This window comes from Chrysemys picta, chromosome 3, assembly GCF_011386835.1.
Source record: "Chrysemys picta bellii isolate R12L10 chromosome 3, ASM1138683v2, whole genome shotgun sequence".
NCBI classification, from domain to species: domain Eukaryota; kingdom Metazoa; phylum Chordata; order Testudines; family Emydidae; genus Chrysemys; species Chrysemys picta.
Window position 1 is genome coordinate 39977823 of NC_088793.1, and position 72089 is coordinate 40049911.

Sequence of the window (72089 nt, forward strand, 5' to 3'; positions counted from 1 at the left end):
TCTGGGTGAGGAAATTGCATGTAGGGCTGGGGTAGGAGGTCGGGGTGCAGGAGGGAGTGCAGGGTGTAGGAGGGGATGTGGTATGCAGGAAGGGGCTCAGGACAGGAGGTTGGGGTTCAGGAGGAGTGCAGGGTACGACGGGGGTTCAGGGCAGGAGATTGGGGGCAGGGGGCAGGAGAGGTGCAGCAGGGGTTTGGGGTACAGCAGGGATTCAGGGTGCGGGCTCTGGCCCGGCGCTGCTTTCCTGGTGCAGCTCCAGGGTGGTAGCAGTGTGCACCGGTGTCAGGGTAGGCTCCCTGCCTGCCTGCCCTGGCCCTGCACCACATCTCTGTGGCCCTTGGGGGAGGCGAGGAAGAGTGCTCCACGCACTGCCCTCACCTGTGGGTACCTCCCCTGAAGCTCCCATTGGCTGTGGTTCCCTGGCCAATGGGAGCTGTGGGGGACAGTGCCTGCATGCGAGGGCAGTGCCCGGAGCCCTCTGCCCCCCAGTCTCCCAGGTGCCACAGGGACGTAGTGTCGGCCGCTTCTGGGAGCGGCGCGGGACCCGCAGCACTATGGGGGTGGCAATCCCGCGGGCCGGATCCAAAGCCCTGATGGGCTGGATCCGGCCTACGGGCCTTAGTTTGCCCACCACTGTTTTAGACCCACTACAGGAGCATCTCTGGAAGAGTTCCTGTGTTCCCTAGAATACTGCGAGCCATGATCTGGGAAGTCCTGATGGACCTGCAAAATAGCGGGGAATCCTTTAGTCCCTGCATAGCTATATCAGGGATGCACACAATCTAGCCCTGATATAGCTATGCAGGGAATAAAATATATATATATATATATAAATATAAAATAGTGGGGAAATCCTTTATTCCTATATATATATTCCTATATATATATATATGCAGGGAATAAAGGATATATATATAGCTATATCCTTTATTATATATATCCTTTATTAGATTTAGATATGTAATAAATTATCTAATATATTATCTAAATATCTAATATATTATATAAACATGATCGTGCAAAAATCATGATAATGCAAAATAAGGTGGAATCCTTTATTCCTCTTTTCCCCTCCATGGACATAGTAAGGGTAGGCTCAATTTAGCCCTACATAAGGTACATATAAAACATGTTGCCTAAAAGCATTTATACCCTGCAGTAACTGTCTGCTTTGAAGGTACTTAGTGGAACTCAGTGTAAATTCCCCTGAAAGCCTGGAATCCTCCTTGTAGGCCAGCAACAGTTTTAGGCAACATGGGCTGTAAAGCATATACGACACAAAATAGCATGTCTTTTAAAATGTAACATGATTAATTGCTTTGTTTTATACTCTACATCCAATACAAGCCTCGCCATGCTTAGTTTGATGAATGATGCTCCCAACATTCTAACTGTCCCGCATCAAGTTACATGAGACATGACTACATTCTAATTGATTTTATGAGAACAGCATCCTAATTTCTCAGTGTGTTCCTGGCCTTCTTTTATTCTGATCTGATGAAGTTGTGCTAAAAAGTAAAACAAAATAAACTCAATATTTATTTTTCTTAGATTTGTATTAAATTATTTTGAACTCCTGGGGCCCAGGACCTTATATCTGATGAGCTTTGAGATAAGTAGACAGCTATATTGTAATGAGAAATAATTGGCTGTAATATATACTTAATGAAAGCTGCAGTTGCACAGAATAAAATGTGCTTTACATTCAGAGGACAAAGACAATGAAAAGTTTGTAATCTATTAAATGACATGTAAAGCTCTGAGCCACCAAAACAAACAAACTTACAATGCTCATTAAAAAGAAAACATGCAAAAAAGATCACAAAAATAAAAATAGTCACTATGTTAAAACAGTAAATAATACAGCAACAATAGGATTCATGAGTTTAGTTCACTGCTGAGAATATTATCAAAGAAACAGAGGTGGATTTTACTCAGATAAAGTTCATATATTTTTTAATCTGCTTAAAAGTTTTAAAATGCAGACAATACTGTAAAAATATCAGCATTGCTTTTTGCTGGAATAAAACAGCAGAATGTCTCAAGGTAATTTATGGCATCAGGTTTAGTTACTGCTAAAGGCAAGATACCATCTTCAGCGAAAGACTTGCTTGACTCAACTTCTATTTAGTCATGTCATTAAATGCCTATCCTGAAAAACTGACTGTAGTAAGTCACCATATATTAATATTTTTGCTATGATGAGATTTTCAACAATGTTGGTGAAGGCATCCTAGACAAGTTGTAATGGCATCTTTCTTGCATTTGTTCAAATGTATTGCTGTAGCTAGGAAGGCATGATTGAAGAACCAGAGGAAATTTTTTTGATAATTGAAATAGGCAATTTGTTGAAACTAGCAAATGCCCTTGATAATGCATCCAGTTATTTTTATTCTTGTATGGCTATGCTATTCTATCAAAACATTCAGCTTGATGTTGTCCTGTCAAGACCCTTCTGTACAGTTTATGGGATAAAGGACCATATTAGGTCTAGCTGATCATCAAGTGTCCCATCCAAAACTGCTCTCCTCTACACATAGATTGTAAATCTCTCTCACATACACAATTCACAATTTGGGAGTAATAATAACAAATTAGACTTGAAATAAGTGTATCTATGAGTACGATATCTTAATATTTCTGGAATTAAGGAGGTGAGTGAGTGCACAATCTTGAGAAATTGGATATGACTGCTGTGGACTGTTGCAGGTTGGAAATGTAAAGTTTGTTGTAGAAGTGAGGAGTCTGTGTGCACATGGGAAGTGTGATATATACAGGATAAGGCATGTGAATTGAACTAGTCAGGAATGGGTGATGCTTGATTTGCTCATCTTCCTCCGAAAATGGGAAGAATAGTATTATACGATATATGCAAATTCACGTGCGAATCTAATATCAAACAATGAATCTGACCCACAGTTCTTGTGGCATTTGTTTAGCTATCTCTATATCTTAGGCCTGGTCTACACTAGGGGGCGGGGGTCGACCTAAGATCCGCAACTTCAGCTACGAAAATAGTGAAGCTGAAGTCGACGTATCTTAGTTTGACTTACCTCGCGTCCTCATGGCACGGGGTTGATTGCCGCGGCTCCCCCATCGACTTTGCTTCCGCCTCTCACTGAGCTGGAGTTCAACAGTCGACGGGAGAGCGACCGGGGATCGATTTATTGAGTCTACACTACACGCAATAAATTGATCCCCGATAGATTGATCGCTACCCGCTGATCCGGCGGGTAGTGTAGATGTACTAGGGTTACCATACGTCCTCTTTTTCCCGGACATGTCTGGCTTTTCGGCAGTCAAACCCCCGTCCGGGGGGAATTGCCAAAAAGCCGAACATGTCCGGGAAAATGGCGGCTCTGCTCCTCCCCGACTCTTCGGCTCTGTTTAAGAGCCGGGCTGCCCGAACGCTACCGGCTTCGGGCAGCCCCATGCCTCCAGACCCTGCGCCGCCGGAGCCCGGGAGGGGAAGTGCCCGGCTGGGGGAGCAGGGTCTGGAGGCACGGGGGCTGCCCGAATCCGGTAGCGCTCGGGCAGCCTGGCTCTTAAACAGAGCCGAAGAGTCGGGGAGGAGCAGAGCCGCGGCGGCTGGAGGCTCTGCTCCTCTTCGGCTCTGTTTAAGAGCCGGGCTGCCCGAGAGCTACTGGCTTCGGGCAGCCCCCGTGCCTCCGGACCCTGCGCCCCCAGCCAGGCACTTCCCCTCCCGGGCTCCGGCGGCGCAGGGTCCGGAGGCATGGGGGCTGCCCGAAGCCGGTAGCGCTGGGGCAGCCCGGCTCTTAAACAGAGCCGAAGAGGAGCAGAGCCTCCAGCCGCCGCGGCTCTGCTCCTCTTCGGCTCTGTGTAACTTACACAGTGTAAGTTACGCAGAGCCGCCGGAGCCCCGGAGGGGAAGTGCCCGGCTGGGGGCGCAGGGTCCGGAGGCATAGGGGCTGCCCAAAGCCCGAGCGCTACCGGCTTCACGGTTTGCTGGGCAGCCTCCAGACCCTGCGCCCCCAGCTGGGCGCTTCCCCTCCCGGGCTCCAGCTGTGCTGGGGAAGCGCCGGCTGGGGGCGCAGGGTCTGGGGGCTGCCCGGCAAACCCTGAAGCCGGTAGCACTGGGGCAGCCCTTTCCCCCTGGCTGGGAGTGGGAGGGGGCGGAGTTAGGGTGGAAAGGGGCGGAGTTGGGGCGGGGCTAGGGGTGGGGAAATGGGCGGGGCCAGGGCCCGTGGAGGGTCCTCTTTTTTTATTTATGAGATATGGTAACCCTAGATGTACCCTTACTCTCTGGTGACCTAATTCACGTATCTGTGGGCTAGACTCCAAGCTCAGCTCAGATAGAGGCAATGGAAATTGACATTGTCAACCTCCCACAGTGAGCCTAATATTAATTAAAGCATCAGATCGCATGGTTTTCCACTTTCATTATTATTCTAAGGGACTTTGTTATTTTGCATTATATGTATAGTAAATATAGGTAAATCTGAATAACAGATTTTCAAACAGGAATCTCACCACCACTCTGGCCCCTTACCATGGTTAAAAAGGCTGGAGCAACATAAAGAGATCCTAAAAACCATACTGATCCAGAAAAAGAATTCCCAGGATACTAGTGCAGTAGAAGTCTGTTACAAGGCTACCTCCTGACATCCCCCTCATATGCCCTGATGTGTGGGTCATACTAGCAGTGGGTCTGAGTTGGGAAGGGGTGGGCGGGGTAGAGCTGCAGAATACAGTACTGTGGAGATTCTAGGCACCAGTGCAGCCCCTAGGGCAGTCACAGGAGGCTGTGGTAACACAGATGGGCCTGAAGGGGCACCTCCAGCTTCTGGACCTTAAAGCCAACATAATTCCTCCTCCCCCCTGGACTGCAAATTTGGTGCTGCACTTCTTATGGCATGGCTATACTAGTGACTGTACATTTGTCTATGCATGGCCTTGTGCCATAATCCCACTGTTCTCCACACTAAAACCTCAGAAGCATGTGTCTGAAGGAAAGCACAGGGCATGTAAGCTAGCATATGTCAGGGGTGGGTAAATACACACCTTAAGCTGTGGTAGAACCCTGTACCTGTTTGCAGAGTGAATGTGGCATGTACCAGGTCTTGAGTTTAATTAGTCTGCCACCTCCATTCCCACAATGCACTGAGCCCCTTTCTTCCTGACCCTTATATCATATAGGTCTTTGTCCTTCTGTTCACTGGCAGTAGCACGGTACACTGACTGATCAGAATAGAACACGACTTCTGTAACTCAGCCAGAGGTTAGGGGACAATTATAGGAGTGGGTGGATGAGATTCTGTGGCCTGTAATATGCAGGAGCTCAGACAAGATGACCACGAGGGTCCCTTCTGGCCTTAAAGTCTATGAGTCTATGTCTATGATCTTTCTACTACACTCTTTACAAGTGAAAATTGATCCAGCTCTGAAAGCAGCTGTTTGGCCTGCTGAGTATATCCAGGTACTGATCAATGTGTGGGGGGTACACCATTCTCCACGAATTTGGCTGGAGCAGCAGGAACATTTACCTGTACTGGGAAATTTCACAGAGGCTGGAACGGGGAGCATTCAGCAGAGTCCATCCCAGTGCCGGGAACATATGAAGCACTTGACGCTCCTGTACAGGGAGGCCAAAGACTCCAACAGTTGGTAAATTACAATGCACCCTCCCCATCCTCACCAATATTACCTCTTGCTCTGGTGCTACATTTCTGATTTTTAAGATCAAGGATATTTGAAGTACTGTGCATTGACTTTTGCTCCCTGGATACTATGGTATCCATTGCTCCATTGCTGTGTGTTTGAACTGCAGTGCTGAAGCACTATCATGGCTCATACTCTTACCAAACTCCTCCACCTTTCCCTTCATCCAGCCCTGTTCTGCTCCAACCTGAAAATAGTCCTCAGGCAAGACAAAGTTCTAAATCAATGGTTTTGTTGATTTCCAATGATCCACAATTGTGCATTTGGCTTCAAAAGCTATTTTTTCAAACATTTTATGAAGGAAAATCAGGGTGCCCCTGCATTTATGCATTTCATAGCCAGTAGTCAGAAAGAGATGGTCCTAGGGCCATGTGGAAACAGGTTGGGGTGCAGTTTAGAAAAATCCAGTTGGGGAAGGGAAAAGAACACAGTTATGGAAAACTTTACAGTTGGTTCTGTAAGGAAAAATTAACTACCCTAGTCTTGTCTTCCTTGGAAGACTTTACGGTCTCGGTCCCTGGTGTCTGCCCTGACTTTTCCCCACACAGAGCTATGCTGCAGAAGCCAGGGGAGACAGGGGTCAGGGAAGCATCTGCTCTCACAGTTAGATATAAATAGTGTAGTGCCCCTTTCCAGCTGTCTTAGGCAATGGGGTTGTGGTGCTGAGCTGAATCTTCAGGAAACCCAATAAAGTTGTGGTGTACCTCTTTTGCTATCCACTTTACCATTTTTAGGTAGGCACAGGGCCAGGATTTTCAGGGAAAGTTAGAGATGGGTGGATGCGGGTGGTTCAATCTCTCATTTTGCATGAAATCTCTATGCTACCTGAGAATATAATCAATTTCAAAGTGAATTGCCTCCCAATCCTGTAAGTATATTTCAAGCAAATTTCTGTTTCAGTAAAAACTCTAGCTGGTTTTTCAGGTTCATTGGTGGTGCAAATCTTCTTGGTCTCCCTTCGTAGATGACCATGCCCCTCTGTTCAGCAATATGTAGATGGGTGACCATTATCAGAAACATATCTCTGGAATACATTTCCAGATCTCCTCCACAGGCCTGGAAAACCATCTCTCTTTTCTGTTCTTGTACCTTGAAAACCGCTATGTTCTCCAACTGTTGGCCAGCCTTAAAGCATGAAATTGTAAACTGGTAACATAGACCATGGAAGGAATTACCCTCCCTCCCCTCATCCCCATTGAGACACTATGAACATTTTAAATTATTTAAGACATGAGTACAGTTTTCTTACCATTATTAGCCTCTGTTCCTTCCAGAAGGGCTGCAAAAGTTGTTTGAAGCAAGGATAGTGAGAATTCTACATTCCTGGCATGCTGAAAACTATCAAAATTGTAGCCTTCCATAGCAAATTTATGTTTGGAGGGGGGATTTCTCGGCCTGTTCCAAAAGGCAAAAATATAATGCTTTCCCTGTCTTTGAATTGGCAAGGCCTATGGTTCTTCAGGGTGAAAAGACGCTGCTAAGAGGGCAGGAGCAGCATGCCAGAGACAGCAGAGGTAGGAGAAGGACCATGGAGGAGCTGCTCATAGGGATGGACGGGAGAAACAAGGAGCAATTTCAATTCCCCAGTGCATGGGAGGAGCATTCAGCAAGAGAAAATACTTATGAAACATTTCATAGACATGAAGACGCCGTAGGGAACGTGAACATTCCCTAACAGAGAAGCTCATTCAACTGGTGGCCAAAAGAATGCAGCATCTGCCTGCTGCCAAGGCCTCAGAACCAACCCATCAGCCATCATCTCCAACTCCAGCTACCGCCCAGGGTGATGCCGAATTGGTGAATCCTTTTGCAGTGATAGCCTCTCCTCCTGACCAACCAGGAGGAAAATGCTGAGCCTTCAGGAGTGCCAGAACCTTATCATGTACTTGCTCCTGAAATCCTTGCAGGAGACGTTCCCGGTTCCCACCATCTCACCGCCATTGTTCACTCCTTCTGATGAGTGTGCAAAGACATTAAACTGTGGGCAGTGTTCTTGGTTGTGAACAGTTACTTTGGTAACAGTTTGTTGCAGTTCTGATTTCAAACTCTGTCCACTAAACCTTCTACGCCACACTTTTATTAAAAGTTATGCTTTTTTTAATTGTGTGTGGGTCCTCCTCCCTAATGATGAACTGAATTGGGTTTTACATTTCTGAATAGGCTGAAAGCTTCTCACCTCATGTATTAGAGTGGTGTGTAAAAATCTGATGCCATCACAATGCAAATATTTTTGAGTCTCCCCATCCAAGGCTCAGAAATATCTTAAGCTACACAGAGACACAGGAGAGATGGGGAAAGTGCTGTGGGTGGGAATATGTACTTTAAAAGCACTACCATTAATCTACATAGCAGATGTCTAAAACACACGAAAGGGGTCGATCAGTGTCTTAAGTGCTTTATTAAACACGATGAAAATCAAAACCCAAGAACAATAACAAAGAAAGAGGGAACATACCAGCAATAACAGCATCTGCCAGTACTTTGCCTCCTTCCCCACAAAAAATAAATAAATAAGGATTTTCAACCATATCAGGCTCTATAACAGCCATTAATAGTACTTAGCACTGCTGACAATAAAAAGTAAAAAAACCAAAAAAAAAACGCTATGGGTGCAGTATTCCCCATCTAAACAAAATCATCATGAGCTCGTTAAAAACATTTAAGTGCTTCTCCTCGGTAACAGAGCTGAAGAACTGTGAACATTGAAGACACATACATTACACAATGACCACATAACTCAGCCACCACCCTCTGCAGCACAAATTTCACCACTTCTCATCTGGAGAACTGAACAAATGTAGTGATCCAATGGAGGTGCCCTCTTATAATCATCTTTAATTAATGCAATGTCACACAAACTAACAGCTAAAGACCTTCGACTATTGAACAAAATGCTCATAAAGCTATGGAACCTCATAAGTATGTATCAATATTCCCTCATGTGCGTTTCCAGCAGCTGTACAGGATATGAAGGGGTCCTTTGGCACAGGCATATGTCATCCTCTGCCTTTCTTTTTGAATCCCTGATTTCCCTTGCCCACTGGGAATCATTACCAGTGTGCATGTGGGTGGGGTCTGGATGGTTTGTAAACTTTATACAGGCAGACTTGTGCTGAGAGCACATGGGATGGAAGCACTACCCTCACATATGTTATGTAGTCCACAGCAGGCCATGATTATCTGAACAGCTTTGCCACACTGCCGTCCAGATGGGTGCATCGGCAGCACCAACGAGCATTCAGCCTACCAAATGCGCACTTCACCAACATTCAGCAGCTACTTAGTTTTTAACTCAATTACTTTTTCCAAGGTCACTGATGTCAACATATAGTTTCATGAGCCACGGCAGGAGCAGGCTCAGAAATGCCATACAGAACCATATAATTTCTGGGGAATAAAATCCCTTCTTGCCCCTTTCAAGTACTATCTTGATCTCCCCATCCTTGCATCCTGAACCTTTAAAGTGTTTCCCACATTTGTATTCAGGGATTTGCCTCTCTAAGCTACTAAGGCTCACAGAATGATTGAATAGTAACATTTTTGTTTCACATGCTTACTTGTGGGCAAACTACTGGGATATGGTTTCCAATTGTGCCCCCTGCACAGTTCAGAAAACTCATCCTCTGAAATCCAGCTATTATTGCTGGAATTTTTCTTATGGCAACCATCTATGGGTAAATAACAGTGTTAATTGCCTCACAAACCTGAACAACCATGACCCAAGCAATCGATTTTCCAACCCCAAAGTGGTTTGCAACAGACCTAGGGGTATTTGACGTAACCAGATTCCACAGAGCAATAGCAGCCCGGTTCTGAACTGATATTGCTTCCCTGAATTGAGTGTTCTGGTGCCAGAGGTTTGGTCCAAACTCCCCACATCACTCCATGAAAGTCTGTTTCCTCATTTGGAAGTTCTGAATTCACCGCGGGTCATCCCAGATTTCCAAACCAATTTGATCCCACCACTCCATGCACCATGCACTTCTCCTGCACCAGAAGTGACAGTTAACATTAGGGCATACGATGACCAGACTGGCATTCATTATATCAGTATCATGTGAGCTGAATTAATTTTCATTGATCCGCAAGGTCAACCATCTTCTATGTGTCTGAAAGTTCTGTCCAAATTCCATCCAGCACATCACTGATCACCTACTCCACTGCATAACTATTTGTCCTGTAATAAGGAGGAAGAGCAGAACCAGCTCATCATCCCTCTGCTCCATATCTTCTATCCAGTTTGGCAGGGAATAACATAATCAGGAAATGCCATCAGCAAGTGTGTGAAGGTGAGAGACAGTACCAAGAAAACACAGCAAAGTGGTTCCCAAAGTGTCTCCCTGTGACACACAGAACTCTGGGATAACTCCCCTGTAATGGTAGCACTAACAACACATAACAGCAGCACTGTGGATGTGGCTATGTGTATATACACAATGTTATACACATATCTATCCCAGCAAATGTGGACTCTCAGCCATGGGTAAGTGAAGCACATGAGAGATTACATAATATGCTACCTGTGTATGCACACAAGCGCAGACATAGACTTAGAGGTGCAGCACAGAATCCCAGCCTGAGTATATATTTCATAATTCTTTCACATCTCTCATTTACTGTCCCAATTCTTGTGCTAGCTCAATTTTATCATTCTAGCCCCCCTCAGGCACCATTTTATGTTGTGCTAAATGTTTTGGTATACATTCTCCCCCTGGCTAAACTCCATTGACTTCAGGGGAGTTATAACAGGAATGAATTTGGCCTTTTGTTTTGTTTTCAGCTTTAATCAACACTTTCCTTTTCCTTTTCTGATGCCAATCATATCAGAAGCATCTGTCGGTTCATATCAAACTAAACCAGATGATACAACTTGAGTTTGAATTAATTATGGTTATCAGGGGAGTCAGGTTGTTGTGAAAGTTATTGGAACATCTGAGCAGTTTAGAACTTTAAGTGTTTTTCTACAGACAGATCCTTACCTTTAATTTTTCACAAGAATGAAGTGTCTAATATTATCGGTTGTCCCAAAAGCAGCTTAATGGATTTCTATAATGAGAATGTAAACCTGTCTTTCTTTGATAATATTAAAGGATCAAGTCATAAAGGAACCTTTGTTTCCATACATTATATTTATAAGTAATTAACCTGTTATGTGCAATTAAAATTAATTAAATACTTTCTTCTCTGTATGTACAATATATGGTGCTACTCCAGGGGTCGGCAACCTATGGCACGTGAGCCGATTTTGAGTGGCACGCTGCCTTCCCGGTGAGAGGAGGAGGAGGAGGGGCGGAGGGGCTGGAAAGCGCCACACTTTGGGAAGAAGCGGGGGAGGGGGGAAGCTTGGCTGCTGCAGGACCAAGCTTCTGCCTCCTGCCCCCGCAGGGGAGAGCGGTGGGGGGGTCCCGGCCCCCCGCCCCACTCAGCCCCCCCGCCCACCGCTCTCCCTTGCAGGGACAGGAGGAGATGCTTGGTCCTGCGGCAGCCAAGCTTCCCCCCTCCCCTGCTTCTTCCCACAGCATGGTGCAGTCCGGCCCCTCCTCCTCCCCCTCCCTCTCCCTGCTGGTGATGGCCTTTGCGACGGGGAGGGGGAGGAGGAGCGGAGCAGAGCCGAGCGGCAGCGTGGTCCCTGCCCCATAGAGGAGGCAGAGAGAGGTAGGGACGGACCTTGGGGAAGGGGGTGGAACAGGGCATATCCCTCCCAGCCCCCTGCCATGAGCCGCTCAGGGCAGGGGGCTGGGAGCACCCGCACGAGCCGAGCACCCCAGCCTTCTGCCCTGAACCCCCCACACACACCCCAGCCCTGTGCCCTGACCTCGAGTTGCCCCCAACACCCAGCCTTCTGCCCTGCACACCCACACCCCCCCAGCCCTCTGCCTTGACCTCCCCCCAACACCCAGCCTTCTGCGCTGCACCTCCACACACACCCCAGCCCTCTGCTGTGAACCTCCCCTACACCCAGCCTTCTGCCCTGCACCTCCACACACCCCCAGCCCTCTGCCCTGCCCTCGAGTCCCCCCAACATCCAGCCTTCTGCCCTGAACCTCCCCACACCCACCAGCCTTCTGCCCTGACCTCTGAATCCCCCCACACCCCCGGCCTTCTGCCCTGAACCCCCCACATCCTCACTGCCCTCTGCCCTGACCTCTGAATCCACCCCACACATCCAGCCTTCTGCCCTGCACCCTCTGCCCTGAACCCCCTCCAGGTCTCGGGTCCCAGCTGCCGGCCCCTTGCCAGCCGGCATCCCGGCCACAGGCCCTGCTCAGCCCGCTGCAGGCCTAGGTGAACAGAACCCCAGGCTGGAAGCGGGCTGAGCAGGCTGGCGGCGTAAAATCAGCATTGTAATTTAATTTTAAATGAAGCTTCTTAAACATTTTGAAAACCTTGTTTACTTTACATACAATAATAGTTTAGTTATATAATATAGACTTATAGAGAGAGACCTTCTAAAAAACATTAACATGTATTACCGGCATGTGAAACCTTAAATTAAAGTGAATAAATAAAGACTCGGCACACCACTTCTGAAAGGTTGCCTACCCCTGTGCTACTCCCTCCCTCACTTCAGGAGAAGAGAAATAGAAAAATGTAAATGAAACTTTCTTAAAATAATATTTAGCATTTACATAGTATCCTTCAACTGAACAGTTCAAAGTCTATAAAAACATTAACTAATTCTCACTCTACCCAGGAAAAGTAGGTATGTATTAAACCATCTCCATTTTCATACATGGATACATTTTAGGGCCAGAATAGTCCATCGTGATGTCTAAGCTGAGACAGAAGAGTTACAGGATTTGAACCAAAATCACACAGAAAATCAATGCAGATATAGGATTAGAACATAGGAATATAGGAATCCGAATTCATAGTTTGCTGGTCTAAACACCTGACAACACTCCTCCACCAAATAATATTTATTAATCACTTTATAGAAAACTTATAGTACAGTGAATACTGTATTAATAGTATACATTAGTTATAGATAAGCATCAGAAAGTTTGGAGGTTCAATACATAGGAGCACCCAAATGTTTCCATACTTATCCCAATAAACTTTGTGGATTTACAAACTGGAATTATTATAGGATCTTAGATATTACTGATGGAAAAGGCTTGATAAATCATCTAGTCGAGGGATTGCCTAGCGGTATGTGAGCTAGATGTTCTGTCCATTCATTTAATAACTTTTTTTTTAAGATGGTGGTACACAAATCAATAAAGTCTAGGAGCCACTGATAGTCCATTCTCCTAGAAACAGTAGCTCCAATACATTCGGTAGCTCTTTCTCCATTCTGTATTTACATGTCCCAAGCGATCAGGTTTCCATCACAGCCAAATATGGCTCAGTGTCATGAAATATCCTAAATATTTCTTCTATCATCCAGGTGTTTCAACCTTAAAATATCTATCGACTGTTATCATGTCCACCCTTAGTCCTCATTTATATTACTTTTGTAAAGCTTTCCTCATCTGATCAATTCCTTCAACCCCTAATAGTTTTTGCTGTTCTTCTCTGCGTTTCCCCTAATATATGCTTTTCTGACATTGGAGGGATTATACTCCAGATGTGGTCTATTGCACCTACTGCTAGTAGGGACATCCATTGGCATGTTAGAGGATAACAGCAGTTCACTAGATACAGTGGAGAGCCATAAATGCAGAGTAAAAAATACCTCTGAAAGTACAGTTGGAGAATTTAACAAAGCAAATTATTTGTACACATTTGCAATCAAATGCAGGTTTACATTTGCCAAGGTGGACTTTGTGAGTGAATGCCAGGTATGAAAGTCAATTTCCCTGTATACTAATCTTGAGAGACAATGGCAGATTCTCAGAGATTAGCCTTCAGTGCAGTGTGTGAGGATTTGAAATACAGTTTTCAATGACAATAACAAGCATTGTATATCTAAATGCCCATATGCCACCCATTGCCATAACCAACCAGTATCAATCACTGGTGTGGCTGCTGTACTTAGGGAAGTGCTCTTGTATTTACATATATACAAACACAGAAATCCTATTTTAGCAGAATTTCCTTAAAATATGACAAAAATTTTACAGTTTTGGGAACATGTGTGAAAATCGCAACAATTTTCATCCAGGGCCTGGTAATCTAACATTAGCACAAGTTGGGTTTGATTCACCATGCAGGTGCAAATTGCACTGCCTATTTGTGTGGGGGCAACTGTGCCAGCAGAGGCATTCATTCCTGGTGGAGGGAAGGTGGTGGCATTCTGGTCTATTCAGGTTCATATCCTGTGCCCTTCATCATGGTATCTGAGGTGCTGCCATCACCACTTTCTTGGTCCCAACAGGAGGAACAGATTAAATTTTGGCTGGAGCTCCAGCGGGACCATGTAGGCAGCAAAAGATGTTTTAAAGTCGCACATCTCCCAGGTGCTCTGAAGTTGCTCTTTTCTCCAGTTCTTACAAGAATACTTTGGCGTCCCTGGTAAAATGGAGTTTGTTAGCAGTACTGTGCTCCCACTCCCTGTGGGCTTGACAATATAGTAGACCCAAGAGCCTGGATTCTGAACTGGGCCTCAAGTTGCAACATGGGTATAAAATCCTTGTCAATCATCTGTGCAGTGCTTGGTGTTTCAAGAGACAAAGGGATCTTATATAGAAGCTAATGCCTCAGAGAGAATAATTAGGTTTCAAAGGCTGCTGTTCCCTGTGAATGACTTCCCTGAGTTTGACTTGATTTATGCCTCTCTATTCCATGTGGAACACAGGGCCTTCACCACTACCTTCCATCCTTGGCAGTCTATTGCTGCAGTCTAAGTTTCTTCACATGCCATTTTGATAACATTCAGTTCTCCTTTTGTTGTGTGTTTCCAAGTTGTCCTTGGTTTAACCTCACCATCTCTTGCCCTGGGGATTCCAATCCAATTCCTATCTTATGTCTTTCTACTCTTCCCTCCACGTATGTCCTAACCATCTCATTTTTGGTTCCATAATGCCCTGTCCCATCAGTATTTTTCATCCTTCTCTAAAGATCTTCATTTATGAAACAGGCTGGCTAATCTAGTGAGGAGAGCTTTAAACTAGATTCACCGGGGGAAGGAGACCAAAGCCCTGAGGTAAGTGGGGAAGTGGGATACCAGGAGGAAGCACGAGCAGGAGAGTTCAAGAGGGGAGGACTCCTACCTCATACTGATAAAGCAGGACAATCGGTGAGTTATCTTAAGTGCCTATACACAAATGCAAGAAACCTGGGAAACAAGCAGGGAGAACTGGAACTCCTGGCACAGTCAAGGAATTATGATGCGATTGGAACAACACAGACTTGGTGGGATAACTCACATGACCAGAGTACTGTCACGGATGGAACTGTTCAGGAAGGACAGGCAGGGCAGAAAAGTTGGGGGAGTTGCATTGTATGTAAGAGAGCAGTATGACTGCTCAGAGCTCCAGTATGAAACTCCAGAAAAACGGAGTCTCTGAATTAAGTTTAAAAGTGTGAGCAACAAGGGTGATGGTGTGGTGGGAATCTGCTATAGACCAACAGACCAGGGGGATGAGGTGGACAAAGCTTTCTTCAGGCAACTAACAGAAGATCACAGGCCCTGGTTCTCATGGGGGACTTCAATCACCCCAATATCTGCTGGGAGAGCAATACAGCAGTGCACAGACAATCCAGGAAGTTTTTGGAAAGTGTAGGGGACAATTTCCTGGTGAAAGTGCTGGAAGAACCAACTAGGGGCAGAGTTCTTCTTGACCTGTTGCTCACAAAAAGGGAAGAATTAGTAGGGGAAGCAAAAGTGGACAGGAACCTGGGAGGCAGTGATCATGAGATCATTGAGTTCAGGGTCCTGACACAAGAAAGAAAGGAGAGCAGCAGAATACGGACCCTGGACTTCAGAAAAGCAGACTTTGACTCCCTCAGGGAACTGATGGGCATGATCCCCTGGGAAAATAACGTGAGGGGGAAAGGAGTCCAAGAAAGCTGGCTGTATTTTAAAGAATCCTTATTAAGGTTGCAAGAAAAAAAATCCCGATGTGTAGAAAGAATAGTAAATATGGCAGGCGACCAGCTTGGCTAAACAGTGAAATCCTTGCTGATCTTAAACACAAAAAAAAAGCTTACAAGAAGTGGAAGATTTGACAAATGACCAGGGAGGAGTATAAAAATATTGCTCAGGCATGCAGGAGTGAAATCAGGAAGAGCAAATCACACTTGGAGTTGCAGCTAGCAAGGGATGTTAAGCGTAAGAAGAAGGGTTTCTACAGATATGTTAGCAACAAGAAGAAGATCAGGGAAAGTGTGGGCCCCTTACTGAATCGGGAAGGCAATCGAGTGACAGAGGATGTGGAAAAAGCTAATGTACTCTATGCTTTTTTTGTCTCTGTCTTCACGAACAAGGCCAGCTGCCAAACTACTGCACTGGGCAGCACAGTATGGGGAGGAGGTGACCAGCCCTCTGTGGAGAAAGAAGTGGTTCAGGACTATTTAGAAAAGCTGAATGAGCACAAGTCCATGGGGCGGATGCGCTGCATCCGAGGGTGCTAAAGGAGTTGGTGGATGAGATTGCAGAGCCATTAGCCATCATTTTTGAAAACTCATGGTGATCAGGAGAGGTCCCGGATGACTGGAAAAAGGCTAATGTAGTGCCCATCTTTTAAAAAGGGAAGAAGGAGAATCCGGGAAACTACAGGCCAGTCAGCTTCACCTCAGTCCCTGGAAAAATCATGGAGCAGGTCGTCAAGGAATCAATTTTGAAGCACTCCGAGGAGAGGAAAGTGATCAGGAACAGTCAGCATGGATTCACCAAGGGCCAGTCATGCCTGACTAACCTAATTGCCTTCTATGATGAGATAACTGGCTCTGTGGATGAGGGGAAAGCAGTGGATGTGTTATTCCTTGACTTTAGCAAAGCTTTTGATACAGTCTCCCACAGTATTCTTGCCAGCAAGTTGAAGTATGGGCTGGATGAATGGACTATAAGGTGGATAGAAAGCTGGCTAGATCATCGGGCTCAACTGGTAGTGATCAATGGCTCCATGTCTAGTTAGCAGCCAGTATCAGGTGGAGTACCCCAAGGGTCGATCCAGGTTTGTTCAATATCTTCATTAATGATCTGGAGGATGGCGTGGATTGCACCCTCAGCAAGTTTGCAGATGACACTAAACTGGGAGGAGTGGTAGAAAAGCTGGAGGGTAGGGATAGGATACAGAGGGACCTAGACAAATTAGAGGATTGAGTCCAAAGAAATATGATGAGGTTCAACAAGAACAAGTGCAGAATCCTGCACTTAGAACGGAAGAATCCCATGCACTGCTACAGAGTAGGGACCAAGTGGCTAGGCAGCAGTTGTGCAGAAAAGGACCTAGGGGTTACATTGGATGAGAAGCTGGATATGAGTCAACAGTGTGCCCTTGTTGCCAAGAAGGCTAACGGCATTTTGGTCTGTATAACTAGGAGCATTGCCAGCAGATCGATGAACATGATCATTCCCCTGTATTCGGCATTGGTGAGGCCTCATCTAGAGTACTGTGTCCAGTTTTGGGCCCCACACTACAGGATGAATGTGGAAAAATTGGAAAAAGTCCAGTGGAGGGCAACAAAAATGATTAGGGGGCTGGAGAATATGACTTATGAGGAGAGGCTGAGGGAACTGGGATTATTTAGTCTGCAGAAGGGAAGAATGAAGGGGTATTTGATAGCTGCTTTCAACTACCTGAAAGGGGATTCCAAAGAAGATGGATCTAGACTGTTCTCAGTGGTAGCAGATGACAGACAAGGAGTAATGGTCTCAAGTTGCAGTGGGGGAAGTTTAGGTTGGATATTAGGAAAAACTTTTTCACTAGGAGGGTGGTGAAGCACTGGAATGGGTTACCTAGGGAGGTGGTGGAATCTCCTTCTTTAGAGGTTTTAAAGGTCAGGCTTGACAAAGCCCTGGCGGGGATGATTTAGTAGGGGATCAGTCCTGCTTTGAGTAGGGGGTTGGACTAGATGACCTTCTGAGGTCCCTACGATTCTATGATTCTATTATTTTTTCTGGCCATCTGAGCTATTTGGTTTTTCTGTGGTGTTTATGATTACTCTGTCTTTTACCAGTAAGTAAGGTCATGGGTGTCATAAAACATTCCTGCCTGACGCTAGTAGTTACCAGGAATGGCTCCGTCAGTTCACTGTTCTGTATTACATAGCATGTTGTATTTTCACACAAGCTCTGAATGATGTTTAAAAATCTCTGGTGAATTCCCTAGTGGTATAGCAACTTCCATAAGACTGTTCTATCTACTGTATCAAAGGCATTTTGGAAATCTAAGAAATTCATGTTGAGCAGTGATTGCCATGATCATAACTAGCTTTACTACTTGATCTGTGAATATTTTCTCCTCTCTGAACCCTTCTGTTCTCGTTGCAGTCTTAAATCTACTGTTTTCTTTCAACTGTCTAGGATAATGTGTGTAAGCATTTTACATGGGATGGACACCAATTAAATGCCCCTCCAGTTTTCGTACTTCCAACTTTCTTTGGCAGTTTCACTATATGGCCATTTTCCCACTCATTTGCTATCTTTTTCTTCTTCACACATCTTTTGCAAGAGGCCTATAAAACTGTCTATTGAGTTCTTCAAATCTGCCTTAAGGGCCTCCAGACACAGAGGGTTTGACCAGAGGCTCACCATTCAGTAGTTGACAGAAGTACTGCCTCTATATATTAAATTGTTCACATGTCTTCATTGTTAAATTGCAGTCATAGTCTTGGACTGATCCGTGGCATGTGTTCTTTTTCATGATCATTGTCTGGTGCAATAATATTCAGGCCTCAGTGGTTCATGAGCCAAGTTAGTGATCAACAATACTCAAAAGAGCCATAGTACTGTGAATTAATTGTTTCATGTACTATTTTTTATATAGAAACTATATCTATATAATTTCACATACTATTTTATATATAAAATACATATAATTCTCACAGCAAAATGAATGACCAAGTATTATTATTTTATCAACTACGATTGGTTAATAACACAGTAAAAGTATCCTGATTGGTTAATAACTTAGATTGGTTATTAATCACACAGTGTTTTAATATCATGTGCTGCACAGAGTCGCAGGAGAGACATTAAAGAGCCATGTGTAGCTCATGAGCCTAGTGTATGAAAGATAGGGTAAAAATTACCTAGACCACTTTTTGTGAGGTTCTTTTAATTTCAGTTGCTTAGCTAAAAAAAGACTTGAGAGTTAAATTTAGTTTTACAGAGTTTCATTAAATATTAACAGTAGCAATTAATAATATAGGATCTGAGAAGGCGAAAATTATATTGGGCTGTCATTTGGCTAACACAAACAAGAAAACTGGTCTATATAACCATTCAAGTTTTCAGAATCAAATCACACAACCAAAATAGAAAATAAAATGTATGCAAGGTGACTTTATTTAGATTTTTGACTGAGTCCCTAAGAATACGGTCTCACTGATGCCAATTGGTTACCAATTCAGTGTTAACACAACAGAGGAAAACCAATCCAAAACTAGATCACAAGACAATTTTTCAATTACTGATATGTCAATTCACCAAACTCTCCTTCCCAATGGATCAATAGCAGTTAATCCTTTTACCCTGTTTCCCAGGGATTGATATTAGCCTGAGGATCTGATTAACACCCCTAAGTTTCTAAGATGGGTGGGCAAACTGTTTGGCCTGAGGGCCACATCTGGGAATAGAAATTGTATGGAGGGCCTTGAATGGTGTTGGGGTGCAGGAGGGGGTGAGGGCTCTGCTTGAGGGTCTGGGCTCTGGGGTGGGGTGAGAAATGAGGAGTTCAGGGTGTGGGAGGGGGCTCCGGGCTGGGGTGGGGGAGTTGGGTCTCTGTGTGTGTGGGGGGTGAGGGCTGTGGAGGGGGCTGGGGATGAGGAGTTTGGGGTGTAGGAGGGTGCTCTGGGCTGGGATCAAGGGGTTCAGAGGGCAGGAGGTAGGTCAGGGCTGGGGAAGGTGGTTGGAGTGCGGGAAGGAGTGCAAGCTCTGGCTAGGGGTGCAGGCTCTGGGATAGGGGTGGGGATGAGAGGTTTGGGGTGCAGGAGAGTACTCCAGGCTGGGATCAAGGGTTTTGGAGGGCGGGAGGGGGATCAGGGCTGGGCAGGGGGTTAGGAGGTGGGGAGAGGCTCAGGGGTGCAGGTTCCAGGCTGCGATTACCTCAAGTGGCTCCCAGAAGCAGCGGCATGTCCCTCTCCGGCTCCTAGGCAGAGGCGCGGCCAGGTGGCTATGCACGCTGTCCTGTCCGCAGGCACTGTCCCTGCAGCTCCCATTGGAGTGCCGGAGGGGGCCATTGGAACATGTAGGAGCTGGAGGGGGGGCGTTCCACTACTTCTGGGAGCTGCGTGGAGTGACCCCCGACTCTGCTCCCAAGCTGGAGTACAAGAGCAGGGCAAGCCCCAGACCCCGCTCCCCAGTGGTAGCTTGAGGGCCAGCATAAAAAGTTTGCCCACCCCTGCTCTAAGATAAATACCTACATTGTATAGACTGAGTGCATCTCTAAAAGCTTGCATGCTTGCTCTGATTTTATGTCCATTTACGCCTATAATTGAAAGGCAGTGTGAAACTACTAACTAAAGTAGACAGATTTACAGTATTCTATAATCCTAGCTAACTGTAATTTGTTCAGTTTTAAAGATGCTGTACAGCAGTCTTGATTTGAACCTGTTACAAAACAAAGACACACTGTAAATATGACAATCTTTAAAACACATAAACAGGCATGTAGACTTTCTTACTAATTAGGTACTCAGTTTCAAGAAGTGGTCAATTGACTGATTTAGGTTGTCAGCCATGAGAAAGTCTGTGTGTTACTCATCACCAGATCTTTGCCCAATAGTCAGCTTTTGGCTCAATTATCATTCAGAGCAAGAATTGATTTTTCAAACACAGGTGGAGTGAAGGACAGACACAACTATTGTGTTTTTCCAGTATGCTAGTGGGAAACCTGAACTGCTTGAAAATAGAAAGAGATAGTTAAAGGTGCCTATCCAAGACAGGAACTTGATGTCACCAGGAGAACTCTGAGGTGGCTAGCTCAAGGCCTCACTGTTCTCCCTTCCAGGTGTCTTCGGCTTTCGGGAAGCACTGTGCTGAAGGAGACAGGCCATTTTAACCTGCTGGTGGTCCAACTTGGTTCCTCTTCTTGGAGGTACTGGCATTGATCAACCAGATGGTGTTCCGGAGATTCAAAATGTCTCTATAAAATGACAGTCAAGCTCTCTCAGCATCCATCAGTTTTTAAGTACTTGCAACTGGGCTTGGAATTTTCCAGTCTCTTCGTGCAACACATCTTGTCACACCATCTTGTGTAAGACAAGTTAAGCCATAGTTGTTGGTACAACCATCTTGGGATATACTTTGAACACTTGCTGCTTTGCTCTCCTCAGCAACTTACTTCTGTAAGTCACTTTCCATGTGCTCTTTTGTGGTACATCCCTGGTCAATTTTGTAGTTATGCTTGCTCAAATTACAGCTTCTCCATCAAGACCCTGCTAGCTGCTGAAATGCCCAGAGTAAAGTTAATATAATGTATACAAAGTCTCTCCATGTTCTTTGATGTTCCTGAAATTTGTTTTATCAATCCATTATACCATGCAAAGTCACTTCAAGAACTGTTGTTCTCTAGCAGGCCAGAAAAGCTGCGTAAATCTTCATTTCTGTTCTCTTGTTTTGACAACAATGATGAGAATCTTGTCATGCACAGCAGACTCTGTATATTATTAGTTATATTTTTGATTATTCCACATTGTGGTCAAAGGTCCTTTCTCATTAACACCCACCATTTGGTTTTAGTTACTTTTAATTACTGCTTCTGTTCATACAGATACATTTCACTAACTTGAAAATATAAACACGATTGAGTGCAAACATTAGCTTTACTTACCCACTTTATCACTTAAACTAAACTAAAATAAATCAATATGAACACAACACTTTTCTTTCCTAATGGGATTAACCATTTGGTAAATCCTGTCATTAAAGTTTACAATATTTTGTCCAAAGCTGTTTCTCTGACAGTTAGCTTCCCTTTTATATATATTATAACTATAATATTAGATTCCTTAAATTTTTCCATTTTAATTCTGTATCTAGCACATCATATAACATCAATGTTTGATATCAACATGATTTTAATCCATTTACTGATTCACAGAGGGAGAAAAATGGCAAGTGTCTTTAGCTGCACTATCAGTACACGCTTGCAAAATGCTGCAACAAGTCTAAATTTCCTCAGATTATGGAAGAAATCTAGCCATTAGATCTTGGTGTTTTTATTCTCTTAGCCCTCTGTTTCATCTTTCTAAAAGGCCTTGATGCCTGGACAATTCTTAAATAGTAACCACTCATAATTTTTGAGTCTTAGCTACCACGCTAGTGAGATTGTACAGGGTCTTCATGTCATTTTGTGCTTTGTCAATCTGTGCATCCATTGCTATTTTTTATATAAAATATTATTTGTCTTTCCTGCACTCTTTTTGACCTCTTTATTCTATGCATTATGTTCCTCCCAGAAATCATTGTTTCTGTGTTCTTGTGCTTGATTGATTTAGTTTCAGATTAATTTTACGCTATTCTTCTATTTTCTACAATATATCCTCCAACAAGCAATTGTTGTGGGATCTCTTCTTGAATCTCAGTCCTTCTTCACAGGTTTTTTTTTTTTTTTTGAAAGTTTCCATTACATGTTTCCATTTGCCTTCTACAGTTCCATCATCTTCATCTTCAAGCACCTGTTTGCTAGCATTTCAAGGAGCCTCTAACATTTCTGCTCAGGGAATGTGCTGAAAACCATCTTATACATCTCAGCAGCCCTGGACAAACTGCAAAAAGTCCCGAGGTTTCGTTTGCTGTTCTGTTGTCTGTTTTAGCTTGGTGATGTTATAATGAGGGCACCTCTGCTTCTTATTTTTATTCTTATTTTTCTCAATTTAACTATCATTAGTGCATAGTCCATTCCCATATCTGCACCCTTCCTGCTACATACATCCTCTAAAGTTCTTCTTCACTAGAGCCAAATTACAATCTGGTTCGTTATTGTATGGTCTGGTCACCTTGTGGATAGAATGGTGAGGGAAAATAGCTCCTCTAATGATCAGTTCATTCATTCCACAAAAATTGGCAAACATTTCACCATTTCATGTCTTGTTTCCCTATATTTATTTCTCTGCTATTATTGTTGCTCCTCACTTTAGCATTCATGTCTCCAATTATTAGAAGGGCAACCTTTTCTGGGATCTTGTCTACTGTGATCTATAGCTGTTTATAAAAATTTTCGTTTTCATCTTGGCAAGCTTGAATTGTTACAGAATAACCCTGAATAATGGACACTTTCTGGAGCTTTGATGTGTTGTTATGATTCTTCCCAAACTGCTGTCCATTCTATCAGACTTTTAGCTGCCTTCCTTGATAGTATCAGATCCATGCCATCTCTGTGTACATTACTGGCATTCCATAGCCCAGAATATAGTAAGTGTCCAGTCGACAAAGTTACTTGTCCTGATGTTACCTATCTCATTTCACTTAGGCCTAATATACCTAGTTTATATCTGTGCATTTCTTTTGTTACTTGAGCTATCTTACCAGGCTCATATGGTGTCGGCATGTTCCATGTACCAATTTTAGTTATGAATTTAGGAGGGAGAAAATTCATTAGAGGAGTAGCTTCCTTCTGGGTTTGGCCATCTCGCATAATCATTTCTCTTCTATGTCAAACTAAATTGAGTTTGCTGAGCCGAACAGTAGAGTAGGTTTCCATAACAGCTTTGTTTTTTACAGCAGCAGCTTATTAGCTCATTCACAACCCATTATCTGGTGGACTGCCATTAATCTAGCTCCTACCCTTTGACTGTCTAGGATGGGTTGCCCTACCAGTTATACGCCCACCAGCATAGCTCTCAAGGTGACAGGAGCCAGCAAGCCTTCTCACTGCATCAAATCGCACTGAATGGTTTGTCCACCAGTTATACGCCCACCAGCATAGCTCTCAAGGTGACAGGAGCCAGCAAGCCTTCTCACTGCATCAAATCACAGTCCATGGGGAAGGGTGGGTAGGGAGTAGCCACAGTGATAGCTTCAGGGGATAGACAAGATCAGCTGGGGATGGTAAAGCTGAAAAATCTCCACCCTCACTTTTGGCAGCTTCGGCTGCTATCAAAGAACTGTGGAAAGTAGCTGACAGCCCTTTTTGCAGCTACTAATCCCACCAATTCTTATGATAACCCATAGAATTCCCCTATGTAAGAACACCAGAAGATGTGCAGAAGCAACTATCTGCAAAGCAAATGAAAGTAACAGGCAAAGGCAGCCCCTTTTGCCATTTACAAGCATACGTGCTATGTAGACAAAGACACTGGAAGTGAAAAAGAACCAGACACATCAGGAATGAAGGAGAGGGTGATAACTTATTTTATTTTATAGCCACCAGAGACTTGGGTGGAAGTGAAGATGGGGTAGCTACTACAGACTTGTGGGAGAAGGAGAAGAGTAATTTGTGCTCTGTCCCATCTGAATATTTTTACACCTTCATTTCAGTCCTTTGTGCCCCAGGCCAGCAGGAAATAAGAGTTTTGCAGATGTGCTACTTTCAGCCTGTGAGGAGAGGAAAAAGAATGTATCCTGCCATTACCATGGTAGCCCATACTGACTGATTTGGGGGGATAATTATTATTTATATTGTGCCCATTAGGTTCACTAGCCACTATACAAACACACAAGAAACCAGTCACTGCCTCAAAGACTCTGCAATCTAGGAAGATAATAAAAATAAACAAAGGGTAGAGGAAACTCATACAATATACCAACACAATGTTCAGGGTCATGGCATCAGGCACATGTCATGTTAGAGCTGTTTCTCTCCCCCCAGCCCCCAACATCTGTTATTATGTGAGTCTTATTTATATTAAAAATAGTTTTAGTGTTTTTCTAGACAGGTTCCTCTGACTAAACTGGTGTAAGTGGAAGCTCCTGCACTCTTTGCTGTATCTGATACCACTTTGCAAAAAGATTTTAGGTACTATACTGTTTTAGGTGCTCATATACTATGGTGTTGAGGATCATATATTTAGATAGAGTTGAGGGATTTCCATATTATGTCATGTTGAAATCAATGTTCCAAACTAGGGCATAGAGTTCTTATCTTTGCTTGGAGGATATTATCACAAAGTGGTACTGATACAGAAGAGTGGTCCTTTGATAAGTCAGACAAAATCAATCTTCAGTTTAAAAGAGAGGAACCCCCTCAAATAAGATTAATACCCATATTTTTCATAAATGGCCTCCATTTATGGGCATAAATGTTTAGATTTCCCTACCCAACTGATTGTGCTTGCATATCAGATCTCTAAATGCTAATATGAATTTACCCATAATGAACTGGGATTCAAAGATGCAGCCACAATTATTTCCAGACACAGTTTTATACCTGCAATAATGGAAGTCAGATTGAGAACTAGATGAAAACTATGCTGTTAAAGCATCATATCCCTGGTGTTCGTCTGGACAAAAAACCTCCAAGAAGTTGGGTTTTTTTCTGTGAAACAGAACAAAAGCTAATGAAAGAGTTTTGTGTAAGGAAACAAAACAGTGTTTTGCTCTCTGGTGCAGAATGGGGAATAGCAAAACATTTTCATTTTGAAATCAATTGATTATTTAAGGTGTGGTTTTTTTAATCTCTATATCATTAATTGGTTCTTGCCAGTATAATTCCTTCTAGGGGGTCATTTTCAAAGGACAAATAGTTGTGCTGGGAATTGGTACAGTGACACTAATGAAAAGTTGTTTTGTCTTGTTTTTATCCCTGAGAGACTATGGCTTTCCAAATCCCAGTCAATTTAAACCATGGAAACTTGCTAGCATATTCCCACTGCAATGCACTGTTTTAATAAATAAGCAGAGGAGTATTTAGAGTATGCATCACTGTCACTAGCAATTCAGCTGAAACATTAGCACCTTCTATAGTTGAGAAAAATAAGTATATTTTTCACCTGAATTACTCTTTTAACAGCAATAAGCATAAGTTCTTTTACTTTATAGCCTTCAATTGAACAGACCATTTGCTATCTTTTCAGCTATAGCCCACATGATTTATCCAGTACTACACTTCAGATTTGCTCCTTATTGCCTTCTTTGTTCCTTCTTTGTCATTTCAAGGAGCCCCTAACATTTCTGCTGAGGGAATGTGCTGAAAACCACCTTATACATCTCAGCAGCCCTGGACAAACTTCAAAAAGTTCTGAGGTTTCGTTTGCCTAAGCATCCAAAGGTTCAGATGCTCATTCAGACTTCACCAAACCTGTTATTAGTCCTTTTATCTACTCTCCAATTATTTTCTGGACAAGCCTCATGAGAAAACTTTTAAGCTCACTCTATTTCCGTCTTCAGTAAAATTAATAGCTTTGGCTCAGATCATCTCCTCTGCTTTTTGACAATGAAAGCAGTGGGGAAAAAAACCTGTTAATGTGGCCCAGAGTCTATCAGAGAATGTGAAAGTGAGGCAATGTTCCATCAACCCTTTCTCCTGCTACCCAGATGGATTCCCCTACACATAGACACAGTATATTTGGAGCTCTGTGGAAGTAGGGTGTGTGACTAAGTAGACTAGGGGAGTTGTGGAAAACTGTTTCTTGGCTCTTCAACACCAGGGGTCACTCACCGTGTGGCCTATCTCCTGCAACCACATACCCTGTACTGCCAAGACCCAAATAAATCTTCCGAAGATTATGTATCAGCATCCCTTCTTTTTTGTCCTCTCTCTCCCTGCACCGATGAACAGTTTTTCCTGGTCTCTGCAGGGTCTGTAAGTTTTTATGTGCTTATTAAATACCTTAAATGCAGACAGATTAGATTAGATTTAACCCATCTGACTCGTCCTATTCCTCTGCACTTGCTTTCCAGTAATGGAATGCAAACTCTCAATATCTACATGCAAAACTCATGATTTACCTGATGCAAATTGGTACAGCTGTATTTGAATTCAATGGAGCTATGCCAATTTACATAATCTGAAGATGTGACCCAAGTTGTTTTCTGAGTACCTTTAGCCCTCCTGTGCACGGTTTGGCTTTTCAAGTAACTCCTCCTTTATGTCTTACAAAGTAAGGTCCAAATTGCATCCTTGATCCACACATCTATTTACATCCTTTGAATACCACCACATTTGAGCAGGGCTGATGTTAGTCATTTATATAGGTTTCTAATTTTCAGGTTCTCCCCACCTCTGTGACAACATTCCTTTGACCATCTGCCTTCTTTTCAGACACGTTCACTGGCTCGGCCATAGTTCTGATGACAGCCTTTTTAGTATTGCCTTATGCATGACGGTCTCCACCATTATAGCTGCCAAATTGTGTAACATTTAATCACATTAATAATAACATCCACAGTGCTCCATTACTGAGAAGGCATGTCACTGCTTGTTAATACTTTTATGAAAGGGGCAATAATACAAAAGCAGTTTCAGCTTGGGGTCCTTTGAATAGCATATTTTAAAATCTCCACTGAAGTCTTCCTTAGGGTTGTCTGAATAGATGACCCGCAAAATATGCGAGGCTGAGATTTTCAAAGCTGCCTACAGAAGTTAGGCACACAACAGTTATTAAAATTAAAGGAAAGAAGTTTATATCTAAATCTCAGTCATTTTTGGAAATCGAAACTTATGCACCTGTAGTATTCACCATCATTTTTTAAGGTCTAAATAAGCATTTCTTCCTTGTATCAGTTCCTGATTATTGTCATACGTAATAGACTGCATAGTTTATTTGTGTACCTCTAGACTCTTCACAATTTATTTTTGCATAACTTGAGACATCTCACTGATTCATACTGTTTTCAGAAATACCAGGCATATCTTTCCATTCACCAGAGGAGCAGAACCAGCTACAGAATTTGCATATTGCATATTTGCATATGTACTGATCCCCTTTCAACCTTGACTAATACGAGGATATACTCTTTTATATTTTATTTTTTGGTATTTTCCTTTTTTTATATTAACCTGGTGGTAGATTTACATTTTAAAAGAAAGTTTCCCTTTGAAATTCTCCGTGGGAATAGAAGAATACTTCTTGGTCTGTGAGCTGCATTTTCTTTGTGGGCAGATACCTGGCAAATGTGGAAGAACTGGAAAAAAGAAAAGGCAATTACTTTGTTTTGTCTTTAAGCTTCTATATCCACAGTAAATATTTTGATCTTCCTGTTGTAATAAAAGGGTTCAGAGCTTTCCAGTAAACATGTTGGTGCCTTATAGGGAGGCACAGCACTGTACAGTATTCAGACAAGCTCTTTTCCCGAGTGCTCCAGAATAGTACTTTGCAATGACTCTCTAGGATTGCCAAAATCTGTAATATTTCCTTTTTTCCCCTGCTTATCTTTCCAAGCACATTAGGTTGTTTCCATTTTTTATATATTTAGGAACAAATCCTAAAGCCCCTACTCAAATAAAGATTGAAAGATCTAGACATTTAGCACAAAAATGTTGACAATGGTTAGCTGTGCTGAGATCACATCCTATCACGCTGTCTCATTGTTTTCTTGTGCTACCTCATCTGTATGCACCTGTGGTCACTTCTCTTATGCTTAGATTGTAAGCCCTTTGGTGCAGTGACCATCTTTTTGTTCTTTGTCTGTATAGCGGCTAACACAATGGAGTCCTGTTCCATGACCAGGGCAGCTAGGTGCTACAGTAATAAAAATAAATAAATAGCACAAGAACTATCATGGTGGAAATAAGTAAAGATCATGAGGGGGGTTGTTTGGTGCAAGGACCGTATTTTCTTCAGGGTTTGTACAGCACTAAATACAATTGGGTCCTGTCCACAACTGAGGTTTTCAGGTCCTCTGGAAATACAAATAATACATAATAATAAAATAAATAAATAACAGTAATAATAATAAATACTCCCAATCCCCTGTGATAATTTTGCCCCATTTTTCCAATGCATTTAAAGATTTTTCTCAGTATCTTGCCAATTTTCTGGTTTGGGGTTGGTAAGTAGTTGCTGCTTTATTTGCTTTGTATCTGAATGTATTTTTAAATTATGGCAAGGGACCAAGAGCCCATTACAGGCACTTTTAAAAACTGTATTACAAATTGAAATAAAGAAATAAGAAATCAGCCTGCTCCTAAATAGCGAGGGCTGTATGAAAAGAGGCCTATAGATCTGGATTCCTACTTCCTATTTTAGGTTCTGTTGTGACATCATTGCATCTGAATGGAAACTAACTTTTACAGAGTTGACAGTCATAGATTCATAGATTCCAAAGCCAGGAGAAACCACTTTGATCTGACCTCTTGTATTACACAGGCCATAGAACTTTCCCAAAATAATTCCTAGAGCATATATTTAGAAAACATCCAATCTTGATTGCAAAATTGTTGTGATGGATTATACCATGACACTTAGTACATTGTTCCACTGGTTAATTAGTCTCATAGTTAAAAATGTAGGTCTTATTTCCAGTCAAAATTTGTCTACCTTCAACTTCCAACCTTTGGATCATGTTATACCTTTCTCTGCTGGATTGAAAAGCCCACTATTAAATACTTGTTCCGCATGTAGGCACTTATAGACTGTTATCAAGTCACCCCTTAATGTTTATTTTGTTAAATTAAATGGATTGAGCTTCTTGAGTCTAATCACTATAAGGCATATTTTTTCAATCATTCTCATGGCTCTTCTCTGAGCCTTCTCCAAATTATCAATATCCTTCTTGAATAGTGGACACCAAACTGGACACAGTATTCTAGCAGTGGCCACACCTGTGTCAAATACAGAAGTAAAATAACCTCTTGTCACAGAGCATCTCTGTCACTATCCAGTGTACACCACTGGCTGGCCAGTTTGAGTGTTCTCGCGGTCACAAAAACACACCAGGTTATTCTTTCACCAAGGTGTGTATTTTTTTTTCAAATTAGCACAGTGTAAAGCAGGTTTATAGCAGAGGGAGGCTTCCCCACACCCTTCATTCCTCAGCCAGCCCAGGATCATCTTCTGAGTTTTCCTTCTGAGTTCCTTCCTAGCTTCCCGTCCTTCCACTTGTATCCCCCCAATTACATTGTTATCCCCAGTGATTACCCTCAGGTGCTCATAATCCCCAACAGAAAGGTTAACTGCCTCCAGCTAGGCCTTCAATGTCAGTGACCAGGGTGCTGCTGATAGTGCCCTGTCAGACCGCTCTACTCCTACTCGAAAGTCGCCTGTTTATATATCTAATGACTGCATTAGCCCTTTTGGCCATAATGTTGCACTGGGAGCTATGTTCAATTTATCATCCACCACAACACCCAAATCCTTGTCAGAATCACTGCTACGCAGAATAGAATCCCCCATCCTGTAAGTAAGGACTACATTCTTTGTTTCTATTTATACATTTACATTTAGCCATTTTAAAATGCATATTTATTGTTTGCTTGCCCCCAGATTACCAAGTGATCCACATTGCTCTATATCAGTGACTTGTCCTCTTCATTATTTACCACCAACTCCCACCCACCCCCACCACCAATTTTTGTATCATCTGCAGACTTAATCATTGATGTTTTTGTGTTCTTCATGGTCGTTGATAGGAATGTTAAATAGCATACAACCAGGAACTGATCCCAGCAAGACCCTACTTGAAACACACCCTTTTGATGATGATTCCCCATTTAAATTACATTTTGAAACCTAACCGTTAACCAGCTTCTAATATATTTAATGTGTGTTATGTTAATTTTAAATCCTTCTCATCACAGGCACCAACTTTGTGATTTCCCGAGGGCTGCTCGACCCCCATTTCACCACAGGCCCCACCCACCCCTTCCCCCAAGCTCCAACCTCCACCCCGCCTCTTCCTGCCCCTACCCCAACTCTTCCCTTTTCACCCCCTCTCCTGAGCATGTCCTGCCCTCACTCTTCCCTTTCCCCCCAGCATCTCCTGTACACCACTGAACAGCCGAGCGGCGCTGGGAGAGGACGGGGAGGAGCTGATCAGTGGGGCTGCCGGGGGGTGCGGAGCACCCACTATTTTTTTTTCTGGAGCACCCATAGAGTCAGCGACTATGCTTCTAATTTTTTAATCAAAATGGCTTGTGGTACGAAGTTAAATGCCTTACAGAAGTCTAAGTATATTATATCAGCACCATCACCTTTATCAACCAAACTTGTCATCACGTCCAAAAAAGATACCAAATCAGTTTGACAGGATCTATTTTCCATAAAGCCATGTTGATTTGCATTAATTACATTATGCTCCTTTAGTTCTTTATTAATTGAATCCCATATCAGGTGCTCCATTATCTTGCCCAGAATCGATGCCAGGCTGACAAATCTATAATTACCTAGATTACCATTTACCCTTTTAAAATATTGACACAATATTAGCCTTCTTTCAGTCTCCTGGAACATCCCCAGTGTTCCACGTCTTATTAAAAATCACTGTTTATTACACTTTGAAATTTAAATACTGTATTTAAATACTATGGGTTAGATCAGGGGTCGGCAACATTCGGCATGCGACTCGCCAGGGTAAGCACCCTAGTGGGCCGGGCCAGTTTATTTACCTGCTGACGCGGCAGGTTCGGCCGATCGCGGCCCCCACTGGCCGCGGTTCGCTGTCCCGGGCCAATGGGGGTGGCGGGACGGCGAACCGCAGCCAGTGGGGGCTGCGATCGGCCGAACCTGCCGCGTCAGCAGGTAAATAAACTGGCCCGGCCCGCTAGGGTGCTTATCCTGGTGAGCAGCGTGCCGAACGTTGCCGATCCCTGGGTTAGATCATCTCTTATGTATCCCTCTAAAGGGCAGAAAACTCCAGGTCTTAAACCTATGACACTGAAGCTAACGGAAAGACTCTACTGACTTCAACTGGCTTTGAATCAGACCATTAGTAAATTTGGGCTTTCAAAATGTATGTCCAATCTGGGGATGGCAATGTTTATTTCTCTGTAGATGTTTGGCTTCCAAATCCTATGTATATCTGCAGCTCTGCACACAAAGAGTCCAGTTTGGCGACTGCATGCTCACAAGCAGGCCTCTGTGTCTGCATGGACTCCCTTTGACTTCAGTGAGTCTATACTTTGGCACAGGGGTTCACCCACTTACATGCAGTTGCGGGATCATGGCCAAAGTGACTTCACATGTTTCCTTCCCTTATCCCCAAAAGACCCTACCAGGCTTCATGACAGCAAAACTCCAGTAGCATACGTTCCTTTATGAACCACTCTGCTGTCTGTTCTCCAATTTCACAAATTTTGAGACAGGATTCAGAGAATGGAGAAGTACAGCAGGTATTACATAATCCTGATCACCACTGAAAACATTTGAAGGGACATCCACAATGTCAGAGGAACTTCACTGAAGCCACAAAAGAGTTATATCAATTTTACCCTCCTGCATCTGAGAAAAGTGTTAGTTTCTTTTACCTAAAACAATATTCCTTGAAATCTGGAAATAGAAGTGCACATCATATGTAGAAATTCTAAACACCATTTCTAAGAATAAGAGGACAATTATTACACAATTCTTTCAACTCTTCTAATCAAGTGTTATGTCTAAATAGTTAAAATCCTTGACATCTCTCTGGAGGAGCCCAATAAAGTTGTTAAATGACTTTTAATTAAAAAAAACAACATGAGGCCAGATTTGTTGACATGGAATTTATACTGTACCAAATAATCTGCAGATGTTATTAAACCTTTCTTTAATGCCCAACCATGCTATACCTGCAAACATCTTGGCAATTTTTTTGTGCGATCTTCCTAAGGGGTCTCATAGACTCAGATGCTGAAAGGACAATCATCATCATGTAGTCTGATCTCATGCACATTGCAAGTCACAGAATCTCAACCACTCCCCCTGTGGTAGGCCCATAAGTTCTGACTGAGTTACTGAAGTCCTCAAATCTTGATATAAAGACTTAAAGTTACAAATAACCCATAATTTAGTCTAGATCAAACCATCAAGTGACCTTGCCCCATGCTGCAGAGGGAGGAACTCCCCCCCCCCCCCCTTAAGGTCTCTGCAACTCTAACCTGGGGAAAAATTCCTTCCTGACCCCAAACATGGTGATCAGTTAGATCCTGAGCATGTGAGCAAAACTCACCATCCAGACACCTGGAAAAGAATTCTCTGTATTAACTCAGAGCCCTCCCATTTCTAGCCATTAGAAATTTTTGTCAATAGCAGTTGCAGTTGGGCCATATGCCATTGTAAGCAATTTCATCATACCATCCACTCCATAAATGTATCAAGCTCAGTCTTGAAACAAATTAGGTTTTTAACCTCCACTACTTGTCTTGGAAGGCTGTTCCAGCACTTCACTTAGAAACTGTAATTTAATTACAAGCATAAACTTGTTTATATCCAGCTTATTCTTGTGCCAACAGTGGTCTTTAACTTAAATAAATTCTCACCCTCCCTGATGTTTATCCCTCTGTTGTATTTATAGAGAGTAATCATATCTCCCCTCAGCCTTCATTTGCTTAGACTAAACAAAGTTCTCATAAGGTATCAGAGTAGCAGCTGTGTTAGTCTGTATCCACAAAAAGAACAGGAGTACTTGTGGCACCTTAGAGACTAACACATTTATTTGAGCATAAGCTTTTGTGGGCTACAGCCCACTTCATCGGATGCATAGAATGGAACATATAGTAAGGAGATATATATATACATACAGAGAACATGAAAAGGTGGGAGATGCCCTACCAACTCTAAGAGGCTAATTAATTAAGAGAAAAAACTTTTGTAGTGATAATCAAGATAGCCCATTTCAGATAGTTTGACAAGAAGATGTGAGGATGCTTAACATGGGGAAATAGTTTCAATGTGTGTAAAGGCTCAGCCATTCCCAGTCTCTATTCAAGCCTAAATTGATGGTATTTAGTTTGCATATTAATTCAAGTTCAGCAGTTTTTCGTTGGAGTAAGGTAGATTCTCCATTCCTGTGATCATCCTAGCAGCCCTTCTCTGCACCTGTTCCAGTTTGAATTCATCTTTCTTAAATTGCACACCATATTGCAGAAAGAATTGCACACAGTATTCCAAATGAGGTCTCACCAATGCCTTGTATAATGGTAATTAACTTCCCTATCTCTACTGTAAATACTTCACCTGATGCATCATAGGCTTACATTAGCCTTTTTCATGGCTGCATCACTCCGGTGGCTCATAGTCATCCTATGATCAACCGAGACACCCAGGTCTTTCACCTCCTCTGTCACTTCCAACTGGTAAGTCCCCATCTTATAGCAAAATTTCTTGTTAGTTGCTAAGTACATGACCATGCACTTTGCACTATTAAATTTCACCCCATTTCTATTACTCTACTTTTCAAGGTTGTCCAAATCTTTTGTATGATATTCTGGACCTCCTTCATATTGGAAATACCTCCCAACTTTGTGTCATCCACAAATTTATTAGCACACTCCCACTTCTTGTGCCAAAGTAATTAATGAAAATGTTAAATAAGATTGTTTCCAAGATTGATCCTTGAGGAACTCCACTAGTAACCTTGCTAAAGCCTGACAGTACACCTTTCAGCATAATCTGTTGTAGTCTCTCCTTCAACCAGATCCTTTCTTATAACATCTTTTTATTCTTGTATTAATCCCTGTCTTCTCCAATCTATCTAAGAATTTTTCTTGTGGAACTGTAACAAATATTTTACTGAAATCCAGGGTGATTAGATATACTGCATTCCCTTCATCTAGAAAATCAGTTATCTTTTCAAAGAAAGGTTTCAGAGTAGCAGCCGTGTTAGTCTGTATCCACAAAAAGAACAGGAGTACTTGCGGCACCTTAGAGACTAACAAATTTATTAGAGCATAAGCTTTCGTGGACTACAGCCCACTTCTTCGGATGCATATAGAATGGAACATCCGAAGAAGTGGGCTGTAGTCCACGAAAGCTTATGCTCTAATAAATTTGTAGTCTCTAAGGTGCCACAAGTACTCTTGTTCTTTTTCCAAAGAAAGTGATCAGGTTTGTCTGGTATGTGCAACCATGTTGCATTTTATCCCAGTTACCATTTACCTCTATGTCTTTAACTTCTCTCTCTTTCAAAATTTGTCCTAAAACCTTGCATACTATTGAAGTAAAACTAGCAGGCCTCTAGTTTCCTGGATCACTTTTTATTTCTTTTCAAATATAGGTACTATGTTTTCAGTGTTCCAGTCATAGGGTACAACCCTGAGTTTATGGCTTCATGAATAATCTTGCTACTGGCATGAATTTTCAGGTGTCAGTTCCTTTAATATTCTTGGATGGAGAGTATCCAGGGCCCCTGATTTGGTCCCATTAAGCTGCTTGAGTTTGACTTCTACCTCCTATGTGGTAATTTCTGCTTCTATATCCTTGTGCCCATCAATGGCCCTTCTACTGCCCTCATGTTCCTCATTACCCTTATTAAAAAATGAGGCAAAGTATTCATTTATTTGTTTGACTATACCTAGATTATCTTTAATCTCTATCCCAACCTCAGTCTTTAATGGTCCCACTTCTTCCTTCTTTACTGTCTTTTCATTTATATTGCTAAAGAGACTTGTACTATTATTTTTAATTTCCTTTGCGAGATCCAACTCTGCTTGGCTTTTGGCAAGTCTCACTTTTCCCTAACACTTCCTGACCTCCAAGAGGTAGCTTTAGTTGCTAACCCATCCTTTCTTCCAGTCCTGGTAGGCTTTCTGTTGTCTCTTAACAATATGTTTGAGATGCTTGTTCATCCAGTTTGGTCTGCAACCTTCCCTATACTTTTTTTTTCATACTTGCTTGGGAGGCAGGTTTCAGATAGTTTTTCTGCAACTTTGACTTAAAGTAATTCCAAGTCTCCTCCAGATTCAGAACTTTGAGTTCTTCAGTCCAGTCCACTTCCCTAACTAATTGCCTTAATTTTTTAAAATTTGCCTTTTTGAGTTCAAGGGCTCTATAGTTTCAGACCTATTTTTATTCATCCTTCCATTTAGTTTAAACTGAATTGACTCATGATCACTCAAACTAAGGTAGTCCTCTACAGCCAGTTCTTCTATGAGGTCCTTGCTTCTTAACAATACTAAATCTAAAGTGGCATCAGTTCTTGGTGACTATTGGTGACTATTGGTGAAGAAATCTGTTGGCTATCATATGCAAGATTTGGCCCTACCATTATTAGTAGCATTTGGCCTAGGATTTTTATCTGGGAAATTAAAGTATCCCACCTAAACCTCACCCCCAAAAAATGTTGGGCTAGAAACCTTGTCTAGTGGACTAAAAACAGAATTTGGAGATAAGATCACCTGAATTTTCATTTTGTGTCTGACGCTGACTCTGTGGGTTTAGTCAAATGATCTAAACACTGTGCCTTATCGTCTCCGTTTGATATTTTCTTTACAAACACAAATCCTCTCAGCAATCATCTGAGGTAAAGTGTTATATAAGAATCAAAGGTATTTTATTTTCTGTTGTAAAGACTCTATTACCTACATTATTTCATGATGTGAGGGGTAAAATTAAGAAAAAAGACTTACCTACAAAATATGTTAAACATGTAGCCTGCTTGTGAAAAAATTAAGTAACTTTAGTACTTGGGATAGTGAAAAACAAGAACACTGCCTGAGTGCCAATTCACACTTCTCCATGTAGCTCTGTCAATTAATTTCAAACCTAGATTATAATACCCCCTGTATTGCAGGCCTGAGAGCCTCTTGAGCATAGACTATCAATTCTACTAAATATTATGGTGCTTTGACATGACCAATTTGAAGCTAATGGAAACAAGTGGTAGAAGTCTTCAGATGAACGAAACCAAACTCATTTTCTCTTGTGATTGTTACTCAGTTTTCTAGAAGTCAAAAACCAATGTGCTAATCCCATGATACACACATTTTAAGTATCATCTAAGTATTTCCATTAGTATGTGTCAATGCTACCAAGTTTCCTCCTAGAACTGTAAGATTTATTTTCTCTATTGAATACAGTGTATTGATGCAATTAAAGTACAGCCAGTGTTTTCCTTAGTAGGTAATAGACTTTTAGGATGTTTATTTGTAATTAACACCAGTAGAGTGTTCTATTGTTTCATTTCATTTAACATAAGGTATGCAAAGAGATAATTCCACATATAGTATTCTTTTTAATGGCAAATAGAAAAAGATGTCCCAATTGTACAATTCCTGCCACTTATCTTTTAGCTACAGGCAGTGAGAGAATATTTGCTATTATAAAAATATATACAAAATATGTCCATACTGATGTTTTATTAACTTACTTTAATAATAGACAATACCAGTCAATTTCAAAACTCATTGCCTAAAACATCTACTTTAATGTAAAAAGAAAAAAATGTCTAAGTATATGGTAACTGGAAACTACATTGAACTGAGAATAATAACCTGAGTGGGCTCGAAGGTCTTCTAGCATAAACCAAATTGATTAATTAGGAACTTCTCAGCCCATGTCTATAATTTATTCAAATTCATTTACAACAATATTTGACCTGAACTGCAGTAATGAATGATATGTATAATATTATATCTGTAAATCAACTGTGTGTATATTTTATAGTATGATTACAGTTTAGGGAGAAGGAGAGGCTTTTAAAATCTAAGGGCTGAATTCCATGCCCACTTATACAACTGTAAAACCTGAAGTCATTGAAACTAGTCCACATTTACACCTGTGAAACTGATAGCAAAATATGGCCCTATAGTTGGCAAATGAGCACTCAACTGCAGTCTGATCTGGTAACATACTGTAATAGTATGAGGCAGAGATTCAAAGCTAAATGTGTGTAACAGGGTTTATTGTAACAGATTTAAGTCACCCCACCATGGCAGTGGTGCCACTGCTCCACATGGAGCAATGGAATAAGGAGCAGCACCAGGGGCTGAGTGTGGAATGTGGGGGCATTTACCCACAATTGTTTGTAGGTGTCAAGTCACTCAAACAGGTCATGCTCCAGGCTTTGTAATACCAGATAATGAGATTGCCTGAGGAACACTGACAACAGGAGCTTCACAGCAACATCTTGTAAGCCTACACTCATTTATCAATGACAATTCTCTTCACCACTTAGGTTTAATAAAGGATTCCTTTGATAGGATGTATGTCAGGCTTTGATAAGTGATATAGAGGGATCTGAGTATGGACAAGAACAACATAATAACTCTGGGCTAAAATGTATTTTAAGTCTAGCCAAGAGCAAAGAGTGGCATGTGAACTGCACCACCCCAGGACTAGTCTGCCTCAGGCAAACCTGTTATGGGTATTATTTAATATAAATTAATAACATGGGGTGTAAAATAATTAGGCTTAATCAGTCAAGTTCATGGAATGTATTGGAGACAATTTTTTTATTTCAGAAGGTGGAGAAAGCTCCTGGGGAGAGGCTGTTCTAGATTTGATTTTGACAAATAGGGAAGAACTGGTTGAAAATGTGAAAGTGGAAGGCAGCTTGGGTGAAAATGATCATGAAATGATTGAGTTCATGATTCTAAGGAATGGTAGGAGGGAGAACAGCAAAATACAGACAATGGATTTCAAGAAGGCAGACTTTAGCAAACTCAAGGAGTTGGTAGGTAAGATCCCATGGGAAGCAAGTCTAAAGGGAAAAACTATTGAAGACAGTTGGCAGTTTTTCAAAGAGACAATTAAGGGAACAAGAGCAAACTATCCCACTGTGTAGGAAAGATAGGAAGTATGGCAAGAGACCACCCTGACTTAACCAGGAGATCTTCAATGATCTAAAAATCAAAAAAGAGTCCTACAATAAGTGGAAACTATATCAAATTACAAAGGATGAATATAAACAAATAACACAAGTATGTAAACACAAAATTAGAAAGGTCAAGGCACAAAACTAAATCAAACTGGCTAGAGACATAAAGGGTAATAAGAAAACATTCTACAAATACATTAGAAGCAAGAGGAAGACCAAGGACAGGGTAGGACCGTTATTGAATGAGTTGGGGGGAAAATAATAACAGAAAATATGGAAATGGCAGAGGTGCTTAATGATGTCTTTGTTTCGGTTGTCACCAAGAAGGTTAGTAGCGACTGGATGTTTAACACAGTAAATACCAGTGAAAATAAGGTAGAATCATAAGAGGCTAAAATAGGGAAAGAACAAGTTAAAAATGATGTAGACAAATTAGATATCTTCAAGTCAAATATAGTGCCAATCTATAAAAAGGGAAATAAGGACAACCCAGGGAATTACAGACCAGTCAGCTTAGCTTATGTACCTGGAAAGACAATGGAACATATAATTAAGCAATCAATTTGCAAACAGCTAGAAGATAACAAGGTGATAAGTAACAGTCAGGATGGATTTGTCAAGAACAAATCGTGTCAAACCAACCTGATAGCGTTTTTGACAGAGTAACAAGTCTTGTGAATAGGGGGGAAGTGCTAGACGTGGTATATCTTGACTTTAGTAAAGCTTTTGATACTGTCTCACTTGACCTTCTCATAAACAAACTAAGGAAATGCAACCTAGATGGAGCTACTATAAGGAGGGTGAGTAACTGGTTGGAAAACCGTTCCCAGGGAGTAGTTATCAGTGGTTCACAATCATGGTAGAAGGGCATAATGAGTGGGGTCCCGGAGGGATCAGTTCTGGGTCCAGTTCTTTTCAATATCTTCCTCAATGTTTAAGATTGTGGCATAGAGAGTACACTTATAACGTTTGTGGATGATACCAAGGTGGGAGGGGTTGCAAATGCTTTGGAGGATAGAATTAAAATTCAAAATGATCTGGACAAACTGGAGAAATGGTCTAAAGTAAATAGGATGAAATTCAATAAGGATGAATGGAAAGTACTTCATTTAGGAAGGAACAATCAGTTGCATACATACAAAATGTGAAATGACTGCCTGGAAAGGGATCTGGGGAGTGATAGTGGACCACAAGCTAAATATGAGTCAATATTGTAACACTGTTGCAAAAAAAGTGAACATCATTCTGGGATGTATTAGCAGGAGTGTGATAAACAAGACACGAGAAGTAATTCTTCCGCTCTTCTCTGCGATGATTAGGCCTCAACTGGAGTATTGTGTCCATTTCTGGGTGCCATATTTCTGGAAAGATGTGGACAAATTGGAGAAAGTCCAGAGAAGAACAACAAAAATAATTAAAGGTTTAGAAAACATGACCTATGAGGGAAGATTCAAAAACTTGGATTTGTTTAGTCTGGAAAAGAGGAGAGGGGGGACACGATACCAGTTTTCAAGTAAATAAAAGGTTGTTACAAGGAGGAGGGAGAAGAATTGTTCTTAACCTCTGAGGATAGGACAAGAAGCAATGGTCTTAAATTGCAGGAAAGGAGGGTTAGGTCGGACATTAGGAAAAGCTTCCTAACTATCAGGGTAGTTAAGCACTGGAATAAATTGCTTAGGGAGGTTGTGGAGTCTCCATCATTGGAGATTTTTAAGAGCAGTTTAGATAAACACCTGTCAGGAGTAGTTTAGATAATACTTAGTCCTGCCATGGGTTCAGGGGACTGGACTAGATGACCTCGCAATTCCAGTCCTATGATTCTATAATAAAGCATAATATAGAAAGGAAAGTTCAATATATTATCAACCCATCCAGGAGACAAAAGTACAGCTGGTTAGACCATCTCAGAGCTTGAGTACCATTTCATTCCTATATACACGAACGTTGTTTACCACAGACAAAAAAGTTTCAGAATTTCTCTGTATTTTTGCATACCTACCACTCATCTGTTATCTCGCTTCTTGGACATATTTTCAAAGAAAAAGGAACATCTATGCAAAGACCTGAGTACAGATAATCTATCTGTCCAAGGTAATTTGTGCACGTTTTGCAGACCTCGTCAAAGTATTCCTCTTATTTCTTGACAGGTTTTACATACACAAAGAACATAGTCTCACATCTGCAGGATGGAGATTACAGCCGGTAGCTATCTTGTTTTGATTATAGCATTCCAGAAGTCAGCAAAGTTTAGAGACATCTGTTCCTTGATACAACTTAACATAAATAAAAGCATCTTGGAAAGAGCTTATAGTTATACAGAAACATACACCCGGTTACCTTCTTTAATGCTAATCTGCTTACAGGTTTTGATGGACAGGTCTGGGTTCTTCTGGATCCCGTCCCCACTCAGCAGGGTGAATCGTCTTTCTTTTTTCCTATGAATTTATTTGGTGGTACCTCCACCCCCCTCGTTCCTTCCTGGCATGGTCACCAGGGCAACTTAGGAGGAAAATTCTAACCACAAGGTAATCCCCACTTATTTGCCAGATAGCTGGAGACTCCCAAGAAATAACACAAATACATACAATATATTCAACACAATAATTTTATTAAACAGGAGACAAATATAACATAACAGGGTAAAACACTATTGTTAGGGTCACCGGTGCTCACGCTGCTAATACCAGTGACTTTCCCCAGTCACGGGACCTGATGTAGCAAATGTAAGATTAGTGTCCCGTTGGTATGCGTACTTTGTTGGGGCTCTTGATGACCTATGACCACTAAATTCTTCTCTGTAGTAGTTTAGCAGTGTGGCTGACTGGGTTCAGAACAGCCCAATGGACTCACAAGTGGGAGAAGATGGTAAATCCCTCCACAGGTTTAATATGCAGCAGGTTGTAAAATCCCCAAATACTTATTCCCTGGCTCAAGAACACAGTTCAGGGAATAGGGGGTCCCCAAAACAAATTCCCTGACTAACTAACTAAAAGATGGTGCACTCACAAACTCCATGAATGATCCTCAGGTTCAGGGATGATTCTGGACTCCTCAGTCACTGCAGAGGGCCTGATCTCTGCTGGCAGGGATCCTCTTCAAGCAGGAATCAGACTGCTTCGGTCCCAGGATTTCCTCTCACCACAAAGCGGTGCAGGGCTCAAGTTGCATGTTACACAACTGTACTAAAATCCAAACCGTGGTCTCCTAGCCCAGCGTCCAGACATACACACAGCAGGCAGCAGCCCTGAACTAGCAGGCAGAGCAGAGCTGACCATGTGGTGACTGGTGTCACCTAGGGAGCTGGAGGGCTAACTCAGCCTGACTGGGCGAGTTTTCCAGCAAAACTCTACAAACTGGGAATCATCACTGGAGAAGAAAAAGCCCAACTGAGGGATCTTGCTTTCAGGTCCCTAGAGGCCAGTTTTCAGGGGGAACCCTGCAAGCAGGCCTGAGACTCACCAGCTCTCCACACAGCCGGTCCTGCCCTTGCCCGGACTCGCTCCAGAATGACTCAAAATGGCTTTTCCCCTTTCCTGAACTCCCTGGGAAGGGCATCTCACTCCCTATTGATTGCCAGGCAGACTCTGATTTTGCCTTGGCTCCCCTTCTTTACCAGGGACAGTGTGCCTCTCCCTGAGCTGCCAGCAGATTCTAGGTAATCTCCTTGGGGGTTATATATATATACCTATATCTATATATATAGATATAGATATAATTTTGATATCGCATACTGTGTACACCATTAATATTGTCTATTATTGTCACTAATATGATAACCTTTGCACACTTGCTTTTATCTACTGCCATACATATTTCACAAAAAGAGATATCTATCAGTCATCTACAGTATGTGGAGCAGGAGTCATGCAAACATTACAGCACCTAACTACAGTACAGTTTTACAGTTATACAACAATTGCTTGTAAGAGCAGAATAGATCTAAATACATCTATTTGTCTGCTATGTCTTCATACTTAGTCTTGAAATTACAATACCGTATTTCCCCTTAATTATACATTTTATAAAAGCTCTCTATGAATATATTTGCAAGTATACAATTAGCATAGATACACCAATACAATATAGGATATTACTTGCTTACTCTTAGCTACCAATACAGTTTATCCAGATAAACTGGTAGTTAGCAATAAAGCTATTTACATTACTTGTTAATATTTTTGTTTGTGATAGCTCAGTTTTATAGATTCCATATAGCTCTGTTTGTGAAAGCTCAGAGTTAACAAATTCCAATAAATTCTATTTCTTACATGGTAACATTACAACATCAGGTTTATAGTTTTTCAGTCAGTATTCTTCCTTTCTCCTTCTAGCCCATACACAAAGCATTCTGTTACTTTGGTTCAGTTTAGTCAACAGTGCCATGAAGAATCACGGGGCTTTGGCTTAGCTTGGTCAACAGATCCCAGTGATTCCCTCCTTGCTCTAGGACTGACACAGATAATAATTTACTGCTGGCTTATACCAACCAATTGGGGCCATGAATTTGTTGCCTTCATTCTTTTTCTATCATGACTGGAGGGAATGGTTTGGTCCAATGTGATAAAAACTAATATTAGATTTCATATATCTTTTATATCATAATGAAAGTGAATTCTGGTAGGATATACAAAAAAGGGCCACGTAGAAAGGTGCAATGTATGACTTCATGTTAGATAAAGGGCTCAACTGTGGCCAGCCCTGTGAGCAATTGAGGAGGCAAACTGAAAGGTCTTTCCTTTCTTGCCCATGTGCTGAGGCCAGCACAGTGTTAATCCTTGTATTCCCCTACCATGCTCTGTCCTTCAACAATGGGTCCGCACTAAGGGGAGCACAGGTTGCACCCTATATTTGTGAAGGCATTACGCCCACCTATGGAGTACCAATTACAGATGTGGACTGACATACTGCCATTTACCATGGGCTTTGGCAGTAAACTGCAGCTGGATCTGAAGTTTGTTCTATGAATATATTGCATGGACACAATCTATTATCCCTATGTCATGTGACAAAGTCTCCCTGTTCCTCAGTCCCCCATCTATAAAATGGGGCTAATAATACTTCCTTTCTTCTACTCCTTGTCTCTTTAGATAATAAGCTCTTCAGGGCAAGGATAGTCTTTTCCTGGGTGTTTTTAGTGCCTACCATAATTGGAACTTGATCTCCTTTGGGACCTCTAAACACTACAAGAAATAAATAATAAGAAGAAGGTGACAGGAACTCCAGAGGATTTTTGACCTGTCGATAATCACTGAGCAGGGTTCATATATTAGGATGAGGTGGGCCACATAATTAGTTCTTGTGATTTTAGGAGTATGATCATTGGTGGGCCTTTGTTTCCTTCCCATCATCATTTCTATGTTTCCATTATTCACACAAACCAGAAACTGTACATAATCAATATTCAGCTGCTCTTAAAATCTACTACACTATATATTGATGGGTATGTGGATTTTAAGTGGCTGAGACAGATATAAACTGGGATGATGGAGAGAACTAAATTATAGCCAATAAAGTTTATACATTAATACTTACAGTATAAAAATCAAGTGACATTGAGATGTATACAAGCAAGACAGTTCAATATACCATAGCTTGCTTTTTTTAAATAACTTTTGTTCTAGCATATCTATAGCTCTATTTCACAAGTAACAGAAAAAGTATATTTCTTCTCAGGCAGTAGTGAAGTTATAGCCACATAGTGAGATACAAATTGATTTTTTTTCTTTGTGTAGGATGGTTTCATCTGTTCTTCAAAAACATGGCAAGACTGTAGCAGGCATTCTCAAAAGGCATTACAGAAAAATGTTTAATCAAGTAAGTCCTATAAATACTATTATAAATTGCATTTAAAAATAGATGTCTGTGACTGGCTTGTTAGGATTTCCCTAGCATAAAAACATGACTTTGGGGTGAGAATGATCCTGAACAGGAAACTTTTAATCTAAAATGTAACATAGTTCACCAGGAACTAATTCAAATGACTAAAAGGTTACTTTATGAATATTGTATTTTATAGCACTGAAAACATTTCTCTTTGTATTTTAACTCTGATCTTTGATGTTTTATATTTCATATTAACTAATTCAATGGGAGATGAAGAAACTTAAATTAAAGGTCCTGTAAGCCATTTGGACCTTGACACAAAAAATATTATTGATCAAATCTTTAATAATTCTAGTTTAGCTTCCAGGACTCTAATCTGAGTACGTCTTTCACTATCTGTTAGGAATTTAAACCCTGATCCTACATTGAAATCTATGGGACTACTCACTTGCCTGAAGTTAAGCACGTGTTTAAGTGTTTGCACAATTAGAGAACTTTTCTGTATTGATGCACACGGGATTTGCCCAAATCTATCCTATTAATAGCAATTGTACAGGTCACATGTGTTACTCCCCTGTGCATTAATGAAAGAAGATCCTCCGTTTTAGATTATTAATAATATAAATAAAAGCCTACAACAAAATAATCGTGGTGTATTACTAATGTGATTTCAAGTTCTTTTAGTTTATTTTTCAGAATACAAAATGTATTAAGTAATGATCAGGTCCTTTTATTGCATGAACCACCCAAATTAAAATGAGACCAAAACTAATTTAGTTGTTTAATTTGTCCAATCTTGTCCAGTTTTGGCTAAGATCTTCTGTGTATCAGGTTACCATCTGCCTAGATAGTGCAGTGATGAGCCCTCTATAAATGCTTAGAAAGGCCTTAGATGGGAGCTATATTCTATCTTGAACAGGGATATACTTGTTGATTATAGAATCATAGAATATCAGGGTTGGAAGGGACCTCAGGAGGTCATCTAGTCCAACCCCCTGCTCAAAGCAGGACCAATTCCCAACTAAATCATCCCAGCCAGAGCTTTGTCAAGCCTGACCTTAGAAACCTCTAAGGAAGGAGATTCCACCATCTCCCTAGGTAACCCATTCCAGTGCTTCATCACCCTCCTAGTGAAAAAGTTTTTCCTAATATCCAACCTAAACCTCCCCCACTGCAACTTGAGACCATTACTCTTTGTTCTGTCATCTGCTACCACTGAGAACAGTCTAGTTCCATCCTCTTTGGAACCCCCTTTCAGGTAGCTGAAAGCAGCTATCAATTCCCCCCTCATTCTTCTCTTCTGCAGACTAAACAATCCCAGTTCCCTCAGCCTCTCCTCATAAGTCATGTGCTCCAGCCCCCTAATCATTTTTGTTGCCCTCTGCTGGACTCTTTCCAATTTTTCCACATCCTTCCTGTAGTGTGGGGCCCAAAACTGGACACAGTACTCCAGATAAGGCCTCACCAATGCCGAATAGAGGGGAATGATCACGTCCCTCAAGCTGCTAGCAATGCCCTTACTTATACAGCCCCAAATGCCATTAGCCTTCTTGGCAACAAGGGCACACTGTTGACTCATATTCAGCTTCTCATCCACTGTAACCCCTAGGTCCTTTTCTGAAGAACTGCTGCCAGCCATTCAGTCCCTAGTCTGTAGCAGTGCAGATGTAATACACAAATCTTTTGATGTAAAACACAACCCTTTTCCATCTCTAAGTTACTAAGGAAGAGATATGATTCTGGTTGGGAAGTGGTCTAATGAGATTTCCAAACCCTTTATTCCCACCGATGAGCAATTCTGCACACAGGTAGTCATATTGAAGTTGCATCTCATCTGAGGGAATTGCTCATCAGTGGGAGTAAGGGATTCAGTATCGGTCACATAGTAGATTTAGATGGGTTTGGATGGTCCTTCTCCACATCTGCACTGCTTGGTCTCTGTGGTTATTTGGGCCCAGGAGGTTTCTGTTCAGGGAGAAAGACAGGGCATGAAGTCCCAGGGGAAGAGTAGGGGGAAATAATGGGATGTGGTGCTTTGGAGAAGTGAAAAAAACTTTCAGCAATGAACTTCGACATTAAAATTCCATCAGAAGAAAAATGATTTGTGCCCCTCCTCATGCACACAAACTGCAAATGATGGAAGTAAAGTCTATTGCAGGTGGGCAATATTTCACATAGCCAGTATAGACACTGCCCTGATTCACTTTTGATGCATCAGTCACCTTGGAATGCAGAGTCGTCTGTTTGAAATGGTAGTTTCATTTTTATTTGAACTGGTTCTATGCAACTATTAGATTCCCCACTTCATTATCTCATTGAGATTTGACAACAATGAAATGGGTCCATGGTCATGAAAACTGAGGAAAATACAGAGCCTTGATCTAATCTTTAATGTACGGTATAAGAATTAACTGCCTCATACTTGTTCTGCTGCCAAGTGGATTATAGATGACATGATAGAATTTCAGCCCAAATAAAACATTTCTATCACACCATCAAGCCATCTGGATATGATTTACAAAACACACTTAGCATTTCAATGTGCCTGATGTCTTTGAACAGTATGTATGGCACACATTGCTGAAACTAATATTTACTGATCCTGTCAAAGTGACATCACCATGCGATAGACTATTTATATGAATGAATCTTATCAGTAGCTTTAGCTGAGTTTTGAATACTGAGAGATTATCCTAATGTTGCTACACCCTTTTCCAAGTAGCTCTGAGCATCCTAGAAAATGCTACATTTATTTTTTTAAAATGTGTTGATTTCAATGGGGTTGCAAACATTTAATTTTAGCTGAATTGGATCACTAATGTTATAATATAGCCACTTTGAATACGTGCATTGCTTCTTTAAAACCATGATAGGAAGCCAGGCAGTTGGGAATGGTTATAGACTGAAGTTCTCTAGTGAAGCAAAGAGAGAGAGAGAAGGGATGACATTGTTTTCCTTATTTTAATGATGTTCCTTGTTTGTGTTAGAAGAAAGTGACTCTTCCCCTTTGTCAGATAACACTCCATACCTCAGTCAATTACTGGATTTAGGAAATAGTTTACAATGCTATTATGTATATACTGGAGTTTAAGATCTTTTAGTAAAATTGAAGTACAAAGACCAATCCCCCCAAAATGTATATAAGGCTTGCAGGTCTCATGTGCCTTCCTAAAGAAATCCAAAGGGCTCATCTCCGGGAGGAAGGTGCTTGGTTTAACCTAAGGTGTGCATTTAAACCAACTTGGATAAACCCATGCAAATCCCCACACTGACACCTTTATTTTGGTTTAAGAGTGGCTTTTTCAGTTTAGCTGAAGTCAATAGGGAACAGATTTAAGGTAAAGCAAAATAAACCACCCAAACTGAAATAAGAGCATCCACATGGGGGGAGGGGGAGATGCACCTGTTTAATTACATCATTTAAAAAACTAAGCTAATGTAAACTGGTGCAACTTTCTCATATAGACAAGGCCAAACAAATTAAAATCTTTGAGGCTTCCAGGACTCTCCCTGTCAATACTGTTCTCTAACTTGTCAAAACATTAATGGGTGTGAGATTGGAACATACACAGATATCCAATGGACTAATTGTGGCTAGTGACTTTAGTGTATGAGTCTTAAATTAAAATTCAGGAGTTCAGTACATCAGATCATTTAACTCAAGAGTGGTGAATCTATCATGGCAGTTGCTAATATGACTGCCGCAGAAGCAAAAAGAGACAAAATGTCACTTATCTGACACATTCTTGCTTTGGGGTATTTTGTCTTTTGTGCAGACTTTTTCTCAGTTTCCTCACGTACTCTGCCAATAGTTTGGTAAAGTTTATCTTGGCAAAGGCAACAGTAAAATAGAAACGTAAGCTTTCAAAATGAGAGCACATCCACTCTGCATTTTCTCCAATTGGAGAACGGGCTCCACCCCTTTTCCAAATATTTTGTGACATGCACTTTTTGATCATTAAGGTTCCTAAAGACACAAAATATTAAGATTCATGCAACTGTAACTAAAAAAAGGTAGCTGAAGGATAGATTTGTATTGCTTAGTTAATTTGAAAGAACACATATGGTCGTAATGGGAATATGTACTTGCTTTGATTAAAAATCTTCACTAGTTTAAACCTGGAAGCCCAAATTCTGCTCTCATTCCCACAAAGTCAGTGAAAGAAATACAGATTTAGGCCACATAAATGAGAGCAGAATGTAGCCGTAAGGGCCAAATAGTGGTCCCATTGAATTCAGTGGGAGTATTGTCATGGATTCTAGTAGGACTAACATTTAGCCTGAAATGATATTGGATTTTAAGGAGCCACAGTTGCATTCCAGGAGGGAATTCAGAGGAACATCAATCCAGAGGTATTCTGTTTGCAGAGGTTACAGGCAATAAAATACTTTCTGGGTCACTGAAGGAACATGTGTAGGAATTACCTATACTTTTTTAACACGGTGTAGCATACATTTTACTCCCTAGCACTAGCTCTGCAAAGCCATCTGGTGTGGCAGATAGTGGGAAGAACAGGATCATAGCATTTGCTCTACCACACAAGCTAAACCCCCTTGGGGGCTTCAGCACAGTTGGCAGCACTATGACTCCAATGTTCCTTGTGTTTAAGGAGTCTTGAAGCTTTTGCATCATTATGCAAGGAGGTTAGAGGGCCCAAAATCTGGCCCTAAAATTATTTCTCTGAAAGTGATACAGTTGAGTGCTAAGGAAAGAACTGGGTATTATTTTTAGTTTATAGTTTTTGCTTATCAATGTGTCATCTTTACTCTTGCAATGTTCATTTGACCCATATTGTCAAGTTCCCATGTAAATCAGATTATAATTAAGGACCAGTCAAGATGAACCTTTGTTCAGTAGCAAAGGCCACTATGGTTTGTGCCAGCTGACTTTTGAGGCAGGTTCAAGTAAATGGAGGGATTTTTTATTGAATTAATTGATAAGTGAAAAATAAATCACTATAGGATCTCTTATGTTATTTAATTTGATAGTAAACTCTATTCGTTTTATGGATCAGGTTAAAGGGGCATTTGGGACCTTGGACACTTGGTTTGGAATTTTGGCACCTCAGAATGGTTGAAGTTTTGGCAGAAGAGACAGTAGATTTTACAAAAGGGCAAAAGGCAGTCATGAATGAAATGACTGGTTGTGTTGCATGGGTGGTAAGAAGGGGTCAGGATGGGGAATGAAAAGAAACAAGTGCCAAGCAGTATGAAGAGACTAAGGACTTGTCTGCATAGTGTGGTGTGCTCTATGGGGGTATGATTTCTAAAAATCAATAACATCTTGTGCATCAATTGTTTTGTGTAGACTCTGCTGGTTGCACTAAAGTTTCTCTAGTATGCTATAATATAGTACTGTTTCAAACAATACTACATTAAGCACACCAGCATCATCTACATAGACCAATTAATGCACAACATGTGTAGACAAGCCTTCAGTTAAGTACAGCTGTGACGATGAGGCTAAAGAATCTGAAGCAGAAGATGAGAATGCAGTGAAGAGGTTTGACTAGGGGCATTCACTTATTTTGTCTCATTGGTTTCTTGTCTTTCCGCTGAACGCTGTAACCAACAATTTGCTTTTCATTGCCTATCCCCCACTCTGTCTTAATTTTCAGTATTTTTTTTAATCTCACATCTTTGACCATCCCCTTGTAAAGCCAAAGTGGCTGCTTCTTTTTTGTGTGTTTTTCCCCTCTGCAGTATTTCTAGTCTATCTGCCCTGTAGGATTTTTCAGCTGTTCTGTCCTATAGGATTTCTCAGCTACCTTCTGAGCTATTGGATGTGAATTCAAGTTCCCACTAGTCCTTATCCAAATCCTGCAGTAGTTACATTCCTTATTTATCCTTTACTACTTAGAAAAAGAAACTTCCATTGAAGTTTATGGGAGATGAAGGGGCTGAGCACCTCAGGATTTGGCTCTTAATGTCCAATGAATGTGGCAGCCACCATATTGGCCAATATATGAAGGATTGAACCAGGCACTCCCAGAGCTAAAAGTAAGAATTTCTACAGCTTGAGCTAAACAAAGAGGCTCTATAGCTGAGATCTGCAGTAGACTCACATCTTTTACTGACTGGGCATAGAGAAGGACCCATAACACACACTGACTGATGAGTTACACCTGTGCAGCACTCAGAGCAAAGAAAAAAGCTCAAGGACTGATTAATTAGAGGGGAAACTCTAAAAGGTTCTGAGGCACATGAAGACATCTAGCAGTTAAAGTGAATGCCCAAACTGTCCCTGGGACTGGAAGTCCCACGTGATTAGGCTTGCTCATGAGACTCTCATTATTTGGCTTTGAGTGGAGATATTGTAAGAAGAATTTCTCATGTTATTGTAGGTATTTCCTCCAGAGAAAATTAGAAAGGGAAGAAGCACAAGAAGTAAAAACACCAGACACAACTGAGCTTTTTAAAAAAGTTGGTTTGAGATAAGGGAGAAAGTACGATTTGGTTCTCACTACATATCAACAGATTTGTCTATCATTACTGGCCCTGATCTCTGAATCATGCAGCAGTGTAATATGCTAGCACTAGAACTACCAGAACACTGTTATTTCTTGTTTGAACTTACCTACATATTTCATAGATTTGCTGTTCCCTGTCGTGCGATAGCACATTCAAAGTAGGGGAATGATGCAGCTTAGTTTAATAGGTGAGAGTTAAAACACATCAGATCACCTTCCTACTTAAATTATGTGAAAATGAGACTATGAAAATGCAGGACATATTGGAATACAGCCTAAAGTATAGATGAACTATTTTGGCAAAAATTATTTGATTTGTCAAATTCTTTGTGGGAGTCACAGTTTTGTATACGTTGAACATCTCTTATGGCTTTGGAGTGCTCATTCAATAATGTAGCCACATTTACAGCTTTCTCATTTCCCCACTAGAGAGCTGCTAATTAAACAAAAGAAATAGACATATCAAATACACCATCTGTGCCCTGCATTCATCATTCCCTCTGAAAGTCTTTTCTTTGCACAAAAAATGTCTTTTTTTCCAAACGAGAATATGTTTTCCCTTTTGTGTGACACATTCTATGGCCCAGATCCTCATCTGACATAAATTGGCATAACTCCATTGTCTTAAATGGGATTACACAATTTATACCAACTGAGGACCTGGCTGTCTTTCTTTTAAGAGTACAAATCTTTAGATTACCAGTCCGAATTACATTATGGTAAGTATTTCCTTGAGAGAATGACTTGGGCACTGGAGGAAATGCATATGTAATGCAATACAGGGATCCCTTAAGTACTTCTGGAGCAAAGAATAAAAATTTCTGCTGACTTCAAAGTCAGATTTACATTGGTAGGTCAGCCTGACAGAGAATCCACTGGGGATGAGCCTCCTTAATAATCAAGTTAGTAGGAAAACAGATGGGATTAGAAGTGCCAAATGTTTGCCAGCATGTATTAGCCAATCAGGATGAAGTTAAAGTCAAATCTTTCATGAAGGTCTCAGGGTATTGCATAGTAGCAAGCTTTCCTGCCCGTATCTGCCACCCCAACTTCTAGAGAACCAGAGATTCCAATGCCAGATAAGTTTGATGGGGACTGTTACAAGTTCTGTGGTTTCATGAAACCCAGGCGGCTCCTGTTCCTTCTTCAGCTCCCATCATTCTCCACTAACTAGACCTGAGTAGAACTTATTATTAGTCTGGTAACTGGGAAGGACCTATCCTGAGCGTCTACCCTCCTGGAGTCTTCTAGCCCCCTGCTGGGGCAGTTCAAAGAGTTCATCCAAGCTATTGCAATTGTGTTTGATGATCTGAATCACGCACAATCCACTAAGAATTCACTTCAGGGCTGCATCAGGGAAACAGGCTGGTTGCCAAGTTTGCCTGAGAGTTCCAGAGCCTGGCAACAGACACCAAATGGAACAAGGCAGTACAGCACCATCATTTCTGACATGCCCTAAGTGAGGATATCAAGGACAAGCTGGCACAGGTGGAGATGCTGCCTGAGCTGGAAGTCTTGGTCAAGTTGTGTATTAGTACTGATGACTGCCTGACTGGATGCTGCCTGGTGAGAGAGTTGAGTTCCTGATCTCCTTCCGTGTTCTCATCACAGATGCCCATGCAGATCAGTTAGGTTTGGCCTTGTTTCTCTGACACAGAGAAGGGCTGGGGCTGTACTTTGGGCTTGGGTTGCCAGGTTTCTGGTTTTTGACCAGAACATCTAGTCAAAAAAAGGACCCTGGTGACTCTGGTCAGCACCGCTGATTGGGCCGTTAAAAGTCTGGTTGCAGTGCAGGGGCTCCCTACCCGGATCCACATGGCTCCCAGAAATGGTCAGCATGTCCCTCTGGCTCCTAAGCAGAGAGGTGGCTATGGGGTCTCCGCGCACTGCCCCCACCCCGAGCGCCGGCTCTGTAGCTCCCATTGATTGGGAACCGCAGCCAATGGGAGCTGCAGGAAAGGCACCTGCAGGTGGGGGCAGCACGCAGAGCCCCCCAGCCGCACCTCTGCCAGAGGGACATGCTGACTGCTTCCAGGAGCCCCCTCCCACACCTCAACCCCCTGCCACAGCCTGATGAAAATGAGCAAGTGGGCAGGGGTTGGGAAGAATGAGCAAAGAGGGAGGGGAGGATGGAGTGAGCAGGAGGTGGGGCATCAGGGAAGGGGCAGGATGGGGGCGGGGCCTTGTGGAAGGGGTGGGACAGGGGACAGGGCAAGGGTGTTCAGTTTTCTGTGATTAGAAAGTTGGCAACCCTACTTTGGGCCTATGCCTGTATTGACAGAAATTTGGACACTATACCATGAGATGCCCTCCTAAGCACCAACCAGTGTCTCAACCAAAAAGACTCGAGATTTCAGACCAAATAAAAGGGTTTGGACTGAGCCTATGTGACCCTCCCTCCCCACTCCAAAACCTTATGCCCCATCTTGCCTAGCAATACCCTGGATATGGATGGACACTGTCAGCACACCCCAATCCCACTCTGGCTACAACATCCCATCCTACCAGAGGCTGAGCTGAGGGCACTAATGGACTTGGCGATCTCCAGCAATTTCATGGGCTTAGACTTTGTCTGGGTTCACAACATTTCAACTCAGAGCAAGACCATCCCCAGTGTAGTCTATTGATGAAGCCCTCCTCTCCTTCAGCCTGGTTACTCATCAAATAGCACCCTTGATGGTTACCACTCTCTAGGGTCACTGGGAGGTTCGACTGTTTGGTCTGATTCCTGTACCTCATTCCCCTGTTATCCATGACATTCCCTGGCTTACCACCAATGATTCACACATCTGCTGGGGGCCAGGCACCATATGCTTCACATCAAGACTGCCATCAATTTTGCCTCCCAAAACCATGTTCCGGATTTGAAGCCCCATACAATCTTTGCCACCTACCTGAAAATTCAGAGACCGAATATGGCACACTGAAGGTAACTGCCGCCACCACCCCTGGAATCCCCTTCATAGTTTCAGAAATCCTGGAGAAATATCAAAATTACTCTGATATGTTCAATAAAAAGAATGTGGCTTTGCTGCCACATCATGATTGTAATTGTCCAACTGACCTGCAACCTGGAGCTGAGATACCCTTTGTCTGCATATACTTCCTCTGAGAACCTGAACTCCAGGTGCTCCAGAACTACCTCCACAAGAACCTAGAGAAGGGGTTCATTTGATCCTCCACCTCTCTGCTGGGGGCTCCAATCTTTGTGGCAAAAAGGATAACTCCTTACACCTTTATATTGGCTACTGAGCTCTGAACAAAGTGATGGTCTAAAACTGCTATCACCACTTATTAACAAACTCTTTGAGAGGCTCCATTCAGCCAAGATTTTTACCAAGTTAGACCTTTGTGAGACCTATAACTTGGTTGGAATCAGGGAAGGTGATGAATGGAAGACTGCATTCCACACCCGATAAGGACATTTGAACTATTTAGTGACTCCTTTTGGGTTATATAATGCTCTGGCAACGTTTCAGCATTTAGTCAATGATATCTGGTAGGACATATTGGACCAATATGTGATTATCTATTTGGATAATCTTGTTTTTTTCAGAAAACCCAGCACTGCATGAGCAACGTATGCAGCACATTCTCCACAGATCCAGCAAAACCCAAACCCAGATTTTATGCCAAACTGAGAAATGTGAGTTTGACAAAGACAGTCAAGTTCCTTGGTTATATAATTCCCCCCCCACACACACAAAGGAATAACAATGAACCCACAGAAGGTATCTGCCATCTCCAGATGGAATTCCTCAAAGGTCATAGAGGCATTCAGTGTTTTCTTGAGTTTGCCAGTTTTGTCAAAGGATTCTTTCTAGGGCTGTCAATTAATCACAATTAACTCAGAAAAATTAATCATGATTAAAAAAAATTAATCATGATTAATTGTACTGTTAAACATTAGAATACCAATTGAAATTTATTAAATATTTGTGGATGTTTTTCTACATTTTCAAATATATAGATTTCAATTGCAACACAGAATACAAATATCAAAAGGGTTGCCGTGTTAGTCTGGATCTGTAAAAGCAGCAAAGGGTTCTGTGGCACCTTATAGACTAACAGATGTATTGGAGCGTGAGCTTTCATGGGTGAATACCCACTTCTTCGGATGCATGAGTCCGAAGAAGTGAGTATTCACCCACGAAAGCTCCAATACATCTGTTAGTCTATAAGGTGCCACAGGACTCTTTGCTGCTTTTACGGAATACAGTGCAGTGCTCACTTTATATATTTTTTATTACAAATATTTGCACTGTAAAAATGATAAAAAGAAATAGTATTTTTCAACTCACCTCATACAAGTACTGTAGGGCAAACTCTTTATCATGAAATTTCAACTTACAAATGTCAGGTTTTTTTTGGTTACATAACTTCACTCAAAAACAAAAGAACGTAAAACTTTAGAGCCTATAAGTCCACTCAGTCCTATTTCTTGTTCAGCCAATTGCTAAGGGAAACAAGTTTGTTTACATTTTTGGGAGATAATGCTGCCTACTTCTTAAAGTGAGAACAGGCATTCTCATGGCACTGTTGTAACTGGTATCAGAAGATATTTATGTTCCAGATATGCTAAAGATTTATATGCCTCTCCATGCTTCGGCCATTCCAGAGGACATGCTTCCATGCTGATGACGCTCGTTAAAAAATAATGTGTAAGTTACATTTGTGACTGAACTGCTTGGGGGGGGAAGAACTGTATGTCTCCTCTCTGTTTTACCCGCATTCTGCCATATATTTCATGTTATAACAGTCTTGGATGATGACCCAGAACATGTTGTTTGTTTTAAGAACATTTTCACCGCAAATTTGTCAAAATGCAATGAAGATACCAATGTGAAATTTCTAAAGATGGCTACATCATTTGACCCAAGGTTAATGAATCTGAAGTGCCTTCCAAAATCTGAGAGGGTTGAGGTGTGGAGCATGCTGTCAGAAGTCTTCAAAGAGCAACACTCTGATGCGGAAACTATAGAACCCAAACCACCAAAAAAGAAAATCAACATGCTGATGGCATCTGACTCAGATGATGAAAATGAACATGCGTCGGTCCGTACTGCTTTGGATCATTATCGAGCACAACCCATCATCAGCATGGACTCATGTCCTCTGGAATGGTGGTTCAAGCATAAAAGGACATATAAATCTTTAGCAAATTCGACATGTAAATATCTCACAACGCCGGCTACAAAAGTGCCTGTTCTCACTTTCAGGTGACATTGTAAACAAGAAGCAGGCATTATTATCTTCTGCAAATGTGAACAAACTTGTTTGTCTGAGCAATTGGCTGAACAAGAAGTAGGAGTGATTGGACTTTTAGGCTCTAAAGTTTTACATTGTTTTGTTTTTGAATGCAGGTTTTTTTTTTACATTATTCTACATTTGTAAGTTCAACTTTCATGGTAAAGAGATTGTACTACAGTAGTTGTGTTAGGTGAATTGAAAAATACTATTTATGTTGTTTTTTACAGTGCAAATATTTGTAATAAAAATAAATATAAAGTGAGAACTGTATCCTTTTTGTATTCTGTGTTGTAATTGAAATCAATATATTTTAAAATGTAGAAAACATTCAAAAATATATAAATAAATGGTATTCTTCTATCATGTAACAGTGCGATTAATCGCGATTACTTTTTTAAATTGTTTGACAGCACTAATTCTTTCACCTTATTGCCCCGATAACTGTGCTTCCTTGAAAGGGAGTCCACTTTGTTTGGTCACCAGAGGCACAGTTCACATTTGATTAGCTAAAAAGATCTTTTACCTCAGTTCCTATGCTAATGAACCCAGATTCTGCCAAACCCTTCACCATAGAGAGAGATATTTCCAATTTTGCCTGCGGAGGTTTTCTGTCATAATACAGTGGTTCTCATAACCAATTCCATGCCTGTGTCTTTTATTTATGAAAACTAACCCCCTGCTGAGAAGAATTATGATATCTGGGACAAAGAGTTTCTTATGATAAAGGCAGTTTTTGAGGAATGGAGACACCTTCTAGAAGGAGCTTGGTTCCCAATCCAGATCCTTACTGACCACAAGAATCTGGAATATCATCAAACTGCTCATAATCTTAACCAGCAACAGATCTATTGGTCTCTTTTCTTTGTCAGGCTTGATTTTGTTGTCACTTCATGCCCTAGATTACGAAACGGCAAGGCAGATGCCCTGACCCACAAAGATGAATATGCTGAATCAGGCACTGCTCTCTCCGCTACCATTTTACATCCATCAAATTTTACTCAAGGGACAGCAAACAGGGATCTGATGTCCCTCATCTGGCTCCAGTTTCCCCAAGACCTCCAAACTACCAAGATCTGTCAGACCCTAGATGCTTCTAAAGTTCTGCCTAGCTCACGGTTTCATTTGAAGAATGTTCTCATTTATCGCAGAAGGCCCTTTTATATCCAAGAGGGCCAGCCCAGACTCAAGGTGTTAAAAGATGGGACACAATATACTAATCACCAGCCATTTTGGCCACTTCAAAACCCAAGACCTAGAGTTATGGAATTTCTGGTGGCCAACGCTGATTACTGATGTTAATAGTTATGTTAATTCATGTGATCTGTGCTGTTGGAGCAAGTGCCCATGTGCCAAACCACTCAATCTTCTTCAGGTTGTGCCTACCTCATCTCAATCCTGGGCCTTGGTATTTTTGAACTTCATTATAGAGCTACCCCACTCGCCGGGATGCACCATCTTCCTGGTCGGTGTTGATCTCCAAACCAAGGTGATGCATTTCCATTTGCTGCCTCCTAGCTGCCCAGGAAACAGTCCACCTTTTTCTAGATCATTTTTTCAGTTGCATGGGCTGCCAGGCAAAGTACTCTCAGATTGAGGGTTGCAATTCACTTCTTGATTTAGCCATGAACTCTGCAGACTCTTAGGAATGGAATTGTTTACCTTGTTGGTCTGTCACCCACAGACCAACAGGCAGACAGAACAAGTGAACCTTATCCTTCCAGTTGTGCTGGAACAAGTTTTATAATGGGGGTGCTGAAAGCCATTGAACGAAACTAAATCCTGTTTATGATGAAAACCACTTCAAGCCAACGGGTGCTGTTGCACCCCCAGCATCCCTAGTTGCAGCACCTATTCAGCCAGGAGCACTGTCCTTACTCCTCTGGTTCTAGCCAGCAACTGACCAGCAGCTTCTTTTATATGGGCCTGCTGGACTCTGGCTGCTCCCCACAGCCACTGTAGATAGTCTGAAGGACTCACCTCTACTGCACTTTTCCTGGGACTGAGTATGGTAGGGCTGTGAGGCCTCCAGCAGGGGGCCTCAGGGCGTGGTACACCCTGCCACAGGAAGGCATTGTCAGGGGCCAGCCTGCAGCAAAGCCAGTCTCCTGGACATCCAGTGAGCACAGCTGGCCCTGGTAGAAGCTGTCTGATTGATTGCACTACCTGACTGGTTGCATGAGTCTTCAGGCTGATACTTTAACTCAGTAGCAGCAGCTAGCCAGGGGCTGCTCAATGCTTTCTAGTCTGCAACTGTGCTTAGTCTTGTCCCTGCCTCCACTGTCTCTAACTTTGCTCCTGCTCCTGCCCTATCCTGTACCTAGTCCAGTCCCCAGCTCTTTCCTTCTCTGACTCCGACCCTCACTATGCCTTCTGATTGTGACTCCAGTTAACTCTTTTGCTTAGGCTCTGATTCCCAGCTATGACCATTGGTTTCAGTCCTGGAGCTGTCCCATCTGGATTCAGCTCTAATTGGTAGGCGGAACTCTTGCTTCAACTACTAGGCCTATGACTCACTGACATCAATATAGGTGACTCCCTTCAAATCAGGCATAAGGCACATTGGTAGGCTATTGTTGAGGGAGATGCTACTACCCACTTTTGTTGCTGTACTTGCTCTATGGACATTTTAAAATTACATCTGCTAATCCAGGGCCTTTCACAAGTACTAAATTCATATACACTTAAAACAAAAGTTAAACACCAGGCAGAAAAATCTTTATGTACATTTTTTGAAACAGCTCTTTTAGACAAACCCAGACAGAATCTCAATTCCCTGCTTTCTTCTCCAATCCCATTTATAATAGCTGTTACATTTTTGAATCTATACCTTACTGTTGTGTCACATGATTGTTAAAAATCAATGCTTCAAAAAAATTATTTTCTCCACTTAATAGTCTTTGTAAGTCACATTAGTTTTCCTTTTTTTATGTATAATGATTTGTTGCTTGCAAAAAGCCCTGTTTAATTCACTTTATTGTAAATTCATTACTTATATTATTGCAAAAAAAAAAGTTGAGAAGAGAAATATAGTAAAAAGCAAAATAAAGAGGTAGGAGATATTACCATGGCTGTATATCTTTGTTATTTACACACACACACACACACACACACACACACACACGAAATGTTTTTATAAGTGCTTTGGCTTTCATGCATTAGGTTACATGTTGATTCTGGGGGAAAAAAACATAACATCTTTTATTGCTTTACTGCTTGCACTATTAATTTAAATTGGTTAAGCTATCCCTCATGCATTATCAATAAGGCTAGACAAAATTACAATGTTTAATTTTCTTGAGATGCTTTTATTATTGTCTGGTGATATACAAAAGTCATAACTACAAGTCAGTTAATTTCTCTGTTGTGTCTATGTTTTTTTTTTGTTTCTTGGGATAATAACTGGTGAAAACCAAATTGGACTATTGGCAGAATTCAACTATCCTGAATTTATACCTTTCAAAAAGTGTGCAGAGTAGTGTCATCCATAATTTCGTACATTTAAAAAGAAGCATGTGAGCTAGGGCCCTCTTCTGCAGTCCTTACCCAGTGTGAAATTCACCACAGAGACCAGCAGGCCTGCATCAGCCTTGTGTATCTCAAAGCACACATAAGCCTTTGAAGTGCAGCTTATTTGGGACACAGAGTCTTCTGCAGTTCCTCTGCACAGGAATGAATTTCACCCTCAAGTCCCATTCCTGCAAAATTTTATGCACATGCATAACTTCACACATAAGTAGTCCCCTTGACTTTTAATTGTTGGTTAAAAATTCAGTGCTGTCTTGCCTCTTCCCTTAATGAGTCCTTAAGCAAAAACAGGGAAGACAAAACCTGTCATTCCTGATATTTCTTGGGGGGGAGGGGGGAAAGAGGGAATATCCTGCCAGGCATCTATTTATACATCATAAAGAACTCAAAAATGGCACAATTATCTTTCTTTGACGGTCACCTTCAATGGCTCATAATAAAATCAATGCTACTTCTCAGCTTGAGACCCTGGACTATAGATACAACACTCTGCTAATGAGCTGTCTCCTTAACCAAACGGCAGAGGGGAAAGGAGGGTATCAGAAGATTTGCATGATATTTACTAAATATGAGCGTCAATAATGCACTGTAGCAGGGTGGACACCTGCTCCGGCCTGGAAGGGCCTGAGATAGCCCAGGGAGCAGGCAGCGTGAAGGCTGAGCTGATTGAGGGAAGTGGCTGCAGCTGGGGCCACGCCCCAATCAGGCTTCAGCTGGCCTATATAAGAGGCTAGGAGCCTGGAGCTCAGTAGAATTGCTCTCTGAAGGCAGAGAGAAGGGCCTGGCTGCAGGGAGCTAGACAGAGTACCTGAGTGGAGCAGGGCTGGGGAAAGGCTGAGGAGGAAAGGCTGTGGCCTGGTAATAGACCAAGGGGTACTGGGGGTTGCAGAGGGCAGCCCAGGGTTAGGCCAAGGCAGCAGGTCCGAACCCAACCTTGCTGATGATGAGTGGCCTATACTGCAGTCTGCCCCAGAGAGTGGGGGCTAGCTGGTGACTAGCAGTGGCCTTATTGTGAGGTGGTGTTAGTGGGTGGGGGTTCCCCTGGGAGGGGAGACCTAGCATATGTATGGGTATTGCCAGGGGGCAGCACCCAGAGCAATGGGAACCGGGGGCCAGAGAAGAGCAAAGGCAGATCACTGGCCTACAGAGGGTGCTCCAGAGGCTGGTGAGCTAATTCCCTGGATGACCAGCAGGAGGTGCCGCAGGGGTGAGTCCGAATACTCTTACATGCACTTATGGAGATCAGACTGCCATAGCACTCTGTCTTGGGAGAGCTTGACACCTGGCTGAAGGCTAGTTGGCTGAAGCTCTGTTCAGACAAAGATGAATGTAATATTGGTGCTCAGCCTCAGCATCCCTCTTGGAAAGCCTTTGTCAATGTCATTTTCTTACATTACAAGAGTCTTCCAAAGTGGGCAGCTGTCATTTCAATGTTCCCAGGGGAAAAGCCATTTTTTTTTTCAATTTTGCAAAAAGGAAACTTTGTCAGAAAATCATTCTGAGACACAAATTCTGTCCAGCTCTATTACCTCCATTTTACAGATTGGTATCACAGAAAGGCTAAGTTACTTGCCCAGGGTCACTGAGGAAGTTTATGGTGGAGCAGAGAACTGAACTGGGTTTCCGAAGGCCCATGATATCAGTAGGCTAATCACTGGACCACCCTTCCACTCAGCTTTGTGGATAGAGATCTAACCACAATGATCCATGCATTCAACAACTCCAGGGTTCATTACTGTAACTCACTGTATATGAAGTTGAGTATGAATACAGTGCACATGCTAAATTGATACAGAATGCACCTGCCCACCTTCGCTAGAGGTTAGGCCACCATGAACACATCAGGCCTGTGCTCAAGTCCTTCCCTGGCCAGCTTTCAATGCCAGTTCAAGGTGTCATTTTAATTTTCAAATCAATTAACGGATCAAGCCCCATGGATGTCACTCTATGAACTGCTGTGCTCCTCTGGGTCAACACAGATAACAAGCCCAGGATGAAACATGAGAGAACTTGCGACAAAGCATTCTCAGTTAAGGGAAACTGGAAGTTACTCCTGGGGCAATTCTGCACTACTCTGCATGCAGAATTCATGTTCCTTGCAAAGGTCTTTGCTTTCCGTAGAAAAATTACTTTGATGGGGAAGCAAAGGGAAGCCGCAAGAATGGTCAAGTGCCCCTCCCAAGCAGGGCAGGCACATTGTTTTGGGCACCCAGAGCAGTTGGCAGAGAAGTAAATCACTCCAAAGAGGTGGGTTGAGGATGCCCTATCTGGTGGCTCCTACCCTATGTTGGGCTTAGCTGCTAATCCTGGCTGGGCTGGGGGAGGACGGGACTTCCTCTTCCCCCGCATGGAGCAGCGGGGGCTGGGTCAGACCCACTCCCAGACACAACCCCCTTGATCCTAAGACACCCTAAGACAGACATCCACCCTGTGGGAAAATTTACACCTGAAAGGCCATTTGAAAGGAGTCCCCATACTCCCCTCTCTTAAGTTTACTAAACTCAGCTTTTCAGTTTACACTCTGACAGTAACTATATATTTCTATCCATGTCAGTAGAGATTTTCCTTCCAATTTCATTATATATATATATATATATATATATATATATATATATATATATATATATATATATATAAATATAAAATACACACACACACAAATTGCAACACTTGTCCTCTTTACCCCCATTTCTTATTAGCAGGGGAGCACGGTCTTCAGGATGCATTGGAAGTATTTTATCACCATAAATGCGAAAGAAGTATCCATTATTTTATCTATTTAAATAATATATATATCCCCAACCATATCTGAGAGGGAATAATTTATAATGAAGAAGAGCACCGACCAAGGGTTAGATAATAAAGGGCAGGCAAACAGAACAAAGCTGTTGATAAGGCAGAGAAAGAGAAAATGTAATGTCAAAATGAAAGGCTATTTGGCACCAGAATAACCCTGTGCTCAAGAATAGCTCACCTCTGTCACTCTACTCACGCTGATGGAAGGAGAATGAAGTTGCAATACATGTTGAATGGTTTGACAAGAGGCAGCAGGGCAATAAATATACTTGACTATGAAGGTGAATATTTGATAATGACATTTTAAAATATTAAGTAGGGAAAGAATACTTGGTGGGGGTAGTGGTGAACAAAATCTGACTATTTGTTAGGATTCTGAGTCTCAAGGAGAATGCATTTGATAGAAATAGAAGAATTTCAAGGTCCATGCTCCAATATCTGTTACTCATATAATTGTCAGTTGCATATATTCACTCAAATGCTGTGGATAAAATATTTACCCATTCATTTTTACTCTCTGGGTCTGTTGAAACAAATATTCATCATTCCATACTTGCTTAAATATTCATCATTCCAATATCTCTTTCAATTTTCCTGAATCTCCACTGTGTTTCAATACCAATTTTTTCTCATGTAATTTTTTATGGAAAAACTAGTGGACATATGCCATCTCTAAAGATGGTACAGGAGAAACTAGTTGAAAAATATAACTAGATGAAAGTGTAACCTTTGGGTGGGTTAGAATTTACTTCATTGCCCTTCTCCAGTCCTTAAAAAGTCCCAATTCCCATAGAAAAGCACCTGGAGACCCAGAATTCAGTCACTGACTATTTTCAGCCAGGATTGCACAGGGTCAACCTTCCCACAATCAAGTCCAAAAGAACAGAAGGAATTAATTTAATTCTTGTGTACCAACTATGTAAAATCTTATGATAAAGAAATAAATAGTAATAACTAAATATTTACAACATAACATGGTTACTTTATAAACATACATTATCCTCAGTTATACATTAATAATAAAAAAAATAAATCTAAACAGATCAGTGCCCACCGAAACACAGTGAGGGGAAACTCAGAGTTCCCAAAAGCTTAGGTTGAGGTCACTTGAGTCTCAGAATCTTCAATCACCAAATCTATATAGTCTGTTGAATCAAAACCAACCTCTTCCCACCACTTGCTTGTAGAAATTTTCAGTTGGAATCCATGAGACTGTTTCTCCTCTCCTCTGCTGAAATCATTCAGTTAGCTAGTCAGCTAACTAATTAACCACTCAGTTAAGTATATACTTTTTTTTAAAAAACACTGTTACAAGAAAAATGCAAAACTGAGAATAGCAAAATAACTTTCCCCATCATCACATTTAAATAAGAGACAAGTTAGTGAATCATACTACTTGAGACAATTTAACTGAAATACTTTGGCTAAAATAAAACATTCAAAGAATACAATTAAAATGAAAAATTAATTTTCCCTCCCAATTTCCCCATTCTATCATTAATACTGCCAGGGATTCCCTGTTGAAGGATTAACAATATCACTAACCTGCTGCAAAATGCTTCCAAGTTAGAGAAAACAGCCTGTTTTCTGCTCCTGGGCTTAGTTTCGCCCAACCCACACAGGGCAAATGGCCTTTTGCAAAGCAGATGCCCTGACTACTTGCCCTCGTCGAGTCTGAGTACAGCAACAGGGAACAAATTGAGCATACTCAACCTACCACACCCTATAGGCGCCAACTCCGTGGTGCTCCAGGGCTGGAACACCCACGGGGAAAAATTAGTGGGTGCTCCACACCCACCAGCAGCCAAGCTCAGTCATCTTTGCCTCCTTCTCCCCTCCCCCCAAGAGCGCACTGCATCCCTGCTCCTCACCCTTCCTCCCAGCGCTTCCTGCCGCCTAGCAGCCTAACAGTTGTTTAGCGGCACTTAGGACTTTCTGAGAGGGAGGGGGAGGAGTGGGTACGCAGCGCAATTAGGGGAGGAGGCAGAGAACAGGCAGGGCAGGGGCGGGGACTTTGGGGAAGGGGGTGGAATGGGGGCAGGGTGAGAGTGGTGCAGGGGCGGGACCAGTGGCGGGGTGGGGGTTGAGCACCCACCAGGAAGAGGGGAAGTCAGCACCTATGCCACACCCAATTCCGGAAACTTCTGAGTGTTGAGTGCTAAATGTGAATCTGCCTAGCAAGAATGACCCAGACATAAAAAATTCATACCAAACACAATAGATCTTAAAGAGATATCTCCCTATTAGGCATACAAAATCACACGTATATGGCAAACTGCTGGCTCATGGAGATAGATCGCTCTTTTTTGGCGGTCATTGGTATGTAATGTGAGGGATACTTTCCAAGCAATGCACATGGACTCAGCCTTTCAGCTCCCATTTAAATGGATTTCTCCCATACTGATTTAAAATTTATTTTACTCCAAATGCATACTCTTATGCATAATACTATAAGACAAAATGAAGTCCTTGGCATACAAATGAACAGTGTAATATTTACAAAGTTAGCCATCTCATTAAATTGTTTCCATTTTATGAATTACAGGATGCACTTCTTACCATGGGGATTAAGTGTTATATAAGCTTTTGTCTCACCCCTTTCACTAGGGTGAATTTCACCCATCATCGCAGACAGTGCATTACACAATTATCTGACTGACACAGGAGTTCAGCTGGTAGACGTTTCCCCTTTCCTTCTCTCCTCCCCTCCCCCAGAGGAAGGGACCATATATTTTCTGTTTGCTTTTGTTGCAATCTCTTTCTGCAAATGGAACCTCAACACTGTAATGCTGAATATCAAATATAATTAGGGGCCTGTCTAAACAAACAGCGCATGGCAAACCATGGTGTAAATCTACCTTGTGCTCACCAGCTGTCTGCTAACTGTCCATCTGGATCATACTGCTTTGCACTTTAATTTCCAAAGTGCACTTTAATCTATCATGCTTTGAAACAGAAGATTAAAACACCCCCAGGAGCTTCTAGTGCATTGCAGTAGGGCCCACAAGGACAATTAGTGCAAGGCAAATAAGTGCAAGGTACACTTCCATATGATAATATTTACACATGTAAAACACCACTGCTAGAAGTGACCATGTGTAACCCATGTGCCTAATAGGGAAAGATCTCTTTAAGAGACCCACTGGGGGAGGTAGGCATGAGTTGTGTCTGGGTCATTGTTGCTAGGCAGATTTAGCAATCCACATCCAGAAGCTTCTGAAATTGGGTGTGGTAGTTTTGGGTATGCTCCAATAGGTTTCCTATTGCTGGGGTCAGACTTCCTGAGGGCAAGCGCAAGTGGTCAGGGCAGCTGCTTTACAAAGGGCCACGTGCCCTGTGTGAGTTGGGAGAAGCTAAGCCCAGAAGCAGAAAGCAGGCTGTTGTCCTTAACTCTGAAGCATTTTGCAGCAGGTTAGTGATATGGTTAACTCTCTAACAGGGAAGCATGGCCAATGCTAATTATAGCCAGGGGAAATTGGGAGGGAAAAAAAACTTCTATTTTAATTGTATGCTTTGAATGTTGTTTTGATTTTAGCCAAACTGTTCTTCTTAAATTGTCTCAACTAGTATGATTCACCAACTTTTCTTTAAATGTAGTCATGGGGAAAATGGTCATTTATATTTTGCTATTCTCAGTTTTTTTTATTTTCTTGTAACAGAGTTTTCTTTAAATCTATACACTTACCTGAGTGTTTGGTTAATCAGTTAGACTGGCTAACAGTGATTTCAGTAGAGGAAGGGTCTGCATGGATGTAACTATGCTGGTTCTGGTGGGATCCAACTGAGAGTGCCAATTCAGGACCAATTGCTTAAAACAGGGCAGTTACATCCCAAGGCTGGGATTTTTCCATCTCTAAGGCAAACCAAACCAGCCAGACAAAGAGGACTTTGGTCTCACCCCACTGGCTAACCACATGTCACACAAGCAATTCCTTTAGACCCTCCAGTTTCCCAGTATCACCACCAGTGCCACTTGTTATGGGGACAAATGGTTATGAAAACCAATACCCCAATAAAAGAAAAAAAGGTTCTTCAGATCCCAAAGGACCAAGCCCCAGACCCAGGTCAATATACAAATCAGATCTTACCCACAAATTACGCTGTTGCCAATCCTTTAGAATCTAACATCTAGATTTTATTCATAAAAGGAAAAAGATAGAGATGAGAGCTAGAATTGGTTAAATGGAATCAATTACATACAGTAATGGCACAGTTTTTGGTTCAGGCTTGTAGCAGTGATGAAATAAACTGCAGGTTCAAAATCAAGTCTCTGGAGTACATCCCCAGCTGGGATGGGTCATTCAGTCCTTTGTTCGGAGCTTCAGTCTGTAGCAAAGTCCCTCCAGCGGTAAGAAGCAGGATTGAAGACAAGATGGAGGAGAGGCATCAGCCTTTTATAGTCTTTTCCAGGTGTAAGAACACCTCTTTGTCCTTACTGTGGAAAATTACAGCAAAATGGAGTCTGGAGTCACATGGGCCAGTCCCTGCATACTTTGCTGAGTTACAAGGCGTATTTGCCTTCTCTCAATCCATAAAGCAGTCTAGGCAGAGCTAACACCAACTTGTCTGGGAAGTTTCCCACAAGCATAGCATAAGTTTGAAATACAGACAGCATAGAGCAGGGGTCGGCAACGTTTGGCACGCGGCTCACCAGGGTAAGCACCCTAGCGGGCCGGGCCAGTTTATTTACATACTGACACGGCAGGTTCGGCCAATCGCGGCCCCCGCTGTTCGCCGTCCCGGGCCAATGGGGGTGGCGGGAAGCGCCCGGCTGGGGGCGCAGGGTCTGGAGGTCTGGGGGCTGCCCGGCAAACCGTGAAGCCGGTAGCGCTCGGGCAGCTCGGCTCTTCAGCTACACAGAGCTGAGGTGTCTGGGGGGAGCAGCAGCAGCTGCCGCCGCAGCGGAGAATCCACCTGCAGCTTGCAGCCTGCTGGAGCCACTCAGGTAAGCAGGGGACTGGGGCAAGGATGCCGACATTTTCCTGGACATGTTTGGCTTTTTGGCAATTCCCCCCGGACGGGGATTTGAAGACCAAAAAGCCGGACATGTCCGGGAAAATCTGGACGTATGGTAACCCTAGTCTTAGACACCTCATTTGACCCCCTTTATACAAGATTTGGTGCCACTACAGGACTTTGGTTGCAACCATGTTCTATATGGTCCCAGATTATGTCAATAACGTCACAGTGGATTCCAGCTGAAGATTCCTACAAGCAAGTGGAGGGAAGATGTTTTAGGCTCAGCAGACTGTATAGATTTGGTGATCAAAGACTCTAACTGAGACTTAGGTGAACTCAACCTAAGTTTTTAGGAACTCTCAGTTTCTTCTCACTGTGTTTCTGTGGGGACTGAACTGTTCAGGTTTTAATTTGTTTTCTTTATTTGTGTTTATGTATGACTGTGAAGGTAATGTCTATAGATAACACCTTATGATAAAGAAAGCAATAATCTAATTTTTACAGCATAACGTGGCTATTTTATAAAGTTATTTATTAAAATTCATTTCTTTAGTTCCTTTTGGAACTTGAATGTGGGGAGGTTGACCCTGTGCAATCCTTGCGGAAAATCCTTGGGGACTGAACTCTGGGTCTCCAGCTACTTTCTATGGGAGTTGGGTTTTTAGTCACTGGAGAAGGGCAATTAAGTGAACTCTAACCCACCCAAAGGTTACATATGCACAAAAAAATTGTGTACACAAGCAATTGGTTATTTGCCCACGCAGACTGGGGCAGAGCAATGCATTTGGAAGTTGGGCCTGACCCCTTAGGAGTCCCTAGCAAGATTTCATCACTGCCTAGGATGCTGCTGACAACACAGTCTACCCAAATTAAATGTACTTTGGACATTGTCCCTGTCCCAGCCCACTTGTTCAAAATCCTTTTACCTGCCTCTCTGGGGGAAATACCCTGCTCACTGCCATGGTTTGGAGGCATTTCCTAAACTGCTTCTACAATGGGTTAAGGCAGTTGTTCTCAATCAGTGGTATATGTACCCTTGGGTGTACACAGCAGTCTTCCAGGGGGTACATCTAGATATTTGCCTAGTTTTACGATAGGATACATAAAAAGCACTGGTGAAGTCAGTACAAGCTAAAATTTCATACAATGACTTGTTTATATTGCTCTATATACTATACACTGAAATGTAAGTACAATATTTATATTCCAATTGATTTATAATTATATGGTCAAAATGAGAAAGTAAGTTTTTCAGTAATAGCGTGCTGTGGCACTTTTGTACTTTTATGTACACTTTTGTAAGTGAGGTGTAACTTGGGTGTACACAAGACAAATCACACTCCTGAATGGGGTACAGTAGTCTGGAAAGGTTGAGAGCCACTGAGTTAAGGGAAATACCATTTTCCCTCCAATTGCTTCTTCGCTGTTACGCTGCAACAATGTTGCAACTCACATGATTTTATCAAGTATCAGAGGGATAGCCATGTTAGTCTGTATCCACAAAAACAATGAGGAGTCCGGTGGCGCCTTAAAGACTAACAGATTTATTTGGGCAAAAGCATTCATGGGTAAAAAAAACCCCACTTCTTCAGATGCCTGGAGTGAAAATTACAGATACAGCCATAAATATACTGGCACATGAAGAGAAGGGAGTTACCTTACAAGTGGGGAACCAGTGTTGACAAGGCCAATTCAGTAAGGGTGGATGTGGTCCACTCCCAATAATTGAGGAGGTGTCAATACAAAGAGAGGGAAAATTGCTTTTGTAGTGAGCCAGCCATTCCCAGTTCCTATTCAAGCCCAAATTAATGGTGTTAAGTTTCAAATGAATTGTAGCTCTGCAGTTTCTCTTTGAAGTCTGTTTCTGAAGTTTTTTGTTGAAGTATGGCTACTTTTAAATCTGTTATTGTATGTCCAGGGAGATTGAAGTGGTGTTCTACTGATTTTTGTATGTTACCATTCCTGAGGTCTGATTTGTGTCCATTTATTTTTTTATGTAGAGTGTCTGGTTTGGCCTATGTACATGACTGACAGGGACATTGCTGGCACATGATGGCATTTATCACATTTGTAGATGTACAGGTGAATAAGCCCCTGATGGTGTGGCTGATGTGGTTGGGTCCTCTGATGGTGTTGCTAGAGTAGATATGGGGACAGAGTAGGAAACAGGATTTGTTACAGGGATTTGTTCTTGAGTTAGTGTTTCTGTGGTGTGTAGTTGCTGGTGAGTATTTGCTTCAGGTTGGGGGGCTGTCTGTAAGCAAGGACTGGCCTGCCTCCCAAGGTCTGTGAGAGTGAGGGATCATTTTCCAGGATAGGTTGTAGATCATTGATGATGTGCTGGAGATGTTTTAGCTGGGAGCTGTATGTGATGGCCAGTGGTGTTCTGTTATTTTCCTTGTTGGGCCAGTCCTGTAGTAAGTGACTTCTGGGTACCCATCTCACTCTGTCAATCTCTTTCCTCATTTCCCCAGGTGGGTATTGTTGTTTTAAGAATGCTTGATAAAGATCTTGTTGGTGTTTGTCTCTGTCTGAGGGATTGGAGCAAATTCGGTTAGGGCTTGGCTGTAGACAATGGATTGTGGGATATGTCCTGGATGGGAGCTGGAGGCATGTAGGTAAGTATAGTGGTTAGTAGATTTCCGGTATAGGGTTGTTTATGTAACCATCACTTATTTGCACTGTAGTGTCCAGGAAGTGGATCTCTTGTGTGGACTGGTCCAGGCTGAGTTTGATGGTGGGGTGGAAATTGTTGAAATCCAGGTGGAATTCTTCAAGGGCCTCTTTCCTGTGGGTCCATATGATGATATCAATGTAGTGCAGGGATCATCAGTCCCAGAAAGTAATAAGAGGGACATAATAAGGATGCTCAAGGAGAAGTCAAACCCACAGACCAATACAGTAGAACCTCAGTTATGAACAACCTCAATTCCCAAGGTGTTCATAACTCTGAAATGTACATAACTCTGAATAAAATGTTATGGTTCTTTCAAAAGTTTATAACTGAACATTGACTTAATACAGCTTTGAAACTTTACTATGCAGAAGAAAAATGCTGCTTTTAACCATCTTAATTTAAAAGGAAACAAGCACAGAAACAGTTTCTTTACCTTGTCAAATCTTTTTAGATTTTTTTTTAAGTTTACATTTAACACAATACTGTACTGTATTTCTGGTTCCAAATTAGGTTTGTGGTTGACTGGTCAGTTTGTAACTTTGATGTTCTTTAAATCTGAGGTTCTACTGCACTAATAGCTGGCATTCCAACTCATACCAATAGCTGGATAAGCAGCTCCCCCATCAGTCTTACATAGAGGAGAGCAGACAAATAATTCCACAGGTCAGCCTAGCAAGGCTACTGCTAGCCTCCTGACCGGTTCAGTGTACATTTGCAGAGTAAGTACTGTGTCAGCAGAAATCAAGGAATACAAACACTCCCCACTAAAAATGCTAAGGTGATCTGATTTCATGTATCTGGTTCATGCTTGCCCAAAAGGGGTTTGTGTATGTATAAGCAACTATGCACTTCTGACCAGGTGCAGGGGATTGTCAGATTCCATATCTGATGCTATAGCAATGATGCCTTAATGATGTGTCATTAATAAAAAAAATTGAACTGTTATACAGAAAATATCCTGGTACCAAACATCCCTGGGTCCGTACAGTACAACTAACTGTTTAAATTAAAGGAAAAAAAACATATGAGATACTTCAATTTTGGTGTTCTTCTCATAAAGATTACAAGAATAGGTAAAGAAGACACAACGGATAACTCAAGAGAAAGCAGGAAATGTCAGACTTTCCTAGGCAATCGGTCTTATTTTTTTAAAAGTACAAAATACTAGAAAGAATGACCTTTTGTATAAGGTTTAACCCATTTTTATATCAGTTTTAAGGTTCTATTGCTGAGGTTCACAGTTGATTCTTCAAAGCCTTGTACAACACAATGCTGAGTTTTCTTCTCAACTCCATGTGTTAATTTCTTGTAAGTTGCAGTAGCTAGCCACAGTTGAGACAGTTGACCTCAAAATTATAACTAAAATAACCTACTTCCAAAATTAGGGAAACAGAGATAGGAAATATATATCCTATATATGAAAACAGAGATGCTTTACCTAAATGAACTATTTTTTAAACACAGCAGAAAGTTAAATAGTGCAAAGCTAAGTGGTGCTCTTCAGGCATTTCTTATGCCAAAAGTACATATGCTACATATACAATTTGCTCACTTCTCCTGATATAAGATCAAAGGGGTAGCCGTGTTAGTCTGGATCTGTAAAAAGCGACAAAGAGTCTGATGGCACCTTATAGACTAACAGAAGTGCGTCTGACGAAGTGGGTATTCACGCACGAAAGCTTATGCTCCAATACTTCTGTTAGTCTATCAGGTTCCTCAGGACTCTTTGTTGCTTTCTCCTGATATAATTGATCAAATTGTTCTTCATTCTAGCATCTAACAAACTGCATTGCACTACTGCAAACAATACAGGTAAACACATTTTCCCACATGTTTACCTAATTTGCTTTTGCATTATTTACCATGTTTCACTCCAATTACCTTCAGCATTCATGTGGAGACTGTGTGGCAAACACCGCAAGTTACAATAACAAGGATTGAAAGAAAAAAAGCATGATTTAACATAGAAAAATATCTGAATCTGATCAACAGGAGAAGAAAATTCTACCCTTTCACTTCTTCCTGAAAACCCATTTGTTTTGATTAAATCTAACAAACTTACTATAATAAGAGGGTCTGAGCATTTCAAATGAGGAGTGCCTCCTACAAGTTGATGAGAATACTTATTACTTTGCAGGTGAAATCCAGAATCTTGCAGGTTCTGCCCCTAAAATGACAGGTACTTTCTTATCACTGAGCTATCCCTCCTCCCCTCCCCCTCTATGACAGTATGGCGTGATTTGGGGTAAAG